The 72,089-nt window shown below is 35.4% G+C and overlaps 1 protein-coding gene across 1 annotated transcript; it reads right to left on the bottom strand.

Annotated features, from left to right (window-relative positions):
* Nucleotides 1-32,897: 32,897 nt before the first annotated feature.
* On the bottom strand, nt 32,898-47,729 carry LOC127126405 (protein STRICTOSIDINE SYNTHASE-LIKE 2). The gene is made up of 3 exons (XM_051055331.1): nt 47,226-47,729; nt 33,800-34,084; nt 32,898-33,707 (listed from the first exon to the last, which is right to left on the bottom strand). Exons 1-3 carry the CDS (start codon nt 47,513-47,515, stop codon nt 33,122-33,124), a joined length of 1,161 nt encoding a protein of 386 aa, XP_050911288.1. The 5' UTR covers nt 47,516-47,729; the 3' UTR covers nt 32,898-33,121.
* Between the last annotated feature and the right edge of the window lie 24,360 nt (nt 47,730-72,089).

The following is a 72,089-nucleotide window of genomic DNA, read 5'->3' on the forward strand; positions in this document are numbered from 1 at the left end:
ATCTATTTAAACCTCTCTTAGTAGTCAACACATAACTAAATAAATATTTCTTGAAAAGAAAAAACGTGATAAATGAAAGTCTACATAAAATACGTAGAATTTTGATTATTAGGTTGTCACAACAAAAACCATCGAAATAATTATTAGTTTATATATTCCCTTTATCTTTTATTATAAGTCGTTTTTGATTTTTCACAAATATTAAGAAATGTAATAATTGTGGTATGAAAAAGAAAAATTATGAAAGATTTTATAAAATTATTCTTTATTAATGGTATTGAAAAGACAAATTAACATAATTAAAAGGAGAGAGAAATAATAAATATTTAAGGATATAATAAAAAAAATAACATTAATGATTCATTAATATTATAAAACGATTTATATTATGGTATAAAATATTTTTCTAAAGCGATCTATAATAAAAAATGGAGATAGTATTAAATAACAAAAAGTTGTTGGTAAACAGTTATGTAGTTGAAACAACTTTGATCTTTGGTAAATTAAATTTAAAAGTACATTAGAATCAGTAAGTTTGAAATTAAATGGTTCCAAGAAATTAGTATGGAAAATGTGATATTTATGTTACCCCAAATTATCATCTAAAAACTGTGATGACAACTTTGTTCACCAATACATATTTTTTCTTCAAAATAATAAAATAAAATGATGATTATATAGCAAGATAAAGTAATATTTTTTCTTCAAATAATAGAGAAATGAATTAAATGAGTTGGAGTAAAAATAATAAAATAAAATAACAATTATATACTAAGACCAAGTAATATTTTTTATTCAAACCAAAAGAGACATGAACAAAAATAGTTGGAGAATAGAAATAGTTGAAAAATAATTATAACAATGTAAGAGTATATAAGTACATAAATAATCAAAATAAAACATCATTAGCAATTTCTATTTCGGATCTTATTTATAGAAAAAAATCATTTTTTAAAATTTATTCAATAATTAATATTCTTGATCTATATTTAATTTAGATACATTTCTTGATAATTGAAGATAGGACAAGTTATCTAAAAAAAAGTATTCTTATCTATTTTTTTAAAATGTGATGCATAGTATACTAGTGGAATAGTGATTTGGAATCTTGAAATGTTGTGGCTATTATAGTATTTGGTTTTCCATCCACACAAAAGAGTTGAATATTGAAGTAACCTACATCACTTAAGGATAAGAGGGCCTAAGTAATATGATGTCTCAACCACAATGGGGTGGTCACTCACTATTGCAGAATCAATTTCAGTTTTAATGTGACAAACATGTCGGCCTCGTTGTTTTTTGTCACTTTAATTTAAGAATTTTATCGGTTCATCCAAAATTATAGATCCGTTTCTTTTGATTATTTTTCAAAAATGACTTTTATAGTAGATAATAATTTTGTGTAATTTTTTTTCAATTTTTTTATAAAACTTTTAAATAATTTTTTTGTGTAAATAGTTATTTTTAAAATATTATTTTAGATATTTCATCATTTTATTAAAAAAAATTTAAATATCAAAATTTTAAAAAATTATTTAATTTTAAAATTATTTCAAATAGATTTTCATAAAAAATATTTTTAAAATACAATGTTTTTGAAAAAATTATAATTTCGACTATATTTTTATCTTCAATAATGTATGTTTATCTAATTTAAAAAAAAAAAAAAAAAACTTATAATATTTTAAAAAACAATTTTACAAAGTCCAATTTTAAAAATACAAAGAAAAAAAAATTCAATTCTTAAAACTAAATCATTCGAAATGAAATGAAACAAGATGTGATAGATATATTAAAAATACAAATCTAAAATTCAGACATGGTATACAAAAGGGTGAAGGCGGGATAGTTCGGACTCACGTGTAATCTACATTTTAAGTCTAATAATAGAAAATTTTATGTTAATTTTCGCACAAACAAAAATTTATGAAAAAATGATACGGGATGCAATAGACACATTAGAGCATGTAGATCTAAACTTTCCTCCTATGAATATAGATAAAACATGTATATCAGCTGATCATATCCGTTTACCATCCTATATTTATTACTAAAATATATTTTTGTAATACATAAAATTCTCCATTTATTTTATTCATTAATTTCATATGCAAAATAATCGGTAAGTCATATTTAAAATTCAATATGCAATTTTATTTGCATTTTCAAAAAATTTAATATAAAATCATAAATTTTGAAAAAATATGTGATTTTATATCGAATTTTTCAAATATAATGGGTAGAATATTAAAATTTGGAATTTTTTTGATTTTATTACGGATTTTTGAAATAATCAGTGTAAAATAAGGGTTGCCGATTTTTAAAATAATTCGAAAGACTCTTTTTTTGTCATTATTAAAAAAATGAAGTTAATATTATTTTTCAAAAAATCTAATATATTTTCTAAATCTAATATATTTTTCAAAAAATCAACAAAAAATCTAAAAGGCTGCGGAGAAGTGGATTGGAAACATAATTGATATAAAAGATTTCTGCATAATCAATTATTCTACTTTTTAAGAAGGATATATTAAAAAAGGTGCAAGAAGGAAATGAAGGGTTAATTAGATGGACAATAACTTGATGTATTTGGTCTAAAATGAATAGGATAATTTTTCAAGGAGACTCTTATAATGTGAATGAGATTGTTTCTTCTATCCAATTGAGCAGCTTAGGTCGTCCTAGTTTGTCAAATTGTAATTGTTATGACTTTTTAATAGCTCCAATTAGTTGTTTTAGGTCATTTATTTCTTCATGTTTTATACTTTTTCTTTGTTGGCTATAAGGTTAGAACACCCCTAATACTCTAATTAATCCATCTTTTTTATTATAAAAGAAATATATGGTTTTACTCGGATATTTGAAAGATCCAGTATATAAAAATATGATTCTACAATGATTTTTTTCAAATATGGGTATAGATTTTGAAAATAACTATAATTTATAGCATTTTTTTTAAATACAATATAAAGTCATATATTTTATATAGTTTTTTTAAAGTTTAGTACAAATCGTAGATTTTAGGCTTAATATATTTTTTTATCCCTTAATTTAATTTAAGGTTTCATTTTGATCCCTTATTTAATAACAATTTTAATTCTAAAAAACTATTTCATTAGTCAACTTAATTCATTATGATGTTTTTAACTTTAGATATATTTTATGAGAGAATATTTTTTAGTGTTTACCATAGACTCTATTTTTTTTAAAAATTTAATCATTCGACATTTTAAAGAAATATCACACGGTTGAAAATTGATAATCTATTAAATGTAACAATAAACTATCAACACATAATATTTTTGATATAACTTCATATTCCTCCTCCCTCTTCTCCTTCATCATTTTCATCATCATATTCATCAACATTCATCTCAAATTCCCCCCAAAAAAATATCAATCCCTTCAAAAATAAAGTAAAACAGTACATAGTAGTACACAAAAGGAACAAAGAATAAATTCTATGAAATAAGATCTTAACATACAAGAATAAACCCCATAAAATAAGTTAATAAAAATTATACTCATCGTGCATAAATCTGCAGGCTTTCATATAAGAGTAGATTGAGAATCCCTTTGTTGTGCATAACCAACCAACATTGCATTCCAACCCACAACATTTATACAATATAGGTTATCCTAAAAAAATCAGTCTTCCATCGCTAACAAGACATGTTTTACCATACCCATCAACAAGAGAAGTGTCAACCATAACATTTGAATCAAGGCCAACAATAACATGCACATGAATAATTCTATATTGCCCTAAAAATGTTAATGACGGTATAATTAAAAACAAAAGATTCATTCTTCTTCTCTATTGGTTGCACCCGATGTACTTCCTCTCCATACATAAGGAGTATAAATGTTAGGTAACATGCATCATATGTTACTTGACAAATGATGATAAATTGAGAAAAATTAGAGAGTAATTAAGGGTTATGTGTTTGAGGTGATGCTATAGTAGGACTTGACATGTTAGAGTCTCCTATGTAGGAATTTTGAGTTTGCTCAACATTAATTATGGGAAAATCCATTGACCATGTTTCATTTTCTTCAACTAAAAACTCAATTTGTCTACTTGAGAAGAGATTGGATGAGGGAGATAACATTTTCTGTATGGAAAATTTGACTCATTGAACTTCACTTCCATAGAAATGTGAACTTTATCCCCTTTAATAGACATTTATAACCCATGTGTTGTGATAACACCCCTAATAATTCAGCAAAAAAAATCTAGAGCACCCAAATATTCTCAGGGATTTGTAGTTGGGGAAGGTTTTGTATAAAGCATTAAATAGACAAAGCATATATCTCAAAAGGTGAGAGTAATTGATGCATGGGCTAGAATGGTTAGACCTATTTCAATTATTTATCTATGTTTTCTCTCCACGATCTCATTTTGATGTGAGGTATGTGTTGGACAAGTGACTTCAAGTATAAGATGATGGATAAATTATGATATTTAAAATTGATGATTAATTTTATATTTGTCTCGATTAAGATTGTGTTAGTAATTTTGTTTGAGTAAATCGTGGAGATAAATAATGAAAAACAAATAGCGGAAATTAAAGAGGATAAGGTTAGGGAGATTAAACCAGAGAGTTATCCAGGTTTGACCGAAAGTTGACTTAGTCCTTCCCTAAGAGGTCTTCTTGAGATTTTGACAATAAACTTGTGAGCTTTTATAGGTTATACCCATAAGCCTTTATACAAGATGATCTTTAGTTTTTACACGTTTCTCCCTAACTACAAATAACTTTTACCACATGCTAAGCTAGAACCTTCTTAAAAAATTTCAGGCTGATCTCAATAACCAAATCATAACTTTTTGCGGCAAAGCTCAATAAACCAAAGTAGAGATTTTATGAATGGTTTATCTCAAAATAAAACTCAATCTTCTCAAGAGTATCAAACTCTCAAGAATTAAACAAAACGGCCACTTACAAAACTCTTTCTCACAAGAAAAGTTTCACTCACAAGCACTAAGAAAATTTTAAGTGAAACACATATTTTTTAGAGAGAGGGGGAAAGAAAAATTAGAGACATAAACTCCAAGGAAAATACAAATAACTGAAAAGTGGTGTAAAATGAAGTGGTGGCGAATCTCCTTTTTATAGGAGTTGTAAACAACAAAAAAAGAAATGATCCATGAGATGATTTAATGAGGCAGTCAATTGACACAAAGCTCCAATCGATTGGTCAACTAATCTTTAATCGATTAGAAAGCTCAATTAGGAAATATTAAATAAAGAGTCATTTCAAGTCATTAATATGCTGTCATCATTGTTTTGTTAATTGATTAGCTCTTCTCCAATCGACTGGCTTGATGCTCAAATCGATTGGCTGATTCAGAAAAGTTTTGTCAATCGGTTGACACGACTTACCAATCTATTGGTTAGTTCAAAAATAATTTGAAAAAGGTTTGGACAATTTTTAATCACTTGACTTGGCTTAGAAAATAATTTTCAAGATAAAATTTTTGAAAAGATATTTTTAGGGGTGTGTGTGAGTTGCCTTAGTACTTCTAAGTCACTTCTTTACTTTTACAAAACTTTGGTCACTCAGACAGACAAACCGACATGACTTGGCGAGCTTTCACACTTAGTCTGAAGCTTCAAGATTCTTTGCTAGATTTTCTTATGGTCATATAAGCACTTTGATCTTGAGTCTTTTTTTGTGATGCATGAGATGTTTCTTTAGTTAGAACTCCACCATTAAAGTTGAAAGCTATTGCCATTAACTTTAATCATTTGTTGACGTCATCAAAACTTCAGATGGATCTTCTGTCAGATTTTCAACTTTAAATCTACAAGCACATAGATTCATAGTACGCGGATATGTAAGCTTATGTGAGATTCCCAGCTTAGTTAATTACCTAGTGAGTGGTCTAAATTGTTCTTTAAAATCTGATTGAATGCTTTAATATTAGTTTTGAACTGACTTTGAAAAAAAAGTGGAGGAATTTAAACTCCTTAGGGGAATTAGACTTTTACTTCGATAGATAGATCCACGTAGAATTATTATGGGCATTTACATATGATATATAATAATTGTATCTACGACTTGGATGATTAAGAGAAGGCCCCTATAGATCACTATGAATAACACTTTAAGGGGCATTCGTAAACAATGGAGGAAAATGGTGTATATAGTCTATGAGACTTTCCAAGGAGGCAAGAGTTGCAAAAATCAAGTTTACACTTATTGAAAACATGAATTTGACAATTATTTAAAACAAATTTAACAATATTGAAGTTAGTATGGCCTAACCTAGAACGCTATAAAGAGATAATATTGCTACATTTAGAACATATACTATTAGATTCGACAAAAGGTTATAAACATGTGTCGTGAAAAGAAACAATGTTATGTATAAAAAATAGAAGACTTGTAGCTTGAGATTGGAGATTCCACAACCATCTTTTGAAATCAATATAAGCCATTGTCATCAAGAAATCATTCAAGAAGGATTTTCTTAGAAATCCTACATTTAATATAGTAGTTGTTAGAGTAAAACTTGAAGAAAATATGATTGTTCTTAGTAAACTTTGATACATACAAAAGATTTCTAGTAATTTAGGGTACATGGAGTATACTCTTAAGAGAGAAGACACTGCTAGATGCAAATTTTGATTGAAATTCAAACGAGTTCACAAATTTAATAGTTAAACCTTACCATTTTTGTGCAGGAAATTTATTGAGATAGGAATGTTTGGTTTGTAAACAAGAGTCATAAGTAGTTAAGTGATGAGATACACTTGATTCCACAACAATAACAAAAGTTGTTATCTTGATGCTTGATTGACAATTTTGGGCCGAAAGAGCTAAGTGATGAAAATTTTAGGTTGAAAAAGGTGAAAACTTGAGACATTTAAACCAATTATCAAGATGATGATGAATTAGGTTATTCCATTTGAGCTTCTCTATATAGCTTTTTTAGACGGACCTCAACTGTGGAAGTGTGAAATTGGATGAAAGGTTGATACCATATTAGAAATCTTGAAACTCAATTGAAGCTTTTGCATTAATTTTTACAAAATTTGTACTAACAATATTTCAATTAGCCACACAATATCTATACTAACAAAATCTATACTTCAATTAGCTACACAATATTTATACTAACAAAATGTGTTAATTTGTTACAGATTTTCCTAACTAACTTATTCACATGTGACTTATTAAAGGCATTGCATGTTACATTGTCAAAGCATCAATGGCCTCTTCTTGATAAGTCTTCTAATACTTGAAAAATTGCGTTAATTAATCATTCCCACATTCAAAAAAAGAAACTTGTCACATTTATATTCTTTATACTGCAATTATATTTATCTATTCAATTATTCCATAATTAATAAGGATATTAATATAATAAATAGTAATAGATTTAACATTAAAATCAACATGTTTAATATATTTAAAAAAAACGACACATAGATGCGTTTGATTTGCCAACAAGCGAGAGACCGGATATGACAATTTTTTTTATCCTAATGGATGCATAAAATAATAATTGAACCGGACAAAATATATGACAAATGACCGGAAAAAAACATGAATTTTTGTCCATGAAACAACTATTTATCCCAAAAACAATTTTTAAAATTCTCTCTCTCTTTCTCTCTCTATATAAAATTGGAAAATAATTTATAATAAAAAAACAGATGGAGTATTCATTTAGAAGTTTTATGGCAGATGCTTTTGTCTAGTGATATGTATCATCTTATTCTGATATTGAGTACATTAAAATAAATATTTAGTTTTGGTTTTTGTAAATCAATTTACTTTTCATTGTAATTACACTTATTTTGGGTTGTTCGTATCATACCGTCTCTATTTATAAGCATACTCTTTTATCTCATGTTCCTCATATATAAAATTTAAATAGAAAATGTGTCATTTTTGGGCTTGTTTTATATCTTTCCTAAAAGCAAGAGAATGAAGTACGAAAATTGAATAAAGTCCAAACATAATAATCAAAATCCTAGTCACAATTTTAAGTGACTCATCAAATTAATCGAAAAACATGTGTGTGGGTCCGACGGTGGGACTTATTCTCGTGGCGTAGCTTCTTTAAAATTCTCATAGCAATGATTGACTGTTAAGTGAGGATTACGCTTCATACAGATGAGGGGTGAGAAATTTGTGGAAAGTAACTTAGAGAAGCATGATGTGGACTCAGGTATCTTTAATTGAGATTACTATGAGACCAAGTCGCCCACATGGATTTAATTCGGGGGAATTGTTTCTCCCACTCTACATGCTAGAGAAATATTCTATAAAAAATTAAAAATTCAAAAATGTCCTACGAATTTAGAAATATATTTTTGATAGGGGTGATAGTTTTGTTCGATTTTGAGAGAATTTAATATTCAAATCAATAAAAAATATATAGATTGTTTTGCATTGAATTCACATATTTTTACGCTAAAGTTCAAATCAAATTTAATCGAAAAATATCATATTGATTTGAGTTGAATTGATCACATACATTAAAATAAATGTGCAAAAATATTTTAAATATATATCTAATTTACATCAACTGATTTTTTATAAGGCTATAAAATTCCAATTTTTTTTCGTTTTCTCATATAGGTTATGAATATAAAAAAAAATGTTTCATTTTTTTTGAAGTGGAATACCTTATGCTAGTTTCCATGATAATGATGATATATAGGTCGTATAGACGATCAGACAGCGTATTTAGAATATGTCCACGACATAGCAATTCGTCCTTCTTACGTTTCTTGCGCTCCTTCTTAAGTTCATCAGAGTCATCTTCGACCGGTTCAAGAATTGGTGTTAAGTCAGAATCTAAGACATAGTGAACCTTCAGAGCGGTAAGTAGGAATGTCATCTTATCTTGCCATCTGGTGAAATTGGTTCCATCAAAGCAATCCAACTTGACGAGGTATTGGTTCATAACTTTGATGCTTGAAACTACAACGTCAGAAGCCATTATAGTAATACTTTTAAGATTTTTAGCAATATCGATAAAGTTGAATGGATCAAGGATTGAATTGTGAATGGATTCACTTTTCTTAAAAGTATTTAAAGCACTCTTTTTATGTCTTAGAGTTAATGTTCAGCAATTTATAACAATCCCTCACTTGTTCCAATAATGACAAGTCTAATTCCAGAAAAGGAAACAAAGAATGTTAGTACAGTTAGCTATCCTTCGATTTAAAAATTAACCTTAGTAAAGATAACGCAAAGTCTACTCGGAATGTTAGGTAATAATGCTTTTAAACCATTAATCCATGTGAATAGACCGGTGTTACATTACACACATTCTTTAAGGTTTCTTTTCCTACATTTCTCGCCTAACACTTATTTATGGCTATATGCTTTCCTGTTTCATGAATTTTTTGTGAGAGAAACTCCAACTCTCACTTTGAGACGACACCATCTCAAAATTCATATAGGTGAAGTTCATATTGTATCCTTTTCCATGAGACACATACCCTCGGTATTGAACTTCATTAAGAGTTTAAATAAAATCTCAACTCTCATTTAAAAGTCAACATTATCACGAAATATTTGAAAAACATCCAAATCAACGACTTGTTGTTACCCATTGAATCTTGAGGTTAATGTTCTGTTAACGTAAGATTGGGTTGCCGCCGCTGTCGGTGAAAGGAAAAGAGCGATCCAAAATGGAACGGAATTTAAAATTTCTCCTTTAGTGATCCTTACGAATGGGCATGATCAGTGACAGAATCGTTACCTCTTGTGGCGATTGTAACCTTTGATGCAGATCTACGGAGCGATTACGAACGTTGAACGATGACAACGCCTCTACTCAGTCCACACGAACGGATTCCTTCAATCTCAGTGCTAGCTGCTCCGAATGAAGGCTTTGAGTGAGAGAGAGAGAGAAACGAAATTGCAACTGCACCAATGTTTCTACACAAGGGTTCTATTTATAGAACCACTTGTGTGGGCTGCAAGCTAAAAAAAGCCCACTCAAGTGTATGTGGCCCATATCTTATAATATGCCAAAATCACTTAAGCACATGGTACCTTACCATATTTCGTATTCTACTTAAGTACACCGTACCTTACGATGTTCTACAATTCATTTAAGTGCACCGTACATTACGGTATTCCTTAGTTACTCTATCTCTCATTAATCCGTCCTTTTGTGTGTGACCCCGTAGGTTTTCGCGGCATTGACAATTATATTAAATCACGTATTTAACATAATAAATAGTGAGCGGTATCTAGCAACATATCACTGCTACCCAAGACACGAAAAATGTCATGTGATCTGACAAATTCTTTTTTGATAATACTTATGTGTACAATTTCCCTTTTTCCCTTATATCTATATTGAACACAAGGCATAGACCGTGTCATCCTTGTCCAGTTCAATATTGGGTCACTCATGTTCCTTAGAATGCTTCGTGGAGTACCCATCAACTGTCTTTATGGTCATCCAGTTACGAACAATGTTTGATCAGCAATAAGGCACTCGACTCTACATCGAGGGTCCATAATGGTTTCAGGTCGAAGGGTGGTATACACCATTATCACCATGAGAATAACTTATGACACTTTGCATAACATTCTATATAGTATTCTCATAGCGGGTCAATCCAGTATAAATATTACTCTTAATATTCATACCTATGTTTAAGATTTGATAACTCCTTATCCATGATCCATGAGATGTGATCATCAGTCTATATACATAATAGTCTTAATGCTTTAATATTATCCCACTTCACAATAAAGCTCGACTATGGATACTTTAAGAATAATGTCCTTATGTTTAATGTGATCTCATGATTAAATCACACTTGATACATTAAACGAACTATCTATTCTAGGGACTTTATTAGACAAACATAATAAAGAAAAAGCCTTTTATTATTAATAAATAATTCGATACAAGTACCAAAAGTATTGGCCTCTAGGGCTTACACCAACAATCTCCCACTAGTACTAGAGCCAATCAAGCATACCCCTAATGCCCATAGATCTAGTATGGCCATCATGCTTCTGCTGCACAAGAGGCTTTGTCAGTGGGTCAACAATATTGTCAAGTGTAGGTACTCTGCATATTTTCACATCTCCTCTATCTATTATCTCTCGAATGAGGTGATAACGCCTAAGTATGTGTTTGGATCATTGGTGAGATCTAGGTTCCTTAGCTTGTACGATAACACCATTGTTATCACAATAGAGACCAATGGGATCCACAATGCTAAGAACCATGCCAAGTTCACTAATGTACTTTTTGATCCAAACAGCTTCCTTTGCTGCACTTGAGGCAACAATATACTCGACCTCGGTTGTAGAGTTAGCAACTGTATCTTGCTTTAAGCTTTTCCAACTCACAGCGCCACCGTTTAAGCAAAACACATAACCAGATTGCGATCTAAAGTCATCCTTGTTTGTCTGGAAGCTAGCATCGGTGTATCCAATTACAGCCAACTCTTCCTGACCTCCATATATCAAGAATCAGTCCTTAGTCCTTCTCAAATACTTAAGGATATTCTTGACAGCTACCCAATGAGCATCACCAGGATCAGATTGGTACCTACTCGTTGCACTTAAAGCATACGAGACATCTGGTCGAGTACATAACATGGCATACATGATAGATCCTATTGCAGATGCATATGGAATCTTATTCATGCGATCCCTTTCTTCCATGTTGCATAGGTATGAACCCTTTCTTAGAATCATGCATATTAAAGCGTCTCAACACTTTGTCTATGTACGTACTCTGACTTAGGCCAAGTAGTTTTTGTGATCTATCTCTATAGATTCTGATTCCTAATATATAGGCTGCTTCACCTAGGTCCTTCATAGAAAAGCATTTCCCCAACCAAGACTTTACTTGTTTCAGGGTAGGGACATCGTTTCCAATGAGTAATATGCCATCTACATATAATACCAGGAAAACGATTATGTTCCCACTAACCTTCTTGTAGACACAAGGCTCATCTTCGTTCTTGATGAACCCATATTGTTTTACTGTTTTATCAAAACGAAGATTCCAGCTTCTGGAAGCTTGCTTCAATCCATAGATTGATCTTTGTAACTTACATATCTTTTGGGCTTCTTCTGGTATGTCAAATCCTTCAGGCTATGTCATGTACACATCCTCAAGAAGATTCCCATTAAGGAAAGCAGTTTTGACATCCATCTGCCATATTTCATAATCATGATATGCAGCGATAGCAAGTAAAATCCGAACAAATTTAAGCATTGCAACTGGTGAAAAGGTTTCATCATAGTCAACCCCATGAATTTGTTTATATCCTTTTGCAACTAGTCTTGCCTTATAGGTATGTACCTTACCATCCATGTCAGTCTTCTTTTTGAAGACCCACTTGCATCCTATAGGGTTAACTCCTACAGGAGGCTCTACCAAGGTCCAAACTTGGTTTGTGTACATGGAATCCATTTCAGATTTTATGGCTTCTAGCCACTTCTCAGACTCAGGACCAGTTATGGCCTCTTGGTAGGTCACAGGCTCATCTTGATCCATGAGCAATACATCACCTTGATCAGTTATGATATATCCATATCTCTCAGGTAGGTGACGTATCCTGTTTGACCTACGCTGGTCTTGTTCTACTTGAGCAGGTTGCTCTTCCACAACTACTTGTGTTTCCTGCTCTAATTCCTCCATAGGTGTATCAATGCTTTGTGATTCTTGAATTTCTTCAAGCTCTACTTTCCTCCCACTGATTCCTTTGGAAATAAAATCCTTTTCTAGGAAAACTCCAGTTCGAGCGACAAACAATTTGCCCTCAGAAAGATTGTAGAAGTAATACCCTCTTGTTTCTTTAGGATACCCCACAAATAAGCATTTGTCAGATTTGGGCTCAAGCTTAGTTGAAATTTGTCGTTTCACATAAACTTCGCAACCCCAAATCTTCATGTAAGACATATGTGGTTTCTTACCACTCCATATCTCATATGGTGTCTTCTCAACCTTTTTGGATGGAACACGGTTAAGTGTGTAAGCTGCTGTCAATAGTGCATGTCCCCAAAAGGAGTTTGGAAGATCGGCGTGACTCATCATGGATCGAACCATGTCTAACAGGGTTCGATTTCTTCTCTCAGATACACCATTCCATTGGGGTGTTCCAAGAGGAGTAAGTTGGGATAGGATCCCACACTGTTTCAGATGGTCATCAAACTCTAGGCTTAAATACTCACCACCTTGATCTGATCGAAGAGTTTTAATATTCTTACCTAGTTGGTTTTGTACTTCATTCTTGAATTCCTTGAACTTTTCAAAGGACTCTAATTTGTGTTTCATTAAATACACATAACCATATCTACTGAAATCATCAGTAAATGTGATGAAATACTGAAAACCTCCTCTGGCTGGTATGTTCAGTGGTCCACATACATCAGTATGTATGAGGGCCAAAAGATCATTAGCTCTTTCACCTTTTCCTGTGAATAGAGACTTTGTCATCTTTCCAATTAAACAAGGTCTGCATGTCTCATATGATTCATAATCAAAAGAGTCCAAGAGTCAATCTTTATGGAGTTTGGAAATGCGTTTCTCATTTATGCGGCCTAATCGACAATGCCAAAGGTAAGTTGGATTTAACTCATTAGGTTTCATCCTTTTAGTATTAATGTTATAAATAGGCATTTCAAGATCAATGACATATAGTCCATTGTTCATTTGTGCAGTAGCATAGAATATATCATTCAAATAAATTGAGCAACAATTGTTCTTTATTATAAATGAAAAACCAAACTTGTCCAAACAAAAAACAGAAATAATATTCCTGCTAATTACAGGTACATAATAACAATTCTCTAATTGAATTATTAAACCACTAGGTAAAGTCAATACATAAGTTCCTACGGCTAAAGCAGCAACCTTTGCTCCATTGCTAACTCGTAGGTCAACTTCACCTTTTGCCAAATCTCTACTCCTTTTTAGCCTCTGCACATTGGTACAAATGTGAGAACCGCATCCAGTATCTAATACCCATGATGCAGAAGTAGAAAAATTAATTTCAATAAGAAAAATACCTGAAGTTGAAGTCTCTACTCCATTCTTCTTATCTTCCAGGTACTTTGGGCAGTTTCTCTTTCAGTGTCCGGTCTTACCGCAATGGAAGCAGGTGCCTTCCTTTGCTATGCCTCCACTAGGCTTCAAAGCAGCAACCGTGGGTTTGGGTTTGGCAACTTCCGTGCCTTTCCCTTTATCACCCTGCTTGGTGGGTCTTTTGTTCTATCTCTTTCCATTTCCGATCATCAGAATGGACTTCCCTTTTGACTTCAGATTCTGCTCAGCAGTTCTTAAAATGGCTAGCAGTTCAGGAAGAAATTTGTCCATATCATTCATATTGAAATTTAGGACAAATTAACTGAATCTATCTGGAAACGATTGCAAGATCAAATCAGCCGCAAGTTCCTTTCCGAGGGGAAAACCCAACCTCTCAAGGTTTTCCACATACCTAATCATCTTGAGCACATGGGGACCTACAGGGGCTCCCTCAGCTAACTTGCCTTGAAAAAGGGATTTTGAAACTTCAAACCTTTCATGCCTTGCTTGCTCTTGATAGAGCATCTTCAGGTGTTCGATCATATCGAACGCTGCCATGTTCTCATGGTGCTTTTGCAACTCTGAGTTCATGGTAGCAAGCATGAGACAAGCAGTTTCATTGGCATAATCAACATGCTTCGTATAAGCATCTCTTTCTGCCTTAGGTGCAGAACTAGGAGGTTCCTCTTCAGGAACAGGTTTCTCCAAGACATACAACTTTCTATCATGTTTGAGGACAATCCTCAGATTTCGGTGCCAATCCAGAAAATTAGTCCCAGACAATTTTTCCTTGTCAAGGATTGATCGCAAAATTTTGTTAGAGGTGTTTGTTGTCATGGTAATCTACATGAAAATAATGAAAGTATAAGTATCAATAACATATTTAATAAGACCTTTAATTAAATATGCTCCCACTATTTTACTTAAAACAAATGACCCTCACCATTTGATTCAAAAAATCCCGTTGCAAGATTTTCTAGTGGGTCGAGATCCATATTTCACTTTTTTTAAGTCCGCGTAGAAGGATTACACAAAACTAGGTTATTTAGGTAGGAACTCCTTCCAATTGTATCTAATACAACTCTCGAATATTTTAGTTGGGTGAATAACTCCTTATTCCAATGCATCACATGGATGATTTCCAACTCTTGCTTCTAGACATATATAATCTTATTATAATTTGTTTAGTTAAGTTTGACCCAATATTTAGCAATTGGATATTACAATTATCCCATCGCACCTTACTAATATAGAACATGCACCTCGCGTAGGTGAAACCTACATTATTCGATACTAGTCTTGAGGAGTGCTAAAACTTGGAAAGCATAAACTTAATATTTAATTTGAGTGAATTTGCAATTATTCTGATCTCACCGGCTTATTTATCATATAAATCGTCTCTCATATGCATCAACATACATTCACATGCATCAACATACATAATGAAACAGTTATGGGCCTAGCGCAATTGTTCTCCCAAGCCAATGAGAGAACCTAAGCTAACCTAATAACGATCTAAGCTTCTCCAAGCAAGATCTTCAAGGTTGTCCTCCTTTGATATTGAATTCTTCTCTTTCTTCATAACATTACATTATATAAAAAGAAACTCGTTTTACATACGAGAGAGTGAGATGAGAAAAGAAGTTACATTAAGAGATTAAAAGAGAGGCACGACACACAAGTCGTATTTAGAAACCCAAAACAAAATAAAGGAAAACTAAGGGCATAACCGATCACCACAAGACAATAATAATAAACACATTATTATTATTATTATTATTAATTTTAATTCTTTGAATTAATTAAAACCAAATTAAATTTCGGCAACCGATCACACTATGCAGAGTTAGCCGGGGGTCCGCTGCCCGGTCAGCGGACGGGGGTTCTGTTGCCCGGACAGCGGATGGTGGTTCCGCTGACCGATCAGCGGACGGGGGTCAAGGGGGCAGCGCCCCTGTCCAAAAATTTTAATGAACAATTCATTTGAAATCGGCGTCATTTTTCGCATCAACACTTGATACTTTAAAGCATAACTCTTGTGCTGTCACAACCCTTGCGCAGTCACAACCCTAATCGCATAACTCTTATGCAATCATAACCCTAATCGCATAACTCTTTGACAACACAACCCTTGTGCCGTCATTAACCCTAATGCACCAATTTCATACCGTCAAACACACCTCGATTGTTGATTCAATATGATTAATTAACATGTCATTGCTTCACCATACTAATGTCGGATCAAGAAGAAAAACGACCATTGATCGCTCAAAGGAAAACAACCATTAAATGTTTGAATGAACGAAACAGAAACAGTATATCATATATATAACTTGATCGATCTTAATTGCATAACCTATGGACAATCGATGTATCGCTGCTTCACCATACTAATGTCGGATTCCGAAGCATAGTCAACATCAATTATCCAAATCGTACACACATGATCCCAAATTTAATTACTCGTTTATTCTTTGATTCATTTTGTCTTATAATCGCAGTAATATAGAAAATTCAGAAAATAAATGGCTATCAGATGCATGTTTTCGTAAGTGGCTCTGATACCACTGAAAGGAAAAGAACGATCCAAAACGCAGTGGAATTTAAAATTTCCCATTTAGTGATTCATACGAATGGGTATGATCAGTGATAGAATCGTTACCTCTTGTGGTGATTGTAACCTTTGATGCAGATCTACGGAGTGATCACAAACGTTGAACGATGACAACACCTCTACTCAGTCCACACGAACGGATTCCTTCAATCTCAGTGCTAGCTGCTATGAATGAAGGCTTTGAGTGAGAGAGAGAGAGAAACGAAATTGCAACTGCACGAATGCATCTACATAAGGGTTCTATTTATAGAACCACTTGTGCGTGCTGCAAGCTAAAAAAAGCCCACTCAAGTGTATGTGGGTCATATCTTATAATATGCCAAAATCACTTAAGCGCGTGGTACCTTACCATATTTCGTATTCTACTTAAGTACACCGTACCTTACGATGTTCTACAATTCACTTAAGTGCACCGTACATTACGGTATTCCTTAGTTACTCTATCTCTCATTAATCCGTCCTTTTGTGTGTGACCCTGTAGGTTTTCGCGACATTGGCAATTATATTAAATCATGTATTTAACATAATAAATAGTGAGTGGTATCTAACAACACATCACTGCTACCCAATACACGAAAATGTCATGTGATCTGACAAATCATTTTATGATAATAATTATGTGTACAATTATCCTTTTGCCCTTATATCTATATTGAACACAAGGCATAGACCGTGTCATCCTTGTCCAGTTCAATATTGGGCCCATAGACATTTATCCTGTTACACTAGATGGGCAAATTCAATCTAGGTCACTCATGTCCCTTAGCATGCTTCGTGGAGTACCCATCAACTGTCTTTATGGTCGTCTAGTTACGGACAATGTTTGATCAGCAATAAGGCACTCGACTCTACATCTAGGGTCCATAGTGGTTTCAGGTCGAAGGGTGGTATACACCATTATCACCATGAGAATAACTTATGACACTTTGCATAACATTCTATATAGTATTCTCATAGCGGGTCAATCCAGTATAGATATTACTCTTAATATTCATACCTATGTTTAAGACTTGATAACTCCTTATCCATGATCCATGAGATGTGATCATCAGTCTATATACATAATAGTCTTAATGCTTTAATGTTATCCCACTTCACAATAAAGCTCGACTATGGATACTTTAAGAATAGTGTCCTTATGTTTAATGTGATCTCATGATTAAGTCACACTTGATACATTAAACAGACTATCTATTCTAGGGACTTTATTAGACAAATATAATAAAGAAAAAGCCTTTTATTATTAATAAATAATTCGATACAAGTACCAAAAGTATTGGCCTCTAGGGCTTACACCAACAGTCAGAACTCTTATTCAAGGAGTTTCAAACCCATACCTCTCGAGGTTGTTTTTGCTAAGTCTCTGGTCAGTGGCTTAGAAAATGGATCAACCAAATTATATCTCTTCGGTATATATGTGAGTGAAATGATTCCATCTTTAATAAATTTTCTCACAAAGGAAAGTCTAAGTCCTATGTGTCCAGACTTTCCATTATACACTTCGTTGATTGCTCTAGCTAAAATGGCTTGGCTATCGCAGTGTATCAACATATTTGAAACATTGTCTTTTTCCAATTGAACATCTAATAGAAGGTCCCTTAACCATTCCTCTTCTTGACCGGCGGAAGAAAGAGCCACGAATTTTGATTCCATGGTTGAAAGAGTAATGCATGTTTGTTTCTTGCTTTTCCAAAAAATTGCTCCTCCAGATAGTGTAAATATCCACCCAGTTGTGGATTTATAATCTCTAATATTGTATATCCAACTCGCATGAGTATATCCTTCTAGTATGGCGAGAAACCTGCCATAATGAAGGCCAAGATTTTTGGTCTTTCGTAGATAGAAAAAAATCCTTGTGATTGCCTTCCAATGTTGTTTATTTGGATTACTGGTGAATCTACTCATTTTACTAACTACAAAAGATATGTATGGTCTGGTACATTGCATTAAGTACATAAAACACCATATTTCACTTGCATACTCCAATTGAGCCACTACTCTTCCATTGTTCTTTTGAAGTTTGAGAGCATGATCAGAAGGAGTGATTACTTCCTTAAAATTTAGGTGTTTGAACTTATCAAACATTTTTTCAACATAATGTGTTTTACTAAGTTCGTAACCCCCAATATTTCTCCTTACTTTGATCCCTAAAATTGAGTCAACTAATCCAAGATCTTTCATCTTGAATGTGAAAGTTAGAAACTTTTTTTGTACCAAAAATTCCATCCATGTTGTTGTTAATTATCAACATGTCATTAAAGTATAGACGAAGAAATATTACAATATTTTTTTGTACCTTTGTGTATAAACACTCGTCACACGAGTTAGGAGTAAATCCATTTGAAAGTATGATAGAATCAAAAATTTTATGCCATTGTTTTGGTGCTTGTTTAGTCTATCTAGGGATTTGACAAGTTTACACACACACCTTTTGTTCATTTCTAGGAAGCATGTAGCCTTCTGATTGTTCCATGTAGATTTCCTCATTGAGATCTCCATTTAAGAATGTTGTTTTAACATCCATTTGATGAACTATAAGGTCATCCAAATAGACTAAGGAGAACAATATTCTAATTGTTGTTCTTCTTATTACCGATGCATATGTGTCAAAGTAATTAACACCCTCTTTATGTCTAAATCACTTTGCTACTAATCTTACCTTATATGTTTTTAGTGTACCATCATTATGATACTTATTTTTAAACACCCACTTGCATGGAAGCAATGCTCCCCATAGAGGTTGAGATCCCATCAATGCGAGTCTTGATGGAAACAAATTTGTCTGAAGCTGAATGGTGGCAGAGTAGGTATGATCAGTTGAATTTGATTGAAGAGTAAATAATGACGGCTTTGTGTCATGGCCAATTATATCAAAAGAGAATGAAGAAAGCATTTGACAAGAAGGTTCGACCCCGCGTATCAGAGAAGGTGACCTTATGCTCAAGAAGATCTTGTCTTTCAACACTGATTCTAGGGGCAAGTGGACTCCTAATTACGAAGTCCCATATGTTGTTAAGAGAACTTTCTCTGGTGGTGCATTAATTCTTACAACTATGGATGGTGAGGAGCTCCCTCGTCCTGTGAATGCTTATGCAGTCAAGAAACACTCTGCCTAAAGGATAAAATGAACAACTCGCTAAGTTGAAGACCCGAAAGGGTGGCTTAGGCAAAGATGAGCGTCTTAGTGGATTAAAAACCCGAACGGGAGGTCCAAGTAAAAATTAGAGACATAAACAGAAAGTAGTCATCCCGGTAGATTGACCCCGAAAAGGCAATCTAGGAAAAAATTAGGGATCATGGCAAGTAACTGCATCAGACTAGACTTGATCGCTTGAAGCAACAATGCCTATCACAGGTTCCTATTCAATCATCCTCGACCGAAGTCCAGAGCATAGTGGAATTCAAAGTTATTAGGAAGAATAGTGGTCATTGTATTCCAATGTATCCCTTTCCATGTATTTACCATTTTCCCAACTTTGTAATAATCCATGGAGTTACGCCATTTACGGACTACCATTCTATCAATAAAATTTGAGCCTTTTGCCCATTTGTTCGCTATTCTTATTTTGTTTCAGTTTACGAAATTTCATTTATTTCTGATGATGTTTTTTGAAACAAAAATATTGAAACAATCATGTTTTTGAAAATTTAGAAAAAAGTTATGTATTTTCCTCGACTTGTGAATACAAGAAAGGAATGTTAATGGAAATCCCAGGGATGGTAAGATCCTAAAGAATGGAATTCAGTGACTTCCCCAGGCTGTATTTTTCTGGTTGCTACTTATGGCAGTTTCCCCAACATCATATCGCGATATTGGTAGAATCCCTAACAAATCTCTGCCAACACCTCCATCTTGTTGAGATTAGTTGAGTATCCGGTTGTATTGTGCTATCAGTCTCACACTCTTTGCGTTTGTTTTGTCAGCATAAGCATACATATGTGTATAGCGTCATGATGTTTATTTGCGTATTTTGCATATCTCGACACTTCACCCTCTCTCTGGAGATGATTTTCTCCCCACAGAGTGTGTGTGTCCCCTCTCTAATAGAGCGTTGACCTCAGGCAGAAAGAGTTTATCCCTTCTAATTCCCCACTGAGTTTGATCCTCGTGGAAGATTTTATTTCAGCTTTCCCCTCCAGTTCATTATCTAGATGGAATTATTCACCAATTGAGTTTATTTCCTCATTGGGTAGAGTCCTCTTTGACCGCTTCTCTCCAGTTCATTTCTGGGTTGAACTTTGGTCCCCTCTAATTTATTACCTTTGTTAAGCTATCACTCGGTTGATAGTAGGTAACAGTTCCATTTACCTTTGATTGGTTACCTTTGTTAAGTTACCACTTGGCTGGTAGTTGATAATTATTCTGTTTAGCTTATTACCTTTATTAAGCTATCACTCGGCTGATAGTAGGTAATAGTTCCTTTTACCTTTGATTGGTTACCTTTGTTAAGTTACCACTTGGCTGGTAGTTGGTAATTATTCCGTTTTAACTTATTACCTTTTGTTAAGCTATCACTTGGCTGATAGTAGGTAATACTTCTCTTAGCTTTGGTTGGTTACCTTTGTTAAGTCACCACTTGGCTGGTAGTTGGTAATCATTCTGCTTTAGCTTATTACCTTTTGTTAAGCTATCACTTGGCTGATAGTAGGTAATACTCCTCTTACATTTGGTTGGTTACCTTTGTTAAGTTACCATTTGGCCGGTAGTTCGTAATCATTCTGTTTTATCTTATTACCTTTTGTTAAGCTATCACTTGGATGATAGTAGGTAATACTTCTCTTACCTTTGGTTGGTTACCTTTGTTAAGTTACCACTTGGCCGGTAGTTGGTAATCATTCCGTTTTAGCTTATCATCTTTTGTTAAGTTATCACTTGGTTGATAGTTAGGTAATATTTCTCTCGTGTTAAAAGTTGACTTCAAAGGACCCCTAATCTAAACTCATTCTTTGTCCATTCCTCTTATTTCATTGTGAACTTTTTGATTGTTTGTTCTTGTGTGATAGGCCATCTTGAGGTAGTAAGAAGGACCATTGTCATGAATAGCCAAGTTAAGAGAGACAAGCCAAATGGAGATCCTAGGAGCTTGATTGAATATTTGTTCGATTGCTTGAGGTTTTTGCTAAATCCAAAGGAAAGGAGCATCTTGAATCATCTTTATGATCTCAAGGAAAGGAACTCCAAGGGTTTTATCTCTTCTCTTGTCTTTGCATGTTTAGGACTAGCCATTCTCTTCTTCTCTCCACTCTAGCCCAAGCCAAACTCATTTGTGCAAACATTGACATTGTTTTCAAATTAGAAACCTAGGCCTTATGCCTTTGATTTTTAAACTCTTTTCATTAATACTTATTTTGAATGAACCTTAAGTCAACTTTGACTTCATTTTGTGAATACTTCTAACTTGTAAATATAACTCACTTCAAGTTGTTTTTGTGGTTTCAATGGCCACCTTTGTTAAAAAAAAATTCATAAACATTAGCCATAGGTTTGAGTTATCATAGTGGTTGATGTAAATCTCACCTTATCCTTAGTGATTGGACTATAAGTCTTCCATACTTATTATAGGGTGGATCCCTCACTAGTATGTTGAAGCTCTCCTCACATGGTGGATTGTTGGTTTAGGTTGAGTTTTCTCCCTTTGATAACAAAAGACCTTAAGGATTTTGATCAAATCAATTCACCAATATTTTGAGATTTTTACCCGAACTACGAGGTTTTGATCCTACCTTTGTGATGGTACGTAGGCAATGGGTTTATCCATTCAAAGAACAAAATTATAAATATGTATATTATTTTCTCATCTCCCCAATCTTGTTTGCACAAATCTTTTCACAAATACCAACCTACAATACATCTTTGCAAAAAGGGCTCCCTTAGAGTACTAAGGATGTTTTGGGTGCTTAAAACCTTCTCATCTCATAACCAACCCCCTTACCCAGATCTTTGACATTTTTATTAGTTTTTGATTTGATAAAACTACTTGGTTTCTGTTCGCTTTCTAACCTTTCCTTTGGATAAATAGAAGTGTGGTGGCGACTCGAATTGTATGCTTACTTTTGATTTAGTCAATAAATCTAAAGGTAACGAATACCCCGCTACAGAAAAGTGGCGACTCTGCTGGGGAATCAGTTATTGCTTCCTAGTGGGTTTAGCCTACTTTTTGCCTGTTGTATTGTATGTTTATATTTATTTGTGACATATTTTTGTGAAAATTTGGGATGGCTGTATTGTTTATAATGTATGATTTGCTTGATATATCAATTGCTTGTGTGCTTGGTGGTCTCTTGTGAGATGAGTTCTATACCCGAACTCGAGTGCACTTATGATAGGAGAATGACATAGTCCTGTTGACTTGTGTGGAGTTATTCCTTAGCAAGTTGACTTGCTAGCCCATTCACTTGGTGGAGGTCTTGTTGGGATCAATAATGTCACACGAGTAGTCGTGGTTAGGCATTACTCTTTCTAATAAGAACCTTAGAAGCCAAGGACCTTAGATTACCTAGCCCATCTTGGCCTATTTTAGGAAGTAGTGCGAAGGTCGTTCAAGTGTAAGATTTGATACGATTGTTACGCGATACTACACTCATAAGAGTCTCTATTGAGAATATTTTTGGAATACGAGTAGTCGTTTTATCCGATAATATTCGAAAGGTGAGATGGTGACTATGGGAACCTCTTTTAGAACATGATTGTCAGGTTTAACCAGAGTACACTCCCTTTGGGTGGTTCTTAACCGAGACTCCATACTCATGACTCACAACAAACCCTTGATTCGCGGTTGATCCGTTCTCGTATATCCTTAATATCAATGGAACTTGGGTGTTGATAAAGTGTAAACCATAATCCACCAAAATGGATGATTGATATTGAGGATGACTTGAGCCATCCCGTGATCTTTGTGTGGCGTGACTTGCTTGATCCTTGAGTGTGATTGTTGCATCCATGCATTCATGCATTCATTTGCATCCATAACATCAACAATGAGAAAATTTTCAAGGAACTTAAGAGGTCTATTTGCAAATTTTCAGACATGGATAAGCAAAGAAGAAATACGAAGAAGTACAGTTTCAGAAAACCCGACTTGAAAGAGTTACAGAGTTTGACATCATATGTATTAGATCCCTTGGAGTTCAAAGCTCGTCATGGGAAGCTTCTGTCTATACTTTCTACTCAGGTGGATGAAGGTCTGATGAGCGTATTGGTGCAGTTCTACGATCCTCTATACCGTTGCTTCACTTTTCCAGATATTCAGCTTTTGCCTACACTTGAGGAGTATGCCTATCTTGTGGGTATACCTATTCTGGATCAGTTGCCGTTCAATGGTTTGGAGAGAGTTCCTTCTTCCCAAGAGATTGTTGATCTGCTCCACATATATGTATATGATATTGTTGCTCATATGACTACCAAAGGTGGAATTCAAGGTCTCCCATCTTATTTTCTCATCGCCCAAGCTACCTTGTTTGGGAAGGCCATGAGTGAGGAAGCCTTTGAAGCCATATTCATACTTCTCATCTATGGGCTAGTGTTATTCCCCAACATCGACAATTTTGTGGATGTGAACGCCATTAGGATTTTCTCCATTCTTAATCCCGTTCCGATTCTGTTGGGTGACACTTATTTCTCTTTGCATATGAGGAATGCAAAGGGTAGTGGTACCATTGTGTGCTGTTTGCCTCTGTTGTACAAGTGGTTTATTTCGCACTTGCCTCAGACGCTCGCCTTCAAGGAGAACAAGGGATGTCTACGGTGGTCTACGAGACTTATGTCTCTCACTAATGATGATATCTTTTGGTATAATCGTGTGTATGATGGTGTCCAAATTATCAACTCTTGTGGTGAATTCTCCAATGTGCCTCTTCTTGGTACATGTGGTGGAATTAACTACAACCCTATTTTGCCTCGCCGTCAGCTTGGGTTCCCCTTAAAGGATAAACCTAATAAGATTCTGTTGGAAGGTGTGTTCTTTCAAGAGGGTAAAGATCCCCGGAACTTGAAGGGAAGAATGGTCCACGCTTGGCGTAAGATTCATAGGAAGGGAAGGAAAGAGCTTGGTCCGAAGAATTGTATTGCTTTGGAACCCTACACCTCTTGGATGAGGAAGAGAGCTTCTGAGTACCGCATGCCCAATGACTATCCGAGACCTATCCCTATGGTTATGGTTGGGCCTTCAACCCTCCCTAACCAAGGAGTAGAGGAGTTGAGAGACGAAGACCGTTCACGTGCTTGGGTCCGTGAGCGAGAGGAACTACTTCAGCAACTTAAAGATAAGGATGATGTGATAGAATTTATGAAGCATCGGGTTATCGATGACCCTGATTGTGATTACTTCTCTTCTTCCTCAGTCATCCAGGTTTTGGAAGAGGAAGTATGATTGACTCGCCAAAGAGAAGGCAAATATGGAAGCGGCTTATGAGAGAGAGGTAAAGAGGCTTCGTGGAGCTTATCTTTCGGTCTCGAGAGCTTTGGACGATTGCTTATAGGGCTCCATAGGATGTTCATTTTCCTTCTCTCTTGTATTGTATTTGGTTACCAAGACTGTACTTCTTTGGTGTAAAAAATTTCCAAATATTATTGCTATGAGTGTTTCCCATATGTCTTAAAAGATTAATATTTTCAAATATTTGCAAATAGATCTCTGTAGAGTTCCTCTGATAAAAAATGAATTATATGCACAAGCATTGCATGCATCATATGCATAAGCAGGTTTTGTTCAGCCTAGTGGTCTAACTCTTTGCTCTTCATTTATTTTGAAGACAAGATGACGCACCAGTATAACAGCAAAATGAATCTTCCCAAGCTGATGGATCATCTAGAGCAAGAGAATCGTGAACTGAAAGAGGAGGTAGCTAGGCTGACTGCCATGATGGAGTCAGTCTTGGCTGCCCAGAGCCAATCATCTCCAACTCCTGCAACTCCTCCCGCCAGGACGTTTATTTCTGAGGTAGCTTCCTCAACTGTGCCTGCCGCCACTACTTATTTCACACCAACTATGCCAGCCGGGTTCCCTTGGGGAATGCCCGCCAACTTTGTGCTTGAGGGTATTGCTCCAACCTTTGCTTCTCTGCCGGCATCTAGCCCGGTCCTTGCTGTGCCACCTCCCGTTGTGCACACGTTACCAAGAGTCGAAGACACCATTTATCATTTTGAGCCATCTGAGGGCCCAAATGTTTATGATAAAAATGGATGCGATGAACGACCAATTCCTTGAGCTGCGCAAGGAACTGAAGACTCTAAGGGGGAAAGACCACTTTGGTAAATCTGCTGCTGAGTTGTGCCTTGTGCCCAACATCAAAATCCCTGTTAAATTCAAAGTACCTGACTTTGAGAAATACAAGGGAAACACTTGCCCTCTCAGCCATCTTGTGATGTACGCTCGCAAGATTCAACTCAGACAAAGAATGATCAACTTCTCATCCACTATTTCCAGGACAGCCTGTCCGGTGCTGCACTCAGATGGGACATGGGTCTGGATAGTGCAAATATTCGCTCCTTTAATGATCTTGGCGAAGCTTTTGTCAAGCAATATAAGTACAATGTTGATATGGCTCCTGATAGGGACCAGCTGAGGGCGATGTCCCAAAAAGAGAAGGAGACTTTCAAGGAGTACGCCCAGAGATGGCGTGAGTTGGCCGCTCAGATTATGCCACCCCTCGAGGAGAAAGAAATGACCAAAATATTTTTGAAGACTTTGAGTTATTTCTATTATGAGAGGATGATAGCTAGTGCTCCCTCGGACTTCACCGAAATGGTGAATATGGGGATGAGGCTAGAGGAAGGAGTCCGTGAAGGACGTCTATCTAAGGATGAAGGCTCTTCTGCAAAGCGTTATGGGGGCTTTGAAAAGAAGAATGAGGGAGAGGCACATGCCGTGTCTTCCCATATTAAAAGAAGACCCTCTGTGAAGAGGAAGACTATTTGCCCTGCCGTCAGCTAACACCAGGTGGCTCATATAGCACCTGTCTTCAGGGAAACTCAACATCATCAACAACAACAACATCAACAATATCAACAACAGCAGGCCTACCACCCTCGAAACAACAATAATACCAGCACCAACTACGATAGGAAGAGGGTCACTTTTGATCCAATCCCAAAGACCTATACTGAACTCTATCTGTCTCTGATAGATAGAAAGCTGATTACTCCACGTGATCCTCCCGCTGTACCAACCAACCCTCAGTGGTGGTACAAGCCTGAATTGCATTGTGTATATCATTCCGGTGCTCCCGGACATGATGTGGAGAACTGCTATCCCCTGAAGACCAAGGTTCAAGACCTTGTTAGAAGTGGGATTTTGTTTTTCGAGAACGTAGGCCCTAATGTCAAGAAGAACCCATTGCCCGAGCATGGGAAAGCTGCTGTGAATATGGTCCAGGGTTGCCCTGGCAAATATAAAGTCCTGTATGTCAATGATATCAGACAATCTTTGGTCGAGATGAACTGACTGTTATGTGGATACAGTCATTACGAGCATTACCATGACAGGTGCCAGGTGTGCACTGTCAATGAGAAAGGATGCCGTCAAGTCAGGAAGGACATCCAAGAGATGCTGGATCAGGGTATGATTGAGATACTTCAGAATCGAAATGAGGACGAAGTGGATGTAATTTCTCCTGTGTCCAAAATACCAGAACCTGTTGTTGTCAAATATGATGGCAGCAAGAAGAAGGTTTCTCCCACTCTTGTGATTAAGCCAGTGGGCCCTGTCCCGTATTCCTCAGATAAAGTTGTTCCCTACAGGTATAACGCAGTTGCGTTAGAAGATGGGAAGGAGGTGTCGTTGCCCTCCACCTCTGTTGTGAGTATATCAGACGTTAGTGGTGTGACCAGAAGTGGTCGTGTTTTCTCGGCGCCGCCGAAACCCCACGAAGATAACGTGAGAAGAACAACTATTGATAATTCTGTCGGTCCTGTGGGGACTTCTTATTCGAATTCGGCAATTGTTGTGAAGGGTGTTGACCCTGACGTTTATGATAAATCTAATAAAGCTCCTATCCTGGTTGGCCAGCATGGCATTTTGAAAGAGGACTGTGATGAGATGATGAGGCTCATCAAGAGGAGCGAGTACAATATTGTTGATCAGCTGCTACAAACTCCATCAAAGATATATGTCCTATCTCATGAAGTGTGGTTTGAAGTAATGGACCATCCTCTTAACCTTTGTGCTTGATCATCCCTTTTCTTTTTTGTGTGGCATGTCTTTAGGAGAATGATTTACATATCATCTCTCTAGCATGTATTAACACAAACATTATTATTGACCGACCTCAGATAGTTGTGACTTCTACATAAGTCCAATTACGATTGCTTAACATAACGCTAAATTTTTCCCAAAGAAAACAAAGGCATTTTTATAAGTGAGACTGTAAGTCTCTTATTCCTCATGGTATTGTGTGGAAATATTTCTCCTTTTCCATTCGTGAGAGCTAGTGGCATACTTGTTGATTTTATCCAAGTTGGAGCCCTTCTCATAAATGATGTATAGGTCCATATTTTCATACTTATGAGTGGGTGTTCTCCAAAAATTGACCAAAACATCTTTTCATATTTGATTGCTAACATCATTTACTAACACTTTACTTGTATTAACTTTTATTTCAAAGTCATTTACCTTTTGCTCCTTTATTTTATGCTATTTACTTTATACTTTATATTCAACATTTCATATCATATTATTTGTGTTTTTGTCATTTTGTTGTTTGTCCATTTGGACCTTTCTTTTATATCATTGTAAATAAGACATTAATAAAGAAAAACCTAAAAATAAACTTGATCATCTTGATTCATGGACTTGTGGTTACTATCCTTGGTATCATTGATTAGTGACGAACTTAGAATTAGGACCTTGACCTTTGCTTTGGACTAGTGATTTGAGATCTTGAGATTCATCTGATACCTTTGACTTTGGATTTCTTTTGGAGACTTGGTTGAGCTAATTTGGTTTCATCTGATGCATGGACTATTATTTGCTTATTTTGCTTGAGGCTTAATCCAAAGGAGGGAATTCTTGCTTGAATTCATGTCAAAAGACTTACTAATTCTTGGTTATATCTTTTCTCCCTATATTTTACTTTATGCTTTAGGATAGTCTCTTCTTCTCATCTCCCCTGCTTTAATTTTTAAAATCTTTTTTTTTTCTTACAAAACCTTCTTGTTTTTTAAATCTGAACCATTTTCTCAATAAACCTTGACTTTTGTCAAGTGATTTTCAAAATCTTTTTCCTAATAAATGCTAATTCATCTTAAGCATATTGGGACTAATTTCAAAAGACTAAAAAATTCCTAACTCATTCAAATAATTTTGTGCCCTTGTACACTTTTTCTTTCAAACTTTTCTCAAAGTATTAAACATGAGTCATTTCCATAGTTGAGATATAATTCTCCTATCCCCATAACATTGATGATAATTATTTTCCTTTTGTGAGAGTTAATGACATACTTGTTGATCCTTATTCAAGTTGGAGCCCTTCTCATGATGATGCAAAGTTCTCATACTTGTGGGTGACTAGTTGAGTATCCTCCTTAAAATGACAAAATGTATTTTCCTATAAAAATGAATCAAAACAAACTCCCTTTGTTATTTTTACCATGAACTATGAGGTTTTGATCCTCCATTGCACTTTGTTGGTAGGTAGGCATGAGGCTTTAAAAATCTTGGCAAACACAAAAATAAATAAAAAATATTTCTTTTCCCATCTCTCAAATCTTTTGCAAACAACACTTTTTTTTAAACCAAAAGGAACATTTTCAAAGAGGTTCCCATGGAGTACCATGGATGTTTATGGTGTTAATATCTTTTCTTTGCATAACCAACCCCTAGATCCTTGTTCTCTTTTTATTAGTTTATGTTTAATTTTTTTTGGGTTTTGTTCGTACTTTTTCCTTTTTCCTTTGGAAACAATAAAAAGCGCAGGGGTGACTCTTACTTTGAAAGTTAAGTTAATTGATAGTTTAATCTCAATTTTTTTTACCGCTACAGGGATGTTGTTGTAGATAAAAGTTGTATGTTGTTGTTGGTAACATATGTTATAAGTTGTTTACGGTATGTTGTAAGTTGTATGTTCTTTATGGTATGTTGTTATTGATAAAAGTTGAATGTTAGTAATAAAAATTGTATGTTGTATGTTGTTTAAGGTACGTTGTTGATGATTTTGCTTTTGTTAATAAAAGTTGTATATTGTTAAGATATGTTGTTGTTAATAAAAGTTGTATATTATTAAGGTATGTTATTGTTGATAAAAGTTAGTATCTTGTTGTTAACAAATGTTTTAAGGCTTGTTTAATGATATACCTTATAAATTGTAGCTTCATTACGTTCAGTCAATATGTCATAGAAGATGAGTTTATTATAATGTATCTGCTTTGAGTGTTTTTCCAATCCCTTACCGAATATATAACCTTTAGAATTGAATCAAAAATTATAATATAAGATATTAAGTTATATTATAAAACAAATTAGACTTATCTATGTTATATAAGATTTTTTAAGCCCATTATCTGCATTTCACTCTTTAACGGTTAGAATTTGGTTTAATGCGTCTAGTTCTTCAATCACCAATTCTTTAACCTCTAATTTTGTTTACAAAGCAAATAATATTTTGTAAAGTGAACTAGAGGTGAAGGAAGGAGTGGTTGAAGAACTAGGGACATTGAAACAATATATAACCATTAAAGAGCGAAATGCAGATTATGGACTATAAAAAGCTTGTGCAACATTGATCGGTGTAACTTGTTCTTATAATATAACTTCATATCTCATATTATATTTTTCTAAATCAGATTGAAAGTTTATATATTTATTGAGTCGTCAGTGAAATAAGCATTCCACATAAGTTACAATAAACTCAAGTATACATATCACTACGGTTGTTATAAAAAACCGTAGTGATATGTTGTGCGCTAAGTCTGTCACCATGGTTAGACTCTATGACCATGGCAAAACGTGTTAAAATATAAAGAAAAAAATGCAAGCGCTGGGAATCGAACCCCAGACCACAACCTTTTACCACAGTTGTTTAAAACAATCGTAGGGGTATGTTACACGTTTGAATCTTTTTACCACGACTAGTCGACCGTGGTTGTAAACAGGGCACATACAACTGCAAACTACCTTACCACGAACCATTATCCGTAGTAGAATCTTTCTACCAACTGTGGTTATATATGTGTTCTCTAGTAGTGTAGTGATTAGGAAATTTGGAAGAATTAGAATTCATATGATTTTTACCAATCACTACTATAAATAACACATTTCATGACGACGATTTCATCTCATGTATTGAAAACCGAAGGTATAATTCTTGGACACGCCCTGTTTTTATTTATTTTAAATATACAATATATTTCGTCGGTCATTTTGAAAACCGAGGGGTAAACCTATTCAGCACACATGCTTTGAACCCCATCAGCCTCAGTTTATATTTTTATCTCATTAAAAGTGGCGCGTCTTCTTGAATATTTTATTTTTAATCTAAAAGTATGCTACTTTTCACCTCGATTTTCTTTCCAACCGAGGTGAATATGTTTCTCTGATATATATATATATATATATAGCTTTAGTTTGTAGCATCCAATTTCATTTGTCTAAACAACACAAATAGAACCCTAACTAAGAGCCATAAATAATGAGAGTCATAAACAGATACCATCTTCAATACAAAGATCTTATGTGTTTAGTGATTTCGTTTCTTTTTCATAGATCCAAATCATTTTCTTTTACTTCTTCTTCAAAGATCTGGTATGTAGAACATCAATGCTTATATCGTTCTTATTGTTGTCGTTGTTGTTATTGTTGAGTCTCAAAACCCTAGAGGTTTTATCTTGTTGTTATTTTGGTTGTTTAAATAGATTTATATTATAGGTTTATTGATATTGTTGTTTTTGTTGGTGTTGTTGAGATCCGTTATTGAGATCCAAAATCCTAGAATTTTAACATTGTTGTTGTTGTTTAAGCAATTTATGTTATAAGTTTATTGACGTTGTTGTTGTTGTTGTTGAGACCCTAAATCCTAGAGGTTTAATCTTTTTGTTATTGTATAAACTAATTTATGTTATAGGTTTATTGATGGTATTGTTGTATTTTTATTAGAAAATTGTTTTTTTTTTCTGAGTTGTTGTTTAATGAAGTTGTTGTTTTTGAGTTGTTGATGTTATTGTTGTTGTTGTTTAGTTGTTATACTATCCAAAGTTATAAAAATATATATGTTTTAGTTTAGTTATTGCTATTGAGTTTGAGTTTTAGATTGATATTGATATTGAGTTTATGTTTTTTTGTGATTCTTTGTGCAATTCTCATCTTGTTTCGTCGATTTTAGTTTATTATATCTAATGTCGATTATTCATTTCACTAACCCCTATTTGAATATATTATATAGTAAATTGATTTTGGAAATAATCATATGCAAAATTATGTATTATCTGAAACTTATCTTATACTGATTAATGGTTTTCTAGCATTATGTAACTCATCATTCATCTTATGTTGTTTTATCGTTAAAATCTCTCAAATACTTCTAGTTTTTGTTCAAATTTCTTCCATATTTGTTCATTTTTCAAAGCATCAAATTTTATTCTTTCAAAAATGAATTAGTATAAAAGTAAGTGTTGAATAAAAAACTTGAAACATTGGAGAAATTTTAACCATAATACAATGTGAGATGAATGATGAGTTGCAAGATGCTTCACAATCACTAATCAATGTAAGTTGTTCTTCAAATATAATACATTGTTCATATAATTATTTTTCTAACCAATTTTGAAAATTTATATGTTCAATATAAAGTTTAGTGAAATAAATAATGAACATTAGATTTAATAAATTCAAAATTGATTTACCCCTCGTTTTTATTAGATAACCAAGGTGAAAATATGGTATATTCGTCGGTGAAATTACAAAACCGAAGAAACATGTGTTTTCGTCGTTTCAGAATTTCAAAAATGTCTCCCTGGAAATCAAACCCATGACCTTTTCACATACTCGTCGATTATTTTAAAACTGAGAAGTAAATTGTTCACTTTTCATGTCACTCTTCGTTACTTTGTCTTTATAATCGAGGTTAAATGAATTTTGCCTCCGACGTTAAATGTATTTTTTTAGTAGTGATTTCAGTAGTAAATATTTTATTGGTTAAAATATAAATAAATTTGATTAATTTTAATTTATGGATAATGCTGACTTGTGCTCTTTGTGCCCTACTTATAGTATATTTATATTAAAAAAATAATAATATATTTTTACTAAAATCAATGCATAATTTTAAAGACAATATTTTTTTATTTAATTTTTAACTTGTGTGCACAAGTTACCATTACCATTAGAGTATTATTCAAATAACCTAACTTTACCTTTTCATCAGACGAGTTCTTATTCAGACTATTTGTTGTAATACATTTTTTTAATAAGATCAAACAAATTAATTGCATTTAACTAAAGTTTTATGTGAAATTTTGACCTAATATTTCTTCTTCTTCGGTCTTATTCTTGTGCCACAGGAGTATTATACTTAATAGCAAAAGGTGCATCAACAGATCCTATCCATAATACTCCATCTCTTTCCTCAGCATCACTAATAGACTTTCTATTTCCACTTCTATCATCTTCAACAACTTCCAAAACATCGCCCTCCTCACTTAGCCTTATTGCCATTCCACTACTCCCTTTTATCTTAGCCAAATATGAATAAGTTTTTGTCATGTCCAAAGGAAGCATAACCAACCCTTTTCCTATCCATGGATATGATAGAATCCATTTGATAAAGTTCTCTCTTTTCGAGTGAATTCCAACCCAAAATCCACCTCTTGGACTCCGTTTTATGTTGTCTCCAAAACCGGGTAGGTTAGCAAAGACTTCCAATGTTCCAGCTTTTGGTGTTTGTAACCAATATCTTAGTATTCTACAATTTGTTGTCTCTACTATTAGAATATAATTACTATCTTTGCTTAATGCTACTCCATTTGGAAATGTGAGATTGTTTAGAACAACGGTTATTTTTTCGGTTTCTGGTTCATATTTTATTAGTCTTCCTGATTTGTCTCCACTTAGAATCAAAGACACGTGATTCCTGCATTTTGCATGATACAGAAATTATCAAAACTTATAAATAATCATTAATTTTCATGCAACTTTAAGACTATAAGTTATTATTTGTATTACCTTCTTTCATATTTAGTACTGCTAGTGGTGAAGTAAACTGCTCCAGTTTTTTGATCAATATCCAAACCGTTTGTAAAACTCAATGGTTGATCTTCTACTGCATGTGATATGAGTTTTGTAGCAGTGCCACCATTGGGCTCAATAACAACTAGGCCCATGTATGCATCAGCAACATAGAGTTGGCCTGATGCTATGTTAAAGCAAAGCCCAAGTGGGCGTCCACATATGTGCTCTTTCTTGGAATGTTCTTTATATGGTCCTCCACAATCTTCAACATCATCACCTCTGTCAAACCAACACTATCAACTTTATACCACAACAATGGGATGAGATGAAAATTGGCTCAATACACAATAGATTTGACAAAAATTAACATGTAAGTAAATTAAATTAACTAACTCATTTTAAGAGATTTTTATCAGAGTATTTAATCTAAGTTGTAGAAAAATATAACATAATTATAACTAAATTGATTAGAAAAATGGTAATTAATACATATGAGAATCTTATAAAGAATAAATAACTCAAAAGAGTCACAAATTTAGATATGAAGTTAGTAATACTAATATTTAGGGGTGTTTAAATTCAAATCGGTTCAAATTAAAATCGTAAATCGATTAAAAAATAGAAAATCACATAAAATTGATTATTATTGAATATGTCAGAATGTCAATTTTGAATTGAAATTTGAAAATCGAACTAAATCGCATCCATATATATTAATATTTTTATTTTTAAAATATTAGTATGATGTGTGGAATAATCAATATAGAACCAAATGATTATGTTTTGTAAAGTTGGTTATGATTATTTTTTAATGTAATTAATTAGCTATTATTTTCTACATTTACTGTAATTAGAATTAATATTTATAGGGAGATTAATTCCTCTTATTTTAGGATAGATTTAACTTTTAAATTTTTCCTCTTGTATTCTATATATACAACATATGTATCCCTCATCAAAAGACAGAAATAAAGAGTATATTTCTACATGGTATTAGAGTATGATCTGAACCATCCTCAACCTAGCATCGCAAAATCACGGGGAATCCAAATTTGATGAATCGCTCAAAGTGGAGACGGGATCATTTTCGACAAATTCACACGAAAGGCTCACTCACCTCATCACCGGTCATAAATTAGATGGCCAAAACTATACCCAATGGTAAGGTCAATCAAGATCTTCCTCGAAGAAAAGGAAGGGAAAACTACACCACTAGAGATACTAAGTGTCATGAGAAAGGAGATAAAAACTTTCAAAAATGAAAACTTGAGAACATCAAAGTAAGATCATGGTTTCTCAATGCCATGACAAATGAAATTGGTGAAAATTTCATGTTCTACGATACTGCAAAAGAAATATGGGATGCAGTGAAGTAAACATACTCAAACGTTGACAACACATTTGCAGTATTTGAGATAAAAATCATTCTTCCTGACCTTCGACAGGGAGAATCTTCTGTTACTGAGCATTTTAGCATACTTAACAAACACTGGCAACAACTCGACATATATGAAGATGTTACATGATGATATACAGAAGATCAAAAGAAGTATAAGGAATTGTTGGAAAAAGATAGGATTTACAAATTTCTATTTGGACTTAACAATGAGCTAGCTGAAGTTCGTGGAAGGATTCTTGAAACCAAAACACTTCCCAAAATTCGAGAAGCATTTTCAGAAGTGAGAAGGGAAGAAAGCAGGAGAAAAATCATGTTAGAGACACCCGCCTTAGTTCTGTACAATGAGATTCTGCAATGGCAGCAAGAGGAAATCAGTCTCGGCCACCACAAAAGAAAACTCATCCTTGGTGTGATCACTGCAAGAGATCGGGTCACACAAAGGAAACATGTTGGATCATACATGGAAAACCTTTGGAGGCCAAACTATTCAAAGGCAAGAGGGCAAAGGTAACACAACATTTAACAATCAAGAAATTGAGTTATACTCTAACTCATCTCCTTTAATCAAAGAACAAATTGAGGTTCTTTAAAAGCTCATTCAGAAAAATATGTTAACTGCACAAAAAGGTGGTATTGTCGTAATGGCTCAAAGAGGTAATTACTTACACACTCTAAACACTAGTAAGCGAAACACAAAGTCATAGATTGTTGACTCAGGGGCTTCCGATCACATGACTGGAGATTTTAATTTATTTAATAGTTATTCTCCATGTCCCTATAACTATAATGTTCAGATAGACGATGGTACACATTCTAAGGTCATGGATAAAGAATCAATTATCATTTTACCAAATATTACACTTGACTCTATTTTGTATGTGCCTAAACTTGATTGTAACTTATTGTTCATTAGCAAGATTACAAGAGATTTGAAATGTGTTACGAAAATCTTCCCTAATTTGTGTGAATTTCGGATTTTGGAGTCGGGGAAGACGATTGGCAATGTTGAAGAGTGTGTTGGACTCTAAGTGTTACTCTCCCCATACCAAAAGCTTTTACCACAATATGGATGTAACCTTCTTTGAAATTCAACCATACTACACCAAAGTTGGTATTCAGGGGGAGAAACCATACATGCATCCTATTGAAAATTAAGAATACCAACTTTTGGCTCTTGAAGTAACCAAACATTAAAAAATCTTACCAAACCAAACCTGTGATACTCAACCAGGCAAAGCTACACCTAAACCAGCTGAAAAATTACCAAACCAAACCTCTAACATTTAACCAAGTGAAAGGACATCAAGAGTTGTGAGGCAAACAAGAACAAAAGTGAATGAGGTTATAGTCTCAACCACATCTCAATAGAATCGTGGCCTAAAAATAGGTAACTTGAAGATTTATGAAATGAAAAGGAGGATGGAAGTAGAGTCAAGTAGAACTCCAATGCAAGGCCATGAGTCCAACCAGAATCTAAGAAATGAAGTTCCTACATGTAATATTTTCCCTAACCCTGAACACGTTGATATAAATACAACAGATATTGACATTCATATTTCTATGAGAAAAGGGGTTAGAACTTGCACTAAACACCTTATTGAAAAGTATGTCTCCTATGGTAAATGTCACAAAGTTACAAATCTTTTGTGGCAGCTATTGACAACATAGAAATTCCAAATAATATTCAAGAAACATTGCAGAAACGTGAATGGGGAGCAACTTTAATAGAAGAAGTTCGCGCGCTAGTGAAAATGGCACATGGGAGATCATCATTATACCAAAAGGGAAGAAAATAATAGGATACAAGTGGATATTTTCAATTAAGTACAATGTTGATAGAAGTATAAATATGTATAAATCTCAATTGGTTGCTAATGGGTTCACACAATCTTATGGAGTAGATTATGAAGAGACGTTCGCACCTGTTGCAAAACTCAATTTTGTCTGGGTTCTACTATCTTTGGTAGCAAACCTAGATTGACCCTTGCACCAATTAGATATAAAGAATGCATTTTTAAATGGGGAGTTAGAAGAATAGGTATTTATGCAACTTCCTCCGGGACTTGAATCCCCCACGACGTCCAACATGGTGTGCCGACTTCGTAAATCTATATATGGCCTCAAACAATCACCAAGGGCATGGTTTGACAGACTGAGAAAAGATGTCAATCAGGATGGTTATGTTCAATGCCAAACAAACCATACTATGTTTGTCAAACACTCTAATGGAAAGATAAGTTTATTTATTGTCTATGTTGATGATATCTTCATCATGGGAGATGATGATGAACAAGTCAACCAGCTAAAGAGACTTCTAGCCAAAGAATTTGAAGTCAAGGACTTAGACCAACTCAAGTATTTTTTAGGGATGGAAATTTTATGGACAAAGAATGGTATTTCAGTTTCTCAAAGGAAGTACGCTCTGGATTTACTTCAAGAAACAGGTATGCATGGATGCAAAGTTGCCAATACTCCCACATAACCAATAAGAAGGAATGGAGATGAGAATGTACCAGCTGCTAAAGATACATATCAATGTCTAGTTAGAAAAATAATTTATCTAACTCACACCAGGCCAAACATTGGTTTTGCTGTAAACTTGGCTAGTCGTTATATGTCAAACCCAAGTGAAACTGACATGAGAAATGTGAACATAATACTCCAGTACTTGAAAGGGACACCAGGTCGAGGACTCTATTTTCAGAAGAACTCAAGCAAAGGTATTTAAGTATATACTGATTCATATCGGGTAGGGTTTTTATCTGATAGAAAATCGACTATAGGCTATTGCGCATTTGTATGGGCAAATGTGGTAACTTGGAGAAGTAAGAAACAATTTGTTGTGGCTAGGAGTATTGCAGAAGTAAATTTCAAGATATGGTACAAGGTGTTTGTGAAGGAATTTGGTTAAAGCGAATGTTATATGAAATCAAAATTCCTAGTAGCCCCACCACGAAGTGCTCATGAGGAACAAACATGGAAAAACCAAGGACGAAAGACAACACTAAAAGAAAAATAACAAACATGCTAGAAAAGAAAAAAAAACAAGTTAAACAAACCAACCACACGAGTAACCCATAAGCGGAAGACACACCAGAACTCTAGAGAAAGTAAGCTAGAGAAAGGAAAGGATGACCACCTTCACAAAACCCAAACCAAAGGAGGGCATCTGGGAACTCATCACACTCTTAAATACGTAGTCACATGAGCGGGTCTTTCTCCCAGTCAACTAGAGAAGTAACAAAACCCGAAGCATGTGTATAAACACACTTCCAAGCAAAACTATAATCATGGACATCCAGTGAGTAATCATCAATATTTCTTAACTAAAAATAAATTTATTTCGTATCTTTCAAATAGTCGAGATCACATGATGCCAAATTGAGACCAAACCTAAAGACGTCTTTTTCCTATGACCTAGACCGTGAAACAACTAAAACACCCTTACACATCACAAAGAGATGAATAGTCGACTCCCCCACCCACCTAAAAACTCTATACATATTACTAAAGCAACCTCACACATCACAAAGAGATGAATAGTCGACTCCCCCTGACCCACACACAAGATGCACCCATATTACTAGAGGTAGAGAGAATCCAACGTCTAATAAATTATACCTTGACGGAAACCTATTTTAGATCAACTTCCAAGAGAACACAACCACTTTAGCATGCTCATAACTCTTCAAAACCATAACAACCCCCCACCCCCCAAGACCCGTTTTGACATACTTTCTTTGACCCCAACCATAGCTGAAAGGATACCATAAGCTGACTTAATAAAAACACCTAGACTAATCTAGCTTCCGCACCCAAACGTCAACCGGTCATGCCTAACCACACCCAAGATAAGATAGAGCAAAGCAGAAAATAACTCTTCCTCACAAACAAGAAACAACCACCTTTACCTAAAACTCTAGAGCCAAGCATCCTCTACATAAGTACTCAAAAACCCCACCACTGTATTATGCTCTGAGATGAGAAATGGACTATCAAATAAAACACACAAAGGGGAATTTCTCACCTAGACATCATGGGGAAACCTAGTATTTTGGTTATCCCCGACTAACTTAACACACTAGGAGGAAAACTAGTTAGAATCCTGAGCCAATAGATATCCAAGGAGAGACACATATCTTCACCAATGATACACCTTCCTAAGCCATATTACCTTGCCTCCCAAAGGGGAGTCAAAATATTAGGGACCATACCTCACCTTGGAAAAATCAACCCAAAGCAATGACAAGTCCAAAAGAATATTCAACTTCCACCTCTTTAAAAAGGCCATATTAACACATCTAAGATCTTTCACCCCTAAACCACGTGCCATTTTGGCCTTACACACATCGTCCCACTTAACCCACACTATCTTCGATTTGCATGCATTTCGTTGCTCAAAGCTCTCCACGCGTCTTCAATAAATGGATAAGGCCAAAAAATAGTTATCAGCCTCAAATTTGAATTATAATGCGTCGAACGCTTCTCCAGGTAAGCTTCGTCGAACTCCAGTCTAGGCCAAAATATTTCTAAGTCCTAGACCACAACTTCCTTCGTCGAAATATTCTCATTAATCTATTTTCGAAGTCAACATATTCTTCTTCAGAATATTTCTTTGAATCCTATGGCCAATTCCTAACATTTATGTGTGTCAAAATTCCAGCCAACACCCATCCATCTCAACAATTACCTCATCCATCTCAACAAAGGAGAGACGCGACATGGACACCCTGTCAAGGGTGGTCTTATGAGCCTTGGGGTTAAAACAATGCTCTTTAAAGAACCTAGAGATCTCCCCCGAACCTCGAAAACTTTCTCCAACCAAAGGTCAGCACCCGGATGGCAACCATATTATTCTTCCTAGATCTCTAATTAACACATGCATGAAAGTATCATGTATTAACACCCCCTCCTCCAGCCAAGCTAACCTGAATCTTTGAAAAATTTACAAATCTAGATATCGGATAAGCTCTTATAACTACTAATAAAATTCCGATCTACAAACCAACTCCTCATGAGAAAGGGATACCATTTCCACTCTCAACTCCAAAATCTAAAGCTTATTTGAGTAAGCCTTAATATTAAACTCCAAATGACCAAAGACATCCTTCTTCCAAACCTTAAGAGCCTTTTTAAGCATTTTTAACTTATCCTTAAACATGCAAGTCATCCACCCCTCATGAACCTCTGACCTCCAAGACTCAAACCACCCTTTAAAAATTAAAATCCTTCAACCAAAAAATTTTAAACCGAAATGACTTATTCCCTCAATGGTGAGAAATGCATTTAATTAAAAGAAAACATTTTAAATCGATTAGTATAATTTTAAATTGTTATACAACTTGAAACAAATTGCATAAACTTTCATTTTTGAATAGTTTGTTTCAAAATGATCCAAATCTCACTGATGACACTCAAATGTAAAAAAATAGTTTACAAATTTTTGTGCAATACAAATTGTTTAGTCTTAAATGTATAATATGTTGAATTGTAATTCCTTGTGTCGAAGCAGGTTGCTCGATAGAGGAAAGGAAAGGTCAAAGCGTTTAGGCAAAATGTCGAAGCATTGTTGCTTGGAAAAGATTTTAACTTAGGATTATTTTGTAATTTTAGTTGAGTTAGGTTAGTTTGAGTGTTTCTTAGGGAGTAAGAAAACTCAACCTATAAATAAGGAGTATCCCCTATCATTTTAAGAAGAGCTTGCACTTGCAAAGAATAAAATTCCAGTTTGGAAGCAAAGAGAATCTCTGCAGAAAATATTTTCTTTTTCCCTATTTTTCCCAAACCCTAATTTCTTTCTTCTCCAATTTCAGTTTTTCTTTCTTTTTCCATTAACAATTGTGCAATAAGAATAATCTTGCAACCAAAGTTGATTGATTCCCTCGAGTGAAGAGTGAATAACAAGAGGGAGTTCGATTTGTGTGATTGAATCTTGTTCATCAAGATTGCATCATAATCTTCCATAGGTTTTGGTGAATTTCCAACATTTAATGTCTAGAGCATTAGTTGAGTGATTCGTGGGAAGAAAAACACGATGGCGTTGAATCATCCAAATGGATATTTTCCGGCGAATCTCTCAATTCTAAAGGGTCGGAATTATGAGAATTAGTGTAAATAGATGATGGTTGTTTTTTATTGTCAAGATCTTTGGGATCTTGTGAATGAGGGAGCAACACCGCTTGTAGAAAGCGTAATAAATGAATAAAAGACTGCACATAAAGAATTGAATAAGAAAGATTATAAAGCTCTCTTTATAATTCATCAATGTGTTGATTCTGATAATTTTTTAAAGCTAAGTGATGTTGATTCAACAAAAGAAGCATGGGAAATTCTTGAGAAATCATTTAGAGGCGTAGAAAAGATGAAAGAGGTGAAGTTACAACCTCATAAAAGAACATATGAATTGCTTTAGATGGAAGACAACGAAAGCATAACTGATTTTTTCACTAGCGTTATAAAACCGGTGACTCAAATCAAGGTATAAGGAGAAATGTTGACATCAAGATCAGTTGTTGCAAAGAACATGAGGTCATTGGCTCCAAAGTTTGACCACGTGGTAGTAGCCATAGAAAAGTCAAAATATTTGTTAACATTGACAAAATAAAAGCTTCAAAGGACGCTTGAATCTCATGAAAAAAGAATGGCTAAAAGAGCTACAAGAAAATCGAAGAGTGATGTGGCTTTGCTGGCACAATCAGCAAGAGAAAAGAAAGGAAAAGGGAAATGGTTCAACAACAAAGGTAGAAGAGGATACAACAATTTGACTGGTTGAAATTAGCAAGAAGAAGGATGGTCGAATCAGAGAAATTCCTCATACTAAAGAAACAAAATAGGTGGTGATGCAGGTAGAGGAAGAGGTGATAGTCGAAAACCGGACAAAAGTCACATTCAATGTTTCAATTGTCAGATGTATGGTCACTACTCAAGTGATTGCTCTGAAAAACAAAAGAATCAAGAAAATGATACAAAGTTTGTAAAGCATGAAGAAGAAGAGATGTTGTTGATGGTCACAACAAGTGATAAAGAAAGATTCTATGACAAATGATACTTGGACTCAAGAGGCTTATCACACATGACTGGTAGGAAATATTAGTTTGTTAATATAAAACCCTCAATGAAGAACATGGTAAAATTTGCAAATGACAATACTCTAGCATCTGAAGGTATTTGTGATGTTTTGATTATGAGGAAAGATGGAAAAAAGTCAGTAATTTCCAATGTATTGTACATACAAGGCATGAAAAGAGATTTTCTCAGCATATGGAAATTGGTCGAAAAGAACTATAAAATGTTGATCGAAGACAAGATGATGAGAGTTCTCGACTCAGGTGGGAGGTTAATCTTGAAGGCTCCAATGTATTCAGAATATAACCTTCAAGATTGTACATAATGTGATGGAACACAAGTGCCTTGTAACTATTGCTAGCAGGGATGAATGAATATGGCACTATAGACTTGGCTATCTCAATTTCAAAGACATAAGAGATCTGAAAAGAAGAAATATGGTTTCAGAGTTACCAGAAATCGACATTCCAAATAAAGTGTGTGAGGAATGAGTGCAGAAGAAGCAGCACAAGAACAACTTCAGCAAGGATGCAAGAAGAAATTCGAAGGCAATACTTGAAGTCACATACTCGGATGTGTGTGGTCCCATCCAGGTGGATTCAGTTGGAGGTAACATATACTTTGCCACATTCATAGATGATTTCATTCGAAAACTATGGACTTACCTAATCAAGAAGAAAAGTGAGGTGATCGAGGTATTTTCCAAGTTTAAATATGTGGTCAAAAGACAGAGTGGTCGAAAGTAGGGGTGGCAAAATGGATGGATTGGATGGATATGGATTGGATCGTTAATGGATGGATCAAAACAATCCATTATCCATTAACAATCCACTAAAAGTCTTTTAAAAATATCCAATCCAATCCGTCCATTAAGAATAAAAATCCATCCAATCCATCCATTATCATATTTTTAGTGGATGGATATCCATCCATCCATTTCTTTTTCCTTTAAAATTTTTCTTTTTTGAAAAAAATCACTTTTTTTTTATTTTATTTTTTTATTTTATTTTTTATTTTTTTTAATAAAACAATATCAGCTTTTTTTTGAGAAAAATCATTTTTTTTTTTAAAAATATTTTTTTGTATTTTCGAAAAAAATAATTTAAAAACTGTTTTTTTTTTCGAAAAAAAATATTTTTTTTATATTCGTAAAAAAATAAATTTTAATTAAAATTTGGTATTTTTCAAATTATTTTTAAATTTTTGGAAAAAAAACGATTTTTTGTATTTTCAAAAAAAAATATTTTTTTTCGAAAAAAATAAATTTATTTTTGTTTTTCAAAAAAAAAGATTTTTTTAGAAAAAAAAATATTTTTTATTTAAAAAAAAAAATTAATATTGAAAAAAATTATTTTTTTAAAATTAGATAAAAAAATCCATTGGATCATTAAAATGTGTTGGATGGATTGGATAATCCATGCTTATAAATGGATGGATTGGATCAATCCATTAACTTAATTTTTTATGTAGTGGATGGATTGGATGGATTTTTTGATGGATGGATTGGATGGATTTTCTCTAAATGGATCCAATTGCCACCCCTAGTCGAAAGCTCAAGATTCTGAGGATTGATGAGGGTGGAGAATATGTGTCGAAAGACTTCAACAGGTTATGTGAGAAAGAAAGGATTGTGCATGAGGTGGTGCCACCCTACACTCCACAGCAGAATGGAACACTAGAAAGGAAGAACAAAACCATCATGAATATGGTGAGAAGTATGTTGAAAGGTAAGCATCTACACACAGAATTATAAGGAGAAGTTGTGTCGATAGCAACATACATCTTGAACAAATGTCCGACGAAAGGGATCGAAGGAATCAAACCAGAAGAATGTTGGTCTAATGTAAAGCCTAGCTTGATTCATCTGAAATTCTTTTGATATATATCACATAGACATGTGCCAAATCAGTTGAGAAGAAAACTTGATGACAAGTCGAGTCATATGATCCTAATAGGATATCATTTGACTGAAGGTTACAAGTTATTCAACCTAGTGAAAAAACAAGTAGTGATCAGTAGGGACGTGATCGTAGATGAGCTTAAGGAATGGGATTGGAATCAAAATGTCAAGAAATATTAAGTGAGAATCTTATATGAATAACTAGTAAGTGAAGTCGACAGAAAAGTTTGACAAAAAGAAATCAGAGGACAAGCAAGCACAAGCAGACCTCAAAGAATCGGACACATGCTTGCAAGGTTGCAAGAATGTGTGGTTACATCAAATGATATGGTCGATGATGAAGGTGGGCTGGTATAATATGCTTTTTATGTAGATGTTCAACTAGTCAATCCAGCTAAGACATTGAAGGATTCAAAGTGGATGAAAGTAATGAATGAGGAATTGGAGTTCATCGAAGTAAAAAACACGTGGTCAGTTATTGAATTTCCTCAGGACAATAAGCCAATCGATGTGAAGTGGGTATACCAGGTGAATTTGAATCCCAAAGGAGAATTAACTCGACACAAGGCAAGACTTGTGACGAAAGGATTTCTTCATAAAGAAGGAATCGACTTTGATGAAGTTTTTGCAAGCACGAACAACTAGCACATATGTCAGTTGGATGTGAAATGTGCATTCCTGAATGACCCCTTAGATGAAGAAGTTTATGTTGCACAACCAGTTGGTTTTATGAAGCAAGACGGAGAAAGCAAGGTATACAGGCTGCATAAAGCCCTGTATGGACTTAAGCAAGCTTCAAGAGCTTGGAATAAGAAGATAGCCAATTTCCTAAGGGAGAAGGAATTTGTAAAGTGCACAACTGAGCATGAAGTATATGTAAGAAGAAGCAATAATGAATTGCTTATACTATGTCTTTATGTCGATGACCTGTTGAAAATAGGAAGTTGCAAGAAGGAGATCGAAGACTTTAAACATGAGCTAAGTGAGGAGTTTGAAATGTCAAACTTGGGAAATCTCTCCTACTTCCTTGGTATCGAATTCTACAAGAGCAGTAGAGGATTGATGATGCACCAAAGAAGATATGCGGGCGAAATACTCAAGAGATTTGAGATGCAAGATTGCAACCCAACTTCGACTCCAACTGAGCCCAAATTGTAACTGTCCATAGACACAAATGAACATGATGTCGATCCAACGCAATACAGAAAACTCGTTGGATCACTTCGATACCTTTGTCACACAAGACCTAATCTAACATACAATATAGGTATGGTGAGTTGATTTTTCATGCGGAAGCCAAAGGTATCACACCTGGCAGCAACGAAGAGGATACTAAGGTATCTGAAAGGAACTCTCGACTATGACATTTTTTCCTGCAGCTGATGAAGGAAAAGAATGCAAGTTAGTGGAATACACCGACTCAAGTTGGTGTAATGATGCTAAGGATAAAAAATCCACAATTGTTTATGTGTTTATGTTAGGTGGTGCACCAGTTGCTTAGAGTTCAAGAAACGAACCAGTAGTAGCATTATCATTGTGTGAAGAAGAATACATAGTTGCTTCTCTTTGTGCATGTAAAGCAACATGGATGGTGAATTTGGTCAAAGAGATTACAGGAGAAATCATGAAGCAATTACCATAAAAATCGATAACATGTCTACTATAAATCTGGCGAAGAATCCGATAGCGCGTGGACGAAGCAAGCACATCAGAATGAGGTTGCATTATCTTCGAGACCAAGTATCAGAAGCGAGCTGAACTTGGAATACTATAGAATTGAGAATCAGTTTGCAGACATCATGACAAAAGAAGTGCAGGTCGAAGTGTTCAAGAAGTTAAGATCTTTGATGAATGTAGATATCTTAGACACAATGAATTAGGTGGTGTATTGAATTATAATTCCTTGTGTCGAAGAAGGTTGCTCGACAGAGGAAAGGAAATGTCGAAGGGTTTAGGTCGAAATGTCGAAGCATGTTACTCGACAGAGATTTTAACTTAGGCTTATGTTGTAATTTTAGTTGAATTAGATTAATTGGAGTGTTGCTTATGGAGCAAGCAAACTCAATATATAAATAGGGAGTAACCATTATCAGTGTAAGAAGAACTTACAGTTACAAAAAATAAAATTTCAGTCTGGAAGTAGAGAGAAGCTCTGCAAAAAATCTTTTCTTCTTTCCTATTTTGTATAAACCCTAATTTTTTCTTCTTCAATTTCATCTTTTCTTTCTTCTTCCATTAACAATTGTGCAGTAAGAATAATCTTGCCATCAAAGTTAATTGATTCACTTTAATAAAAAGAGAAGAACAAAAGAAAATTCGATTAGTGTGATTAAATTGTATTCATCAAAATTACGTTTAAATGAATTCCAACATAATATAAATTGTTTGGTCTTAATTTAATAATTTCAACTTTATATTCATCTAAATTAATGTTTAAATCTTCGTAGAGAGATATGTACACTGAGCAACACGCCTCAAACATGTTTTGCTACCTAAAGGAAATCCATTGAAAACACACAACACACGTGTCTTCTCTCTTAAAAGCCTTAATTGCATGTCTCAACTAACCATACTCGATAAAAAAGACCACACTTCCTACATTCTTCCTTTTTTTCAGGCCAAACGTTTATGGGATGTGTCTTAATTGCATTTCTAAAAAAAAGCTTATTTTTTCAGTTGTTCCTATTGCCCACACGTGAAAATGGCTGTCCTTCATATTTTATGTTAAGTTCAAAAGTGATTTAACATATTTATTAATTTAAAATTATATTTAAATAACTTATAGATTAAAATTAATTTAGAATAATTTGCTTTTTTTTACTACAAAAAAACTGAGTATTAATTTTAACTTTTCCTACTTGAAAAATTCTTATCAACCAACGGTATATTAGAGTCACGGTACATTTTAATACACTACATTTTGAAGTAGTGTTTTAACTATGTACACACAAAACATATCCATATAAACCTTGATTTGTTAACAAAAAAGATAATACACGTGGAGTCATAAATATCGTATATCGTATGTGATTAAGAGAGAGGTTGAGAGTGTGAACCTGTTTGAAGAAGTCACCGCAAAGTCCACCCAATGATTTTCAAGACGGTCCCATTTGATAATTCTTCCATCAGAAACTCCTGCGTAAGGTCCTTCCCCGTGAGCATCGAAAGCTAAACTCTCTGGTCCAACAGCACCACAGTTTTCAACCGGAACCATCTCGTACACATCGGAAACTCCGAAGGCTACTGATGTTTGGGGGTTATTGCCGTGATTGTATGCTAACCATGCAGTGACTACAACTGTCACCATGGCCACCGTGAGATGATGCAGTTGTGGCCTCATCGCCATTTGAAGATAGAGGGGGGAATTTTGAGCACTTGTGTATATGTGCACCAAACTTTCTTGTTTTGTTGTTTTGTGTGCCAATACTCTGGACTAGGTTTTTTTTCTTCACAACAAACTTTGGTGTATATTTGTCTTGTGCTTTGGATAGAATCATCAACTTCAAGGATATAGAATTAACTGTGTATTTAATTATAATTATTGGTATAATCTTTTTCCTAGTTAGGACCACTATAGATATAGTAGAGAAATACTAGTAACTATATATATGACTCAATTTTTTTAAGTGGTTATTGAATGATTCAATCAAATAAATCATGTAATTAGTTTTACATTATTATATACCATAAGTAGAAAATTGATTATATCAGTATCTCCTATAAATTTATTAAAATGATATACCACCAAAAATACCATGTTATCCCACTTATAAATTTTTGTCACGTGTGATATATATATATATATATATATATATATATATATATATATATATATATATATATATATATATATATATATATATATATATATATATATATATATATATATATATATATATATATATATATATATATATATATATATATATATATATATATATATATATATATATATATAAACGTTAGTTTACACTTGTTATCTAATTTTTAATATATTTTTTCATTAAAGAAATAGATGATTCTTATTTTTATAATAGTTGTAATATTTTTAAAATAAAAAATATATAACTTTTTATAATATATAACTGAAATGAGAATAATATTTTGTCATTAACTAATTAATTAATTTTTTTTACATCTTTTAAATTCAAACAAAAATAATTATAATATAACATTGATATATTTTTTATGAAATTCATTAATAATTTGATTGGAAATAAATCAATGGAGAAAATGTTGGAGTATCATAAAATAAAAAATTAATTAGAGCATAAAAAATTGAATACTGCACAAATTTTTTACTCTAAAAAATTACTTAGATCATTTTTTTATGATAATATCAAAATAAAATGAAAATAATTATCACTTATTCTTTACAAAATAAGCAATAGATAAGTCACTGAAATATATCATTTATACACACATCAACTATTTATCACTACTTAATATGAAGAACCATGTGTTTTTTTAAATATTTTTAAAATAAAATATAAATAATTATAATAAATTATTTATAATAATTATATAATAAATAGGATTAATAGTTATTTGTCCCTTGTCATAAAAAATCGTAAAAAATTGATTTACGATCCTCGACATTTTAAGATTCCATACATTTGATCTCTCGTTAAGGTCAGACACTAGAATGTGTTATTTTATTATTTTTTCATTTTGATTTATATTTATGTGGCAATTAACTTGGTTAAAATATTTTAAATTTTTATTAATTAACATATAGTAACTTTCCTAATTAACACTATTAACCTAATTAAACATGTTAATGATGTCAAGCCCTAATATATCCAATATATGAAGTTTTTTTTGAAAAACTAGAGTTCGCGTTTCAGACCCTAGTGTAACTCTAGATCTGGATTTGGATCCCTTCTTTTGCTTTTCTGGGATTTTTTTGAGGAAATCGGAGATCTGAACTCTGAAGAATTGGAGTAGAAATGATGATTGATCGAATCAACAACTGCAACGGATCTACGTGTTTGCTTTTTGAACGTTTCTCGATTCTAAGATATGAGAAAGTTGGGAACGATGGAGATGAAAAGTGAACAGGGATTTGTGGAAATCTTGGGAAATGGAGGTCGAGACGCTCTTGATTCGATGATCTAAGGAGGTTGCGAACAGCTAAACTGGGAATTTGGATCAGAAATTTTGAGATTTCAGATCTAGAACTTTCATACTCGTTCAATGACATTTGCGAACCGAACGCGAAATTTCGTAAGAAATGAAGACGGTGTCATTGTTCCATTCGAGAACCAGAAATGAATGCCCTTTCTCTTTGAAGGAATCAGAAATGAAGACAATTGAATAACGGGTGATTTTGAATTAATTCAGTTGGCAAGTCATTCGTATTTCGTCTGCAAAATGTTTTTTAATTAATTCAGTTGGCAAGTCATTCGTATTTGACCTGAAATCTTAAATAATCACTCGAGTTTTAGCTTTATCAAAATATTTAATTTTTCTATAAAATTGTCTTAATTTTACAAAGACAAAAATAGCAGTTGAGTGGAGATATCATCTCTAAAATTGAGTGAAGTGTAATTAGTAAAACCTGGAATTCAAAGCTAAAACTCATACTTTTAGTGATGGAATTTAAGTTCAATTATGAGTATTCATCTTCTTTGATAGTTTTGTTGAAGAATTCTATATTTTAGTAGATTTTATCTATGAATATTCATTCTATGCGACGAATTTTGCGTCCAAGCTAACAATCTTTATTTAGTTTATTAATATAAAAGAGTCAAAATTATCACATGAGATACATGTCAGTATGCCATCCTCCAACTATTAGCGTGGATAGAAAATTTTATGAGATTGAATATTTGAAGCAAATTTTTAAGGGATTAAAATTAAAATATAAATATATTTAAAAGGATAATAAATTTATTTAACCTTTTTATTTAAATATCTTAATTTTTATTTTTAATCTTTTTTAAATTATTTTTTAATAGTAATTTTTAAACTTTCACTCTTAAACTTTGATCTAATGTTAAATGGACTAATAGATTATGGTGTAACTGTAACTGTAAAGTGAAACTTATGAAGGAGTGAATTAAGGTTGTCCGATTTTTCTTGATATTATTCGAATGTTCTTCCCTTTTTATTTTTCAGGAATTATGTTTTTAAACTTTGGATGAAAAGTGCAAAAATATAAAGAGCAGGAAATGTAAATGACATGAGGATATATTCTAGTTCCCTTATTAACCAATGGTATATTTAGTCATTTCACACCTTGAAAGATTTTCCACTATGTTCACTACTACAAAATAGATATTTTGTAACACCAATTTTACAACGGTCATTGTGTTAATTATGGTAATAGTTTATTTTTGGACGCTTTCTTTTTTGGTATTTACTAAAGGACATGTCACAACGGTCAAATGAAGCAACCATATTGAAAGATAGACGCAGTGAAATGGTTCGGATCCTAGCACCAACAATTAGTCATTTATCCTAATAAAAATGTGATTGGAAATGTATATCACCATAGTTTTTATTACCAACTGTGATGAAATGTGATACTTATTTCTATATAAGAGAAATTATCTCTCGCTTCAGTACATAATAGTCATCTCTTTCAATACAAAACCCTAACAACTTTTTCATTCGTCTCTCTCCAAATTAAACCCTAACAACTCTGTCACTCATCACTCTCATATGGAAACCACAAAACAAAACCATAACATCAAATCTTAACCAATGGGTATTTACAGGTTCGTTTTCTTTATAGTTTTTTTTCAAAATCTATTTCAATAGCTTATTTCATGATGTATGAACTTTCTTCTTGTTTTGACTTGTAGTTATGGATGCTTGTTCAATAAAGAGGATGAAGTTATAGTTAGCGTTGCAAACTTGTAGGTAGGGATGTTAATTTTGATGCTCTAACTTTAGCTTAATCCTTATTTCATTGTGGACACGCCATTATGGAACATGTATGGTACGTTTCTGAAGTATTATATAATTTGATATGTTGTATTTATTGTTTATGGTTTATTATTGATGAATATTATTGTTAATGTTTGTTTAAAAGATGAGTTTATTATATATTATGTGGTTTGAGTGTTTTTTCAATCCCTTACCGAATATATAATTTTCCAAACTGCATTAGCAAATTATGATATGATAGATAAAATTGTATTGGAAAACAAGTACATGTTCTATTTTTTACAAGAATTCTTCACACTATTAATTACATGTTGTTCTTTGACAGTTAGAACTTGGTTTAATGATTGTAGGTCTTCAAACGTCTCTCTTTCCACTTCTAATATTGTTTGCAAAGTAGATAATATTTTGCAAAAAGAACTAGAGGTGGAGGCAGAGGCGGTTGAAGAATCAGGATCATTAAAACAAGTTCTTAATGTCAAAGAACAAAATATATATAAGGGGTTGAAGAACTTTTGTATAGCATTGAATGTGAACTTGTACTTCTAATATAACTTAATTTGTTATATTATAATGTTCTAGTGCAGATTGAAAGGTTATATATTTAGTGAGCATTCGTGAAATAAGAATTCCATATAATTTATAATAAACTCAGGTATATATATCACAACAATTGTTTAGCATAATCGTTGTTAAATATGTTGCATTAAAGGATATCACAATATTTTTTAAAGTAAGATAGCACACAAAGTTCATACAATCATGAATCAATAGCTTCTTTCATGATGTATGAACTTTCTTCTTGTTTTGACTTGTAGTTATGGATGCTTGTTTCAATAAAGAGGACGAAGTTATAGTTAGCGTTGCAAACTCGTAGGTAGAGATGTTAAGTTTGGTGCTCTAACTTTAGCTTAATCCTTGATTCTTGATTCTAAATTTTTTCTTCTTTAATATTTATTGTTTGATAAGATTTTGTCTTCATCAAAACTAAATTAAGATAGATGATGAACATCTTCTTCAGACTAACCCGACAATTTTAATATAACTCAATATGTACATATATGACATAAGAATAGTTCATTTTAAATATTAAATATATAATTAGCTAAAAATATTTTAATTAATTTTATTCATTCCCTACCAAATCTAAAATCTACTCCAATCCATTCTAATTCCTAGAAAATCTTAAATTTTCATTTCTTAATCTTTTCCAAACACATTTGATGATGAAGTTGAAAGTGTGAGATTCTCTCATGAACAACTTTAGAAATTCAATTGCCTTTTGTTTGAGAGTTTGGGGAAAAAGGGAACATTGGGTTTCAAAATAAGAATTTTTTGAAAAATATAAAAAAATCTTTAATATTTTTTGAACAAATGCTTGTATATAGAATGATAAAAGAATATTTATTATTAACAGATTTTTAATTTTTAGAATACTATAACAACATATATTATATTTTAACAATTTATCTAGATAAATTATTCAAATATAACTTATGATGTTATAGTATTCCAAAAATTTAAAAAATATTAATGATAAACATTATTTTATCATTTTATACAAAATAATTTTTCAAAAAAAAATTAATGATTTCCCTGTTTTTTTTTTAAAATTATTTTTCGAAGCCCTCTCCTCCAAACTTGAAAAAAAAAAGTCTAAGAGAATCGAGAATGAAAAATTGTCCTACAATAAAGAGAAAATTTATTGTTTGTAACAACCAAATTAATTAACGCATTTGGTTTTATTTCAGGATCATTCTATTTTATGTATAAAACATATTGTTATGTATAGTGTTCAAAATTAAATCGTTCTAAAAAATATTGCAAAATTGATTTTAAAAAATTGAAAAATATGAAAAAATCAAATATAATTGAATTAGATTTTAGATTGATTTTTTAAAACATAACTAAACAACATGCATATATTTTAGTACCATTAGAGACTAAACCTTATACTAGCTTAACACTCGTTTAATTTAACTATCACATGCTAGCTGACAGACCCCCACCCGCCTCTAGTTAATATTTTATTTGTTTTAATATTATTTATTAGTTTAGTTCAATGTATTTATTTTTACTATTTTATTTTCTTAAACATAATCGACATGCCTAATGGGAAATAAGCTTAATTTCCATCCATCCTATATAAGCCACTGGATGTGAATTCTAAGATACATTTCTAATCATAATTTCATATACCTTTTTTCACCCGATTACTTATTTTGGCGTTCTGCACCACCACATCAAGAATATACACCAATAATTCTAGTTCTCAAATAGAACAATAGCGTCTGTTTCCAGTGAATTTCCATAATTAGATCTCTCCCAATTCCATCAGATCTCTCCTGATTCAATTAGATATCTTCTGATTTAAACTTAAATTTCTTTATCAGTTACACTAAGATGAAAGGAACTTCAGATATCATTTCCAAGAATACTTCAGAATCCCCCAATTTCAGATCACCTTCAGTTTTCGCCATAAATACAATCGGTGGATATTTGTGCAAGAAGGAAGAATTTACACTACAATGTTATATCAATTCACTGTTTCTAATTGAGAAGTGAATTCCATTCCAATCTTAGGGTTCCAAGACTACAAGAAAGTGGTTGGAACTTCTAATTTTGCACTTCCATTAATCATTACCATTACCACTGCTAATATCTCAATGTTAGGGGTCCTCGTTGATAATGGAAGCTACTATAACTTGATACACCTCCAAATATTCAAATAGTCGGGCTTAAGAAAGAAAGATTTGAGGTTGAAGGATGTCCAAAGTCTCTTAGCGTTAAATAGTTCTTCTACTCGTCTATGTGGATATGTAGATTTACCAGTTTCCTTAGGAGAAGGGAAAACTAAGAGAACTGTGAGTGTCTTCTTCTTCGTGATTCCTTATGAAAGCCTCTATAATAGTATTCTTGTCCGATCATTTTTAAAAGTTCTGGATATGGTGGCCTCTCTTATCCACCTGAAAGTTAAATAACATAATGATTATGGAAGGCCAATTGTAATCACAACCGACATGTGTGGGCGAAGACGAATCAATGAAATAATACTAGAGAATCCCCTATCAACGATTATCACCCTTGAGAGGAGAAGCAGGGAGGCTTGTGAAAGAACAAATGTAGTCGATATCGACGTGCGTGAAAAAAAAAGTCAGGGAGATAAGTTAGGCCATTTGATTGAGATCAAGATGAAGATTTTAAGACTGGTCCTGAATGTAGAACTCAAAGTTGTATAACAAGATGACAACCTGATAAGAATGGTGAAGATAGGGGTTATCCTGCCCTCGAAAATCAAGAAAGGACTTATTGAATGTTTAATGGCCAATGTTGATCTCTTTGGTATCTCTCCCCACAAGATGTCATGCATCGACCCCATTGTAGCAAGTTGAACATTTATCCTACTTCCTAGTACATGTTGCAGATGAGAAGGAGGTAGTCTTTTGAGAAGGTCGAGGCCTCCAAGAATGTGGTCTAGGGTTTGCTAGACACTATCTTTATATCCAAAATAAAGTACACTTAATGGTTATCCAAGGTGGTGTTTGTAAAACCCTAAACCCTGAAATGTGATATAAAGCGGAAATAAAACAACTACACACATAGGGTGTCACAAAAGAATCAGAAAACATGCTTTGTAACACGAGTTATATAAAACATACATTAAATTAAACGCATGTCTTCATAAACTCTCCTTAACATAGGCTCATTGAATCGGAAATAAATTAACAACAAAAAAACCTCATAATCGTAAGACAGGGTTACAACTAAATGCCTTCAACATAAACGACATCGCAACAATAGCAAATAGCTAAACAAAGTATTCACCCGCCCAATGTTACAGATCATAATAACGAAATACTTAATAAGCGCATAAAATAAGAAAAATAAGAACAACCTATACGCCATCCTTCATCCTCTAAGCAGCTACTCAGTTACCTACTCGTTTGTACCCCAAGAAGGAGCACATAACCACATAAATAACAAAGGTGTGGAAATACGCCCATAATATAAAACGGTGTAAAAGTATGCAAGGATGGCCTAAACAAACATCAAAAATTATTCCATACAATTTAATCGCATACAATCACCAAAGTATTCTTAATCACCAACATCAACATATTCATAAGATACACGTGCAAATAATGAATGCAAATGTACTCAATACCACAACTCAATAATGCATGTGGTGCCATTATGGATAACATAGGTTCATCTCCCTCCTGAATCTCCACCATAGGACCAGAGCACACCAAATCAATACCATCACCAAAGATAACGCTTCACCAATTCCCATATGGAACCGGCTACTCGCTTTTGAATCCACACTATCGGACCATAGCATACAAAAAATGTGTTCCTATCACCATAAGGAACGCTTTACTAATTCCTTACTAGAATTATCTAGTCGCTCCTGAATCCATACCACCAGAGCACGCCAATTTTTTTTCTATCACCATAATAAACGCTTCACTAATTCCTCATTGAAATTAGCTACTCGCTCCTAAGCCCATACCAAGGATCAAGGAAAACCAACAATTTGACTAACGTCCATACACCATGATGCATGATTCACCATAAGATTGCAATATCACAAAAACATGCTTACCATGCAATCATTGTAACACCCTAAAACCTCACATACAAATTATTTCATAATTTAATAAAAAGTAAAGCCACATATGTTATCACACACATCAAATATACCATGTGTCGCAACCTAAAATAGGAACGCAAAAAAAAAACAACCGGCGAAAAAAGAAAGAAAATGACAGAAGAGTCGCCACCGTGCGTTATTTATCCCAAAGGTGGGAAAGGAAACGCTCGAAGTAAACCTGGAAAAAGGAAAGGAAAAGACAAGGTCTCGCAACCAAATCTTGGGTTCGGGAGTCGATTATGCGAAGGGAAGGTATTAGCACCCCTACGCATCCGTAGTACTCTACGGGATCCACTCTTGTTGTTCTTGTGTAAAGGGTGTGGGTTTATCTAATGTACTACTTACTAAAAGAGGGGGTCAAAAGAAAATGACTCGCACGGATGTCGCATCCACTGCATACGTATCTCATCTGAATATGAGAATCAGAGTCTTCGTAGCTCGGCTACCTATGGGTTAAAGAGGAGTGTGCTCGCTAATGCCTACGTATCTCATCTGGAATGAGAATCAGAGCAAACCGTAGTTCGGCTAACCTATTTGTTTGTTTTGTGTTTTTTAGGTGAACGACGTTACTACGCAATCTACCGGATGCTCGACCTTTGGAGACTTACTCGCCTGTAGTAGAAGGAGTTAACGTGTTCTTAGGAGAAGAAAAATCAATGAGTTTGTTTGTGTTTTAGGAATGCTCATGCAAAAAGGAAGTCCTAGACGAAGGAACCGTGCTACCTTAATTGACATGCAAACGAGAGACTATACGAAGCCTAGCAACCCTATGGGGAGACGATCACACCATACAAAACAAACATGCATAAAGTAAACAGCCAACAAGGGGGCTCAAACATACATGGGTAAGGCTTTATTCAAGAGGGGTCATATCAACCTCGACAAACAAGCCATGGAAGGGTAATCAAACGGGCTCTTAACCACTGACACTGAACGTCAGGGTGAGCAGATCAAAAGGGTAATGAGGATAAGACCTCATAGCTCTTAACCCTGGACAGGGTGAGCTCATGACAAAAAATGGGGATTCAGAAAGGTGGAACCCTCTCCACTGACTGACCGGACAAAAGATCTTAGGCTTTTGTTCTGAAGCATCGACACGTAGTGCGAGCATAAAGAACGACACACAGAATAACGAGGGATTGACTACAAATCCCTTTTATCCGTCAATTGCCTCTTCGTGGAGGTCTTTAGCACTGGTGCCTCTTCTTGGAGGTCTTTGGGTACAAAAGTAAACACACAAAAAACATCGCCTCCTATCGAGGTCTTCCAGCTAAGAAAGAGGTAAAATGCGGGAAAGATAAAGGGATCAAGAGATCTACCACACGGATAAAAATCCGAAGTAATAACAACTAAAGAAGCAAGAAACCCGGTGATCTCTCGAGCTAGCACCATCAAAGAAAGCAAGTCAGCAAAGTAATCGGAATAAATCTCCAAATGGTATCCCACAAATAAAGTGGAATACCAAGCAAGCTATCTCTTCAAGAGTCATGTGAGCCCTCACAAAAACTCAACAAACACGTTAGAATGACAAGATGGGGTGTAATCAAGAGTTGCACCAAACAGAAGGATCATAGCGACCACATGAATCATGCTATTAAAGTTCACAAAAAGCTCACAAAAAGCAACCAAGGATAGGAGGCCTAAACCTCTTGTCAAACAAATGCATCAAAAGGGTATCAAAACTCAAAGTCAGGGAGCAGGGATCCACACATCAAGACATGACATACATACTAAAACATGTACCCGGATGGAATAGAAAACATGTCATAACAAACACAGAACAGATTAGAGAGCAAACAGAAAAACCAACTACTGTCACGATCGCTACTGTCTCGCTTAGCGAAGGCTTAGCGAAGCTTCGCTGCAGGCTCGCCTAGCGATGGGCTAGCGAATGCCTACGGGTTCTGGATTCTCCATTGATAACAGTACGATTTCAGAAACCCCAAACCCTATGGTATCCATCTCAGCAACAAAGTGATTAAATATTCATGGCATTATTCTACACATTCATGCACATCTAAAACCACATGTGAAACCTAACGATACCCACTCTTCCAAATTCACCCATGATGCCTCATACATTCAGAAATTTCAAATTGAAAGCATAAAGTAATGGAGATAGGGCAAACCTGATTGGAGAGATCGAATGAAATTGAATTGCCCGGTTGGGTTTGCAAAGAAATCTTAGGGTTTATATAAGATGGAATTGGTAGAGGTGATCCTGTGCAAAGGAGTTTTTTCTTCAGTGTCTATGGAGGCTGCTCTGAATTCTGTTAGCTCTTCTAGGGTTTTTTTACTGAATTTTTAGAATTTATAACCTGATTTTTGTGGCTTTGTGGGCTCAAATGAGAGAGGTCCAAGTCCAAGATTTTTCTGTTATACTTTTAAAACGCGTGGGCTTCGCCTAGCGAAGAATTTGCTCGCCTAGCGAGCGTGACAGTTCAGACTCGCTAGGCGAACCACGTTGATCGCCTAGCGAGCATGACAGCTCAGGAACAGGTTTTTGCTCCTTCAAGATTAGCGTTTTGAATGATGAATAGACCCCATTTGAACATGTTGGAAGTAACTCAAGTCATTCCCTTGTGTTGACTGATCACCCAGATAGAACCCACAAAGTGTCTTGGATGATATTCAAACTTCTTGGATCTAATTCCGATTGACATGATGAAATGCAATATGAAATGTTAAATGACCTAAAAATGAATGCATGAATGAGGGGGGGGGGAATTTGAGGTGCTACAGCTGCCCCTATTCAATCAACTGGAGACCCGAAAAGAAGATAGCAGCGGCTTTCACACTTTCGAGGTATCAAGTGATTGAATACGATAAAAGCCCGAAAATTTACACTGAAGTGAAGTGAAGTGAAGTAACAATGCCTATCAGAATCGGCAAAGAGGTGGTCTTGAAAGAAGAATCTGTCTGGTACGGTGAGAGTCGGTCTGAATACCGAAAAAGAATGTTAACCTGGATACCAAAATAAATGGTAACACGGAAATAACCATGGCCTGAATGTCGGTCATCAGTCTGAATATTGGCAATGACTTTGATCTGAGCATCGGAAGATATGATTATCGAACATCGGTCTGAACACCGGGAAACTGGCCTGAATGCCACTTTGGTCTGAATACCGGAAACTTGGCCTGAATGCCACAAGTTGCGTCGACCTGAATGTCGGAAACTTCTTCGATCTGAACATCGGAAAACTGGCTTGAATGCCACTTTGGTCTGAATACCGGGAACTTTGCCTGAATGCTACAAGTTGCGTCTACCTGAATGTCGGAAACTTCTTCGATCTGAACATCGGAAAACTGGCCTGAATGCCACTTCGGTCTGAATACCGGGAACTTGGCCTGAATGCCACAAGTTGCGTCGACCTGAATGTCGGAAACTTCTTCGATCTGAACATCGGAGAATTGGCCTGAATGCCACTTCGGTCTGAATACCAGGAACTTTCATGCCTGTCAGCATCGGCAGAAATAGGGAAAATGATAATTGAGGCGGCGTGTGGGCCAACGACCCCTGCTGGGAATAATAAAGATAAGTCATGAGCAATCTTCAGTCTGAGTACTGGAAACAACTTCTGGCTTATCACTTGGGATACCGAGAATGCCTTATGCTTTACATGCGTATGTTTGAATTTTTCAATGACGTAATGCTCTATGAAAGTGGAAATGCTACGCGATTTGGGATGATGCAATGCGATATGATTCTACATGCAGGGATGCGAAATGCTAGGTTCGAGAGAATGCCAAGCCGAGGCAAGGAATTCTGCTGGGGAAATGATCACAATCTTCTGGACCCTGGCAATGCTGTTGGAGATACATAGCACAATGAACTCTGTGGGGAAATGACCCGCCATACGGTGTTCTGGCAAATAACAGAATACCGAGGCTCTGACTAGGGAGAGAACGACACTGAAAACTTATTGTTGAGGAAAGCGACAGTGGTTTTGGCAACCATAATCTGCGAGAGAGACGACTCAACAGGGGAAGCAAACACCGATACGGTACCGAGACTCTGCTTCAAGGAAAGAGACCATGGACCTAGCGTCGAGATTATCAATCTGACACCGAACTCTGAGGAGCAGCCGCTTCTGCTGGGAAGATACAGTCTGGCACTGTCAACTCCGTTGGGGATATACAGTCTGGCACTATCAACTCTACTGGGGAGTGTATAGTCTGAAAAAAAATGCTTGGGGAGGTACAGTGGTGAGAGTCTGCTAGGGATTAAAGAATCTAACGCTCGGACCAGCTCTGCAGGGATAAGATACCAAATTCCAATTGTTGAGGAAAAACATCTGCGATCATTTGATGGGGACCTTAAGGAAATGCCCCAAGTGTACCTGTTTTTAATAGAAGATCCAAAGCACTTAAAATTTACAGCAATTTTAAATGTTTATTAAGCATGTACCTGTAAAGCTCTTATGTTTCATAATGCAATGTTTATCAAAAATTCGGACGTCATTCTTGCAAACAAAACAGTAAAAAGAAAATAAAAACGGGGATATACTTAATAACATGATTTTATTGATTGAATGGCCTCTGAATAGGAATTTACATCAGGAAGCAATCCCTGGAAAGAGGTAATTGCACAAAAGATAAAAACAGAAATTAATCTAATGGCAATGTGAAATGAATTTCTATCGGGTTCCAATCCTGCTATGACTCGCTCGTCTTCAAGATCCTCCAGATGATCGACTTTCTGAAAAGAGTGATTGGAATGTTTCCTACCTTTCAAAAGTTTCCAATTATCGACATGGGATGAGATTCAGAACTACTCAGAACGCAGTCATTCGCTTAATCCCTAACTTTTTCCTGGATCGCCCTTTCGGGTTTTCAATCCACCGGGATACCCATTTTTGCCTAAGTTGCCCTTTCAGGTTTTCAACTTACCGGGTGTACAATCTTTTCATTTTTAATCCCTAATTTTTGCCCGAACCTTTTCATTTTCTTGGTTCGTCGGGATGCCCATGTTTTGCCTGGACTATTCTTTTTATTGTCCAGCGGGTCTATTTTATGCGAAGTATTTTTTAACTGCGTCTGAGTTCACAGGGGAAGCGAAATCTTCACCATCTATAGTTGCAAGCATTAAGGCCCCACCATCGAAAATCTTGGTGATAATGTATGGTCCATCATAGTTAGGAGTCCACTTGCCCCTATGATCTGTTTGAGGAGGAAGGATCCTTTTCAACACTAAATCTCCAACTTGGAAACATCGAGGACGCACTCTCTGATCAAAGGCTCTCTTCATCCGACTCTGATACAACTGCCCATGACAAATGGCTGCCATTCGCTTCTCTTCGATAAGACTCAACTCATTGAACCTTGTCCGAATCCATTCAGCTTCGTCTAACTTGACATCCAACAGGACTCTTAGAGAAGGAATCTCCACTTCAACAGGTAGGACTGCTTCCATACCATACACAAGGGAGTAAAGGGTTTCCCCGGTCGATGTACGTACTGAAGTACGGTACCCATGCAAGGCGAAGGGTAGCATCTCATGCCAATCCCTGTACGTGACGACCATCTTCTGCACAATCTTCTTTATGTTCTTATTTGCTGCCTCAACAACGTCGTTCATCTTAGGGCGATAAGGGGAAGAATTATGATGCTGAATATTGAAGTTCTGGCACAACTCCTTCATCATTTTGTTATTGAGATTAGAACCATTATCAGTAATGATTCTTTCGGGAATCCCATAACGACAAATGATTTCTTTCTTAATGAATCGGGCAACCACATGTCTGGTGACATTCGCGAATGATGCTGCTTCAACCCACTTGGTGAAATAGTCGATGGCAACAAGGATGAAGCGATTCCCATTGGAGGCAGTCGGCTCAATCTTTCCAATCATATCAATGCCCCACATAGCAAAAGGCCACGACGAAGACATCACATTCAAAGGATTTGGCGGCACATGTACCTTATCAACATAAATCTGGCATTTATGACATTTCCGAGCATATTTGAAACAATCAGATTCCATGGTCATCCAGTAATAACCTGCTCTCAATAATTTCTTAGTCATTGCATGTCCCCCGGCATGAGTACCGAAGGAGCCTTCATGAACTTCCTGCATTAACATGTCTGCTTCGTGTCTATCCACGCATCTGAGCAAAACCATGTCGAAGTTCCTCTTGTATAGCACATCGTCTTTGTTCAAGAAGAAACTACCTGTCAATCTTCTCAAAGTCTTTCTATCATTGTTGGATGCCCCTTCCGGGTACTCTTGATTCTTCAGAAAGCACTTGATGTCGTGATACCAGGGCTTGTCGTCAACTACCAGTTCAGCAGCAAACACATATGCGGCCCTGTCGAGGCGCATAACATCAATCCTGGGAGCGTGGTCCACTGAATCACGTTGATCATGGAGGATAGATTGGCAAGAGCATCTGCCATCTGATTCTCATCACGAGGTATATGATACAGCTTTACTGTTGTGAAGAAAGTCAACAATCTTCTCGTGTAATCTCTGTAAGGGACCAGATTGGGCTGGAGGGTGTTCCAATCACCATTCACTTGATTGATTACTAGAGCTGAATCTTCGAAGATGTCCAGAGTCTTGATTCTCAAATCAATGGCTTGCTCAATACCCAAGATACAGGCTTCATACTCAGCTTCATTATTGGTTCACTCAAAAGTCAGACGAGCGGTGAAAGGCATGTGGGCACCTTTCGGAGTAGTAATGACAGCACCAATTCCACTCCCTCTGGCGTTGACAGCCCCATCAAACAACAAAGTCCACTTTTCGTCTGGATCAGGTTTCTCCTCAACAACTAGCTCTTTGCAGTCTTTCATCTTGAGGAACATGATGTCTTCATCTGGAAAATCAGACTTCATCGGCTCATAATCTTCAACCGGCTGTTGAGCAAGATAGTCTGACAGAATACTCCCCTTGATGGCTTTCTGGGATGTATACTGGATATCGTACTCTGTCGGTACCATTTGCCAATGAGCAACCCTTCCGGTGAGAGTTGGCTTCTCGAATATATACTTGACTGGATCTATCTTGAAGATCAATAAGGTTGTGTGAGTCAGCATGTATTGTCCAATCGCTTAGCAGCCCATGCAAGTGCACAACATGTCTTTTCAAGCATTGAGTATCTCGACTCGCAGTCTGTGAATTTCTTACTCAGGTAGTAGATGACATGCTCTTTTCTACCTGTCTCATCGTGTTGACCGAGGACACAACCCATGGAATTGTCTAGTACTGTCAAGTACATAATCAGCGGTCTCCCTGGGATTGGAGGCATGAGGATAGGGGGATTCTGCAAATACTCTTTTATCTTTTCAAAAGCCCTTTGACAATCGTCATTCCACCTGATAGCCCGATCTTTTCTTAGCAACTTGAAAATTGGCTCACACGTGTCTGTTAGGTGAGAGATGAACCTTGCAATGTAGTTCAACCTCCCTAAGAAACCACAGACTTGTTTCTCTGTTCTTGGCTCAGGCATTTCCTGTATCGCTTTTACTTTGTCAGGATCCACCTCAATCCCTTTTCCGCTAACAATGAAACCCAACAGTTTTCCAGATCTCACCCCGAAAGTACACTTGTTCGGATTAAGCCTTAGCTTGAAATTTCTCAAACGCTCAAACAGTTTCTGCAGATTCACCAAATGTTCTTCTTCTGTCTGAGATTTGGCAATCATATCATCAACATAAACCTCGATTTCATGATGAATCATATCATGGAAAAGAGTCACCATCGCTCGTTGATATGTTGCCCCAACATTTTTCAAACCAAACGGCATCACCTTGTAGCAGAAGGTGCCCCATGGGGTTATGAATGTTGTCTTCTCCATGTCTTCTGGGGCCATCTTGATTTGATTATAGCCAGAAAAGCCATCCATGAAGGAGAATACCGAGAACTGAGCCATGTTATCCACCAAAACATCGATGTGAGGTAATGGGAAATCATCTTTAGGGCTAGCTTTGTTCAAATCTCGGTAGTCGACACACATCCGTACCTTTCCATCCTTCTTAGGTACCGGAACGATATTTACAACCCATGGCGGATAATTTGTAACCGCTAGAAACCCTGCATCCAACTGTTTTTGCACTTCTTCCTTTATCTTGACGGCCATCTCTGGTCTTGTTCTTCTGAGCTTCTGCTTGACCGGAGGACAATCCTCTTTGAGAGGCAAGCGGTGTACCACGATGTCTGTGTCAAGCCCGGGCATGTCCTGATAAGACCAGGCGAAGATGTCAACATACTCTTACAGCAATTTAATCAACCCCTTCTTCACATCGTCTTCCAAAGCAGCCCCTATCTTGATTTCTTTCTTGACGTCCTCGGTGCCAAGGTTAATCACTTCAGTAGACTCTTGATGCGGTTGAATGACCCTTTCCTCTTGCTTTAATAGCCTGGCAAGTTCTTCAGGGAGTTCACAGTCTTCATCACCCTCTTCTTCAGTTTGAAAGATCGGATTTTCAAAGTCGAAGCGGGCCATAGCAGAACCGTTATCAATAGGATCCGGTGATGTGCATCTGCATGAGTGATGGTATGTGCTTATGAGTGTGAAAAAAGTGAAAACTAAACAAAACATTGCCATATATATATATATATATATATATATATATATATATTTGAAAACTGCAAAAATAGAAAGATAGTGAACAAAATATTTGAATGCGAAAAGACGTCCTTTATTTATGATAAAAAATGCAGGTATCCACATAGATGAGCCCTCCAATGAGTCATCACGCCCTGGGCGGAACGTAAGACTTGGATATGCATGAATAAACAAAGAAAATTACTCTTTAAGAAGAGTGACTTGGATAATCTCTTCAGAAGACCAATTGCGGAGAACTTCACCCGGGACCCTTGGACGCACCCAGTTATCGATGTCGCAATCACTATCCCCATCTTCATCGTTGACCGCAGAGACCTGGCCATATTGGATGACGCCAGCGCTGGAGAAAGTAATCGGCCCCTGACGAGTCTGAAGTGTTGAAGTTGTAGAAGTCAGCGTTGGCTGATACCCAATCCCGAACTTGTCTTCTTTCATTGGTAACTCCAACAGACGTCCCCAACCGGGGGCAACGCCTGAATCTACCAAGGCCTGTGCCTGCTTGAAGGACGAAATAGAGGCACCCGCTTTAACTTCTTCCATCGGAGTTGCGTCCTTGATCTGAACTGCCTCAAAGGCCTGACATAGGGTCTCATGAAATTCACCTTCTACCTCTACATACTTGAATGTAGACAGGTTACTGATCAGAATATCCTCCTCACCACAGACGGTGATAATCCTTCCATTGACTGGGAATTTAATCTTCTGATGTAAAGTTGAAGAGACTGCCCCAGCATTGTGGATCCAAGGACGACCCAGCAGGCAACTATAGGAAGGACTGATATCCATCACATAGAAGACGGTGTTGAAGGTTTGTGATCCAATCTGAATTGGCAATTCTACCTCTCCGAACACCGACCTCTTAGAACCATTAAAGGCTCTCACAATAAGATCTGAAGGCTTCAGGACCAAACCCTCTACTTCTAACCTTGACAGAGCTCTCTTGGGTAGCACATTGAGAGAGGAACCTGTATCCTCCAAAACATGAGATAACACAGTGTCTTTGCATTCCATCGAGATGTGCAAAGCCTTGTTATGGTTGCGTCCAGCTGGTGTTAAGTCAGAATCAGTAAAACCTAACCCGTGCCTGCATGAACATTTGCAACGATTCCTTCCAGTTGGTTCACTGAGATCTCCTGAGGCACATATGCAGCATTTAGGACTTTCAGCAGTGCCTCCCTATGCGCCTCCGAACACAATAGGAGTGAGAGAATGGATATCTTGGACGGAGTCTGAATCAACTGATCGACTACCTTGTAGTCACTTTTCTTTATAATTCTCAAAAGCTCGTCCACATCCTTCGCAAAAGTGGGCTCAGAACCAGCCTGGGGTGTAGAGGCACCCTCATTCACGACTTGCTTGCCTTTGGCTTTCGCCGCAGCATCAGCACTATCAGTTTGGATAATGGGTGGTGAGAACAGTCTACCACTCCTGGTGAATCGCCCGATTCCACCAACATTGTCCACTGCGGGACCTTCAACTTCAAGTTCAGACTTCCGACCCTCTTCTACCTTCAGTGGCCGTTCCACCCCATGATCGTGCGTGTATACACTTCTCCCATAATCCCAAGGAATGGCCCTTTCGCTGGTGAATGGTAAATGACCAGGGGTTGTGATAGTCATAGTGGACGGTCGTGCTGGTGGCACCGGTTGCGCTTCTGGTACATTGATCTGATTAGTTGGGTAGAAAATGGTGATAGTAGCAACATCATAGTCATACTCTGAAATCTCATTCATTGAAACATAAACATCCGAAACATCGGAATCAAGTTCAATTACATCAGAATCAACCACATTGTTTGGGATATCAGCAACAACATTGGAAAAATTAAATACATCATCATGGATTACAGAATCAGTAGGAACAACATCTGCGAATTCATCAGTAGCATCTTCAAACACTTCTTCCTCAACCCCTTCCACGGACTCTTGGACAGACAAATCTTCAACTTGGAGGGTACCTTCGTCGAGCAAGGCCTGGATACCCTGATGCAGCTTCAAACAACCTCCACTCTGAGTAGCATAATCCACACAACTCTTCCCACAACCAGGGAAAACATCGGCCTTTAACAAGTAGCGCTTGATATCCAACAACGGAGTCTTCAGCTTCAACACATCTTTGACGGATCTGGCTTCCCCTTCCATCATATTAACATTCACACTACCATGCTGTGGCATGGGATTGTTGACGACATTAGGAGCCGGTGCAAGGTCGATGGCCTTTGAATCTATGAGGTCCTGAACTACATGCTTAAAAGCTTTGCAGTTCTCAATATTGTGGCCAGGTGCCCCAGAGTGGAAGCTACACCTAGCGTTGGCGTCGTAACCCACCGGAAGCCTACCAACAGCCAGAGTGCGTAGCTGCACAAGTTGTAGTTGTTGAAGACTAGAAAGCAACTGAGCGTACGACATTGGAAGAGTGTCGAAACGCCGGTCCATCATCCTTTGCCTCTGTTGATAGTCGGGTCTGTTACCCAGTTGTTGTTGTTGGTACTGAGTTTGCTGACATTGTGGTTATTGTTGTTGTAGTGGTGCTGCAGCTGGAATGGTCACAGCCGCAACATACGGTTATTGATGATTGTTTTGAAAGTTATTCCTCCGATTACCCCTGTTTTGATAAGAAGATATGGCATTTGCATCCTCTTCTCTCCTCTTTTGTCCCTGAATGAACGACTTCTTCACCCCTGATGAAGATCCACCTCCACTCTGGATCTTGCATGTCTTCAAATAGTTCTCCACCCTCTCGCCGGTAGAGACTACATCAGCAAAGTTGGAGGCATTGCAACCTACCAGGGGCTCCAAGTAAGGTCCGGGCAGAGTGTTCATGAACATGTTAGCCATTTCCTTCTCCAACATAGGAGGTTGAACACGGGAAGTTGTCTCCCTCCAGCGTTGAGCGTATTCCCTGAAGCACTCATTGCTTTTAAGAGATATTCAGAAACCCCAAACCCTATGGTATCCATCTCAGCAACGAAGTGATTAAACATTCAAGGCATTATTCTACACATTCATGCACATCTAAAACCACATGTGAAACCTAACGATACCCACTCTTCCAAATTCACCCATGATGCCTCATACATTCAGAAATTTCAAATTGAAAGCATAAAGTAATGTAGATAGGGAAAACCTGATTGGAGAGATCGAATGAAATTGAATTGCCCGGTTGGGTTTGCAAAGAAATCTTAGGGTTTATATAAGATGGAATTGGTAGAGGTGATCCTGTGCAAAGGAGTTTTTTCTTCAGTGTCTATGGAGGCTGTTCTGAATTTTGTTAGCTCTTCTAGGGTTTTTTTACTGAATTTTTAGAATTTATAACCTGATTTTCGTGGCTTTGTGGGCTCAAATGAGAGAGGTCCAAGTCCAAGATTTTTCTGTTATATTTTTAAAACGCGTGGGCTTCGCCTAGCGAAGAATTTGCTCGCCTAGCGAGCGTGACAGTTCAGACTCGCTAGGCGAACCACGTTGATCGCCTAGCGAGCATGACAGCTCAGGAACAGGCTTTTGCTCCTTCAAGATTAGCATTTTGAATGATGAATAGACCCCATTTGAACATGTTAGAAGTAACTCAAGTCATTCCCTTGTGTTGACTGATCACCCAGATAGAACCCACAAAGTGTCTTGGATGATATTCAAGCTTCTTGGATCTAATTCTGATTGACATGATGAAATGCAATATGAAATGTTAAATGACCTAAAAATGAATGCATGAATGAGGGGGGAAAATTTGAGGTGCTACACCATGCTCCGTAACACGAGTTACATTAATTCATATAAAATCTCTAACATCGCATTATCACATTCGTTAAGGGTATCATCCCAGTGGAATAATCATTAAACAATTATTAAAGGTATAGCATCTCATGACATTTAGTCTCAAACTTTAACTTTCATAACATAAATAAAAGTATTTGTATCAATCAACTCGAACGAAACAGTCAGAATCTCCACAAAACAAAAATGATATTTAACTTCAACATAAGCAACTTAATAAGTAAAACAAGTGTTCCCAACCCGATGTTACATAATCAGAGCAAGACACCACTAATCAAAACAATAAACAAAGGAAGTACCCCAAGAGCCAACTTCCACTTACTTCAATAAGATCTACTCATGAGTATCTGGACGATGCCCATGTAAAGGCAACATTCAAACATAAAGGGTGAGAAACAACATTCAATATATACAGTGTAAGGAATGCTAAGGTAGAGAAACATAGAATAAATATACATTCATTACACAGTCAACAACAATATATTCTCACACCCAAATCATCAACACCATTATACACAACAACATCATAATCATCATCAACAACATACACAACATCATCTTAATCATACATAATCATATTTCACACATACATTTCATTTATGATATGCGACTCATGACAACAACAACAAATCATATGCATGTGGTGCCATATCACAAAAGGTTCCTTAGTGAACCAGGTTCACCCTACTCGAACCCCGAATCCACCATGCTCGGATTCGAGATAAGTCACCAATCCACCCTTCCCGGATTGCAACTTGCATATTTTATCAACAACAATGACATCATTAGTGCATGTCAAACACGTAAATGTAACAACAACATAATGTTTAAAGCCCCCTCCTGATAATAAATAAAACATCCATTGACCCAACAATAAAAGTCCTCCCTACCCAAACTATTATTGACCAATCACAACAACATCATCAATATTATTCTCAACATCATAACATAACATCATATACCATACACAAACATTAATCAATATTAATACAAATAACAACAAAAACAACTTCAGCAACTCAACAATATCATAATCCCCAGTATTCAATCACGTTAATTCATCATACATAAACATCTCATTATTGTAACTCAACGATTTGTTAATCAGTCATACAAGCCTTCACAATTATCCCTATCTTGCTGTTTCGCTGATTTTTCACTCCCATACTGGAACTAATCAATTACACATTGTATCCAATCAATTGGCTACTGAAAAGTTTTCCCAGATTCCTATTTTTTGCCAAATCAATCGATTGTATACCCCTACCAATCGATTGGTTGCTGCTTCTGCCCAAAAATTCAACTGTTTTTCAAAAGAAACGATTGCTTGTACCCTTAGACCAATCGCTTGGTCTAAGTCATTTTTCCACAAATTTTAGTTTTCAATTTATATCACATTTTTCCAATTGATTGGTCTAAGTCATTTTTCCAAACACTCCCTAACATACTAACAACTTATTTTCAAAAATCTATCAGTTTAGGCTAAATTTATATTGTTATAACATCTTAAACTCCTCTATTACTCAATGGTTTCATAAGTTAACAACATATTACAACACCCATCATCATTTTCATCATGTTTATCATCTCCAATTCACCATTAACGCCTTCATGGTCACAACCTTCAAGCATTCATCAATGGAAGAAATTTATACCCATAAATTCATGATAAACCAACATACTTTCATCCACACAATCATGTATATAAACATTACAAATCATCATTCAATCATGGGTTTATGAGAAACCACAATAATCAACCATTTAATCATTATAAAGACATAAACCCTAAGGTGAGTAAGTACCTCTCTTCTCTATCCCATCATGCAATATGTGAGGGCAAATATGCCTAGTTCTTATTTTAATGATGTCAAACCTTTCTAGTCACCCATAACGTGTACTTTGGACGGTGTCATCATATCATATAATGCATTCATCCTCTAACATGTTCAAAATATAAGTTCAACGTGTCCATGCATATAAGAGCATATCCTAAATGTGAACCATGCACTTGATCATCGTTAATACCCTAGGTTCATAAGAGATTGGTTTAAATTGATCAAAATACATCTCAAAACTCATTTTTGGGAGTTTAAGAACTACGAGTCGACTAATGACACGGAGCGTAACTCTCGGGTCTGAATAGGTCGAGTCACAGGTCGACTAAATCTTGGGAAAACTGAATGAGTCGACTCATCCATGAAATTCTGGTATCAGATATGAGATGTCGAAGGTAATGTCACGACACTAATATCTGAATAATACACACAGGATAAAAGATAAATAACAGTAATGCAAGAGACATAAGCAATTGTTAACCCAGTTCGGTGCAAACTCACTTACGTCTGGGGGCTACCAAGCCAGGAAGGAAATCCACTAAACATAATCAGTTCAAAGACTCTCAGTAAACAACTTCAAGTTACAGTCTTTTCACCTAATCTCTACCCGTGTGACTTCTACCTAAGAACTCTTAGATATGAGATCCTACTCACTCCCCCTCAATCACAGCAGTGATATAAAACAAGAATTACAATTAAAAGAAGACAGTCTTCAAAGACACATACTTGATCTTACTTAAAAGCTTCAATCAAGTAAACACACACTCATGCTTCAAAGCTTAGAGTGGACAAATTACAACTCAAAAATCAGTCCAATTCAATCATCTATGGATGAATGAATGGCTTACAATTCACACGACCACACAAGACTAAAACCCTTATTCTCTCTCAATATTTTGTTTGTTATTTCTTGTGTATAAAACCAGGTTTTTCATATCCTTTATATAGAAGCATTTGGCTGGGCTTGGACATCATAAAACCCTAAAACTATTTTCCATTCATATCTTCTCATGACAAATGATTAAATCTTGTTGGAAAATAAGTCAATCTGGTTGAAATTACTAATTGAGAGCGCGTTCAATCATCTCATCAATCATACATAGATTAGCATAAAAAATGCAATCACACAATACATAACATTCAGACTGAATGTTCTATATACAGATGTCATGACATCGGGTCTGACATCTCAGTAAAAATCCTACATATTAACATTTTAAACATCCTGCAGGTACAAGTTATCTTATGCCAAGACAACACTTGTGACAACTTGTGAACACTCTAGGTTTTACCAAAATTGCTGCTGTCATACCCCAAAATTTGCCCATTAATATTACAAAACATTTCTCGAAGCACTCCCACTTATTCTGCAAGGCACTGACCTTAAAGGAACAAAAGACCCAGCTCACAAATGGCCAAATCCAGAAAATGGCCCAAACTGGCCTGCTCGCTAGGCGAGCAAATCCTTCGCCTAGCGAACCCTTCGCTACAATACTCGCCTAGCGAAGCTTGCGAATACCAGAAAATTCTGGGCTTCATTCTGAGCCCATTAGGTCACGAAAAAGCATTATAAATACTAAGGACTTCATTCAGAAGAGAAAAAACGAAAACGGAGAAAGAAGAACCCTAGCAAGCAGACTCTAACACTCACGGGAGGCAAACCCTGAAGGAACTCGGCGGCATCAAGGTTTACCTCTGCCCAATTCAATCCGATTTGCCGATTCAAAGTCGCAATTCAATTGCAAACAGGTTTACATTGCTATTACTGCCTTATGTTCTTAATTTGCATATGGCATTATGATTAAATTTATGAAAATATCTTAAGTTTGGCATGTGAATTTTGGTATGTACCTGAATACCTTAAATGATTAACCATATAATTGCTGTAATGAAAGCCATAAGGCATAAAATTGGTTGAAATTGTACTGATATCAAAACCAGAATCTGCAGCCGCTCGCTAGCACATCGCTAAGCGAGCATGCGGCGAGTATTCGCTAAGCCTTCGCTAGGCGAGGCAGGAGCGAACGTGACAGTAGCTGACTTTTCTGTTCTGATTTTTCACTCATGTTTTATCATAGCCATGCATCGTTTACCCGACCCTATTTACTGTTGTGATCTTTTTTTTTGTGGTGTAATCCTCGATTGCACCCTGATTTGGTGTTCTGACATGTTTTGTTGAGTTTTGTAAAGGTCCA

This window comes from Lathyrus oleraceus, chromosome 3 (assembly GCF_024323335.1).
Source record: "Lathyrus oleraceus cultivar Zhongwan6 chromosome 3, CAAS_Psat_ZW6_1.0, whole genome shotgun sequence".
Lineage (NCBI taxonomy): Eukaryota > Viridiplantae > Streptophyta > Magnoliopsida > Fabales > Fabaceae > Lathyrus > Lathyrus oleraceus.

Coding starts and splice junctions, on each gene's coding strand:
- LOC127126405 (XM_051055331.1), bottom strand. CDS start 47,515: ATGGCGATGAGGCCACAACTGCATCATCTCACGGTGGCCATGGTGACA. Junction 34,085..47,225: donor GCGGTGACTTCTTCAAACAG/GTTCACACTCTC, acceptor TTGGTTTGACAG/AGGTGATGATGTTGAAGATT. Junction 33,708..33,799: donor AGTACTAAATATGAAAGAAG/GTAATACAAATA, acceptor TGCAAAATGCAG/GAATCACGTGTCTTTGATTC.